This window comes from Macaca thibetana, chromosome 16 (assembly GCF_024542745.1).
Source record: "Macaca thibetana thibetana isolate TM-01 chromosome 16, ASM2454274v1, whole genome shotgun sequence".
Classification (NCBI taxonomy): Eukaryota; Metazoa; Chordata; class Mammalia; order Primates; family Cercopithecidae; genus Macaca; species Macaca thibetana.
Genome location: NC_065593.1, coordinates 6129878 through 6201966, shown reverse-complemented (window position 1 = coordinate 6201966; position 72089 = coordinate 6129878). Strand labels below are relative to the sequence as shown.

The 72089-nt window shown below is 42.4% G+C and overlaps 1 protein-coding gene and 1 pseudogene across 2 annotated transcripts; both read right to left on the bottom strand.

Annotated features, from left to right (window-relative positions):
- Nucleotides 1–30813: 30813 nt before the first annotated feature.
- PMP22 (peripheral myelin protein 22) lies at nt 30814–66402 on the bottom strand. Of its 2 annotated transcripts, none has more exons than XM_050763490.1 (5): nt 66199–66402; nt 61690–61801; nt 60095–60194; nt 40943–41083; nt 30814–32122 (listed from the first exon to the last, which is right to left on the bottom strand). In XM_050763490.1, exons 2-5 carry the CDS (start codon nt 61765–61767, stop codon nt 31959–31961), a joined length of 483 nt encoding a protein of 160 aa, XP_050619447.1. In that variant the 5' UTR covers nt 61768–61801; nt 66199–66402; the 3' UTR covers nt 30814–31958. The 2 variants fall into 2 exon arrangements, with proteins under 2 accessions (XP_050619447.1, XP_050619446.1); XM_050763489.1 differs by lacking the exon at nt 66199–66402 and adding an exon at nt 63476–63638.
- Nucleotides 39285–39382, bottom strand: LOC126940067 (uncharacterized; annotated as a pseudogene).
- Nucleotides 66403–72089: the final 5687 nt, after the last annotated feature.

The following is a 72089-nucleotide window of genomic DNA, read 5'->3' as shown; positions in this document are numbered from 1 at the left end:
TCTGGTCTATCATTGATGGACATTTGGGTTGGTTCCAAGTCTTTGCTATTGTGAATAGTGCCACAATAAACATACATGTGCATGTGTCTTTATAGTAGCATGATTTATAATCCTTTGGGTATATACCTACTAATGGGATTGCTGGTCAAATGGTATTTCTGGTTCTAGATCCTGGAGGAATTGCCACACTGTCTTTCACAATGGTTGAACTAATTTACACTCCCACCAACAATGTAAAAGCGTTCTTATTTCTCTACGTCCTCTCCAGCATCTGTTGTTTACTGGCTTTTTAATGTTTGCCATTCTAATTGGTGTGAGATGGTAACTCATTGTGGTTTTGATTTGGATTTCTCTGATGACTAGTGATGATGAGCATTTTTTTCATGTGTCTGTTGACAATTCAGTCCTTTTCTATGTAACATTTCCAAGTCAGACTTTCTTATATTCCTGGAATTTAGCTTGATATACCAAGAATAATAATGATAAAATATTTGCTTTGGTTACTATGGAGGGGGGGAATGAAACGTTCAATTGTATTAAAACAAACTTTTCAGAGGAAAAAAAAAGCTAGAAACATCTCAAGTTAACAACCTAACATTAAAAAACTAGAGAACCAAGAGCAAACAAACACCAAAGCTAGCACAAGGCAAGAAATAACCAAGCTCAGAGTGAAACTGAAGGAGACAGAGACACAAAAAAACTTTCAAAAAATCAATGAATCCAGGAGCTGGTTTTTTGAAAAAATTAATACACTAGACTCCTAGCTAGACTAATAAAGAAGAATAGAGAGAAGAATTAAATAGACACAATAAAAAAAATGATTGTGGGGATATCACCACTGACCCCACAGAAAAACAACCATCAGAGAATAAAATCTAGAACAAAATCTAGACCAAATCTAGAACTAAAAAAATCTAGAACAAATGAATAAAGTCCTGGTCACATACACCCTCCCAAGACTGAACCAGGAAGAAGTCAAATCCCTTAATACACCAATAAAAAGTTCTGAAACTGAGGCAGTAATAAATAGCCTACCAACCAAGAAAAGCTCAGGACAAGATGGACTTGCAGCTGAATTCTATCAGAGGTATGAAGAGGAGATAATATCCTTTCTCATGAAACTATTCGAAACAATTGAAAAGGAGGGACTCCTCCCTAATTCATTTTGTGAGGCCAGTATCATCCTGATACGAAAGCCTGGCAGATATACAACAAAAATAGAAAGCTTCAGGCCAATATCCCTGATGAACATCAATGCAAAAGTTCTCAATAAAATACTGGCAAGCCAAATAGAGAAGCACATCAAAAATCTTATTCACCATGATCAAGTCAGCTTCATACCCGTGGTGCAAGGCTGATTCAACATATGCAAATCAATAAACATAATTTATCATGTAAACAAAACCAATGACAAAGCCACATGATTATCTCAATAGATGCAGAAAAGGCCTTCGATAAAATTCAACATCCTTCATGTTTAAAACTCTCAATAAACTAAGTATTGATGGAACATACCTCCAAATAATAAGAGATGTTTATGACAAACCCACAGCCAATATAATACTAAATGCACAAAAGCTGGAAGCATTCCCCTTGAAAACCAACACAAGGATGCCCTCCCTCATCACTCCTATTCAACATAGTATTGGAATTTCTGGCCAGGGTAGTCAGGCAAGAGAAAGAAACAAAGCGTATTCAAACAGGAAGAGAGGAAGTCAAATTGTCTTTGTTTGCAGATAACATGATCCTATATCTAGAAAATCCCATTGCCCCAGCCCAAAAGCATCTTAAGCTGATAAGCAACTTGAGCAAAATCTCAGGATACAAAATCAGTGTGCAATAGTCACAAGCATTCCTATGCACCAACAACAGACAAGCAGAGACCCAAATCATGAATGAAATCCCATTCACAATTGTCACAGAGAGAATAAAATACCTAGGAATACAGCTAACAAGGGAAGAGAAGGACCTCTTCAAGGAGAACTACAAACTACTGCTCAAGGAAATTAGAGAGGACACAAACAAATGGAAAAACATTCCATATTTATGGATAGGAAGAATCAATACTATGAAAGTGGCCATAATGCCCAAAGTAATTTATAGATTAAATGCCATTCCCGTTAAACTACCATTGACATTATTCATGGAATTAGAAGGAACTATTTTAAAATTCATATGGAACCAAAAAAGAGCTCGCATACCCAAGACAACCCTAAGCAAAAAGAACAAAGCTGGAGGCATCACGCTACCAATGGAACAGAATAGAGAACACAGAAATAAGATCACACATCTACAACCATCTGATCTTCGACAAACTTGACAAAAACAAGCAATGGTGAAAGGATCCCCTACTTAATAAATGGTGCTGGGAGAACTGGCTAGCCCTATGCAGAAAATTGAGACTGGACCCCTTCCTTACACCTGATACAAACATTAACTCAAGACGGACTAAAGATGTAAATGTAAAACCCAAAACTGTAAAAACCCTAGCAAAAAATCTAGGCAATACCAATTAGGACACAGGCACGGGCAAAGATTTCATGATGAAATCACCAAAAGCAATTGCAACAAAAACAAAAATTCACAAATGGGATCTAATTAAACTAAAGAGCTTCTGCACAGCAAAAGAAACTATCATCAGAGTGAACAGGCAACCTACAGAGTGGGAGAAAATTTTTGCAATCTATCTATTTGACAAAGGTCTAATATCCAGAATCTACAATGAACTTAAACAAACTTACAAGAAAAAAAAAATAAAAAGTGGGCAAAAGACATGAACAGACACTTCTCAAAAGAAGATATTTATGTGGCCAACAAACATATGAAAAAAAACTCAACGTCACTGGTCATTAGAGAAATGCAAATCAAAACTACAGTGAGATACCATCTCACACCAGTCAGAATGGTGATTATTAAAAAGTCAAGAAACAACAGATGCTGGCAAGGTTGTAGAGAAATAGGAATGCTTTTACACTATTGGTAGGAATGTGGGAATGTAAACTAGTTTAACCGTTGTGGAAGATGATGTGGGGATTCCTCAAAGATCTAGAATTAGAAATATCATTTGACCCAACAATTCCATTGTTGGGTATATACCTGAAGGAATATAAGTCATTCCATTACAAAGATACATGCACGTGTATGTTCATTGAAGCACTATTCACAATAACAAAGACATGGAATCAACCCAAATGCCCATCAATGATAGACTGGATAAAGAAAATGTGTTACATATACACTATGGAATATCATGCAGCCATAAAAAGAAATGAGATCATGTCCTTTGCAGGGACATGGGTGGAGCTGGAAGCTGTTATCTTCTGCAAACTAATGCAGAAGCAGAAAAGCAAACACTGCATGTTGTTACTTATAAGTGAGAGCTGAACAATGAGAATACATGGACACAGGGAGAAGAACAACACACAGTGGGGCCTGTCGGGGGTGGAGTGGGAGGAAGGAGAGCATTAGCAAAAAATAGCTAATGCATGCTGGGCTTAATACCTAGGTGACGGGTTAATAGGTGCAGCAAACCACCATGGCACACATTTACCTATGTAAGAAACCTGCACATCCTCCACATGTACCCCAGAACTTAAAATTTAAATTTAAACTTAAAAAAAGCTACTACAGTTAGTTAGTGGGTTAACAAGGTTGCAGCATACAAAGTCACCATACAAAAGTAGTTGCATTTTAATATACTAACAACAATTACTTAGAAATAAAAATTAAAAACCAATAACAATTAACAATTACATCAAAAATATGAAATGCTTAGGAACAAATCTGATCCAGGATGCATAAGACATGTGCAATGAAAATTTAAAACATCACCAGGAGAAAAAAGGAAAACCTAAATAAATGAAGAGATATACCTTGTTCATGGGTCAAGAGACTCGATTTTATTAGAATGTCAATCATCCTCAATTGGTCTTGTTTTTTGTTTTGCTTTGTTTTGTTTTGTTTTGAGATGGAGTCTCGCTCTGTCGCCCAGGTTGGAGTGCAGTGGCGCAATCTCTGCTCACTGTGAGCTCTGCCTCCTGGGTTCACGCCATTCTCCTGCCTCAGCCTCCTGAGTAGCTGGGACTATAGGTGCCTGCCACCACGCCTGGCTAATTTTTTGTATTTTTAGTACAGATGGCGTTTCACTGTGTTAGCCAGGATGGTCTTGATCTCCTGACCTCATGATCTGCCCACCTTGGCCTCCCAAAGTGCTGGGATTACAGAGGTGAGCCACCGTGCCTGGCCTCAAATTGGTCTTTAAATTAAACTTAATACTAATGAAAACTCCAGCATTATTTGTAGCAATTGCCCAGCTGTTTCTAAAGGTCATATGAAAATGCAAAGGGCATAGAATAGCCCAACAAGCTTTGAAACAGAAGAACAAAGTTGGAGGGGGTATCACTACCTGATTTCAAGACTTATTATAAAACTGTGTAACAAAAGCTGTGTTTTTTGGCATCTAAATAGACAAATAGATTAAAAACAGAGAATCAAGAGACCAGAAATAGACCCAACCTCATATGGACAATGGGTTTTTGACAAAGACACAAAGGAAATTCAGTGGAGAATATACTGTCTTTTCAACAAATGATGCTGGTATGATGATTACCTACATGTAAAACAAACACACAAAACACATCAATCCATACCTCACACCATATACAAAACTTAACTTGAAATGTATTATAGAGCTAGATATAAAATAATTATAAAACTCTAGAAGAAAACATAGGAAAAAATCTCTGTGACTTGGGCTTGGCAAAGATTTCTTAGATGCAAACACCAAAATATGTAAATTTTTTATAAAACATTGATAAACTGGGCTTCAGCAAATAATTTAAAACTTCGCTCTTTAAAAACACTATTAGGAAAATGGAAAGACAAGCCACAAACTGGGAAAAAATATTTGTAAATCTTATATCTAACAAAGGGCCTGAATCCAGGCTATAGAAATAAATCTCAAAACTCAATAATAAGAAAAAAAATCAACCCAGTTAAATTATGAGTAAGATATTTGAACACATTTCACCAAAGATGCTGGTTGCAGATTAGAACATCAAAAAAATGTTCTGTATCATTAGTCATCCAGGGATGCACATTAAAACCACAGTGAGATACTATTGTATACCTATTAGAAGGGCTAAAATTGAAGACTGACCAAATGATGGCAAGTTTGTGGAGGAATAGGAACTCCTATACACTGCTGGTGAGGATATCAAATGATAGAAAAAAGGTCAAACTTATAGCTGCCAAAGGATCCAGCCATTTTATTTCTAGGTATTTACCTAAGAGAAAAGGAAATATATGCTCCTACAAAGACTTGTACAAAAATGTTCCTACCAGTTTTATTTGGAATAGCCCCAAACTGAAAACAATCTTAATGTCCTCTAACAGATGAATTAATAAACAAAGTGTGTTACTCATACAATGAACTCAAATACCCTGAGCAACTACTCAGAGTGAACTATTGATACACTCAATAAATTTATTTTCAAATACTTTCAAAAATGTACAAAGAAACAGATGCAATAAATTTCGAATATTCCATATTTGAGTTGCATATAAATTAGTTATAAGAAAATAAAGTTAAATATTCAGGTCTTCAGTCACACCAGCTACATTTTACAATAGCCACATGTTGCTAGGAGCTCCTGTGTGAGACAGTGCAGATCTAGACCGTTTGAGAACACTCAAAAGTTTCTCTGTGATCAGTATTTATGCAAAACACGAAGGTCAACTAATTCCTTTAAATGCTTGCAACCCACCTACAATAAATGGCTGAAGCTTCCATATATAGTAGAAAAAAGGGAGGCAGTCATCTCTTTTCTCCTCTCTGTGACTTAACACTTCATTTTTAGAGAGTGCAAGTGGCCCTTTGGGAACAGCTGGGTGTGTTCAACAGGTCCTATTTCTTTGTACCCATCCTTCCTTACCATTGGAAATCTCTAGAGCTCCTTGAGAAGAGTAATTTACTTTTGTAATCTCAAGTTTCCCCAGATCAGTCTGAAGTGTGTCTCTTGTGCTTCATGAGGAGTACCTTGCAATCCTAGAGTGGCCACCACACCTCCTGTTCCAGCAAAAATACCCATTCCTCAACAGCTTTTCCTCCTGAAAACCCTGCTCTATTCTCTCCTCTACAAACCTCTGGAGCTTCCTCCCACCCAAATGGCAGATTACATAGAGGAGTATGGGAGAAAAGAGCAAGATCGATGGAAAAAAACAGGAAGTTTAATAACAGCATACTTTTCTTTTGTGGAATCAGGAGTAAGAGTGACTCTCTGGAGAAGTCCAATAAAGAGAGGCTAGTTTAAGGTCCTCAATTTAGCCCACAACACATGGATCAAAATCTGAAACTTGATGTTGAGAGTTATACTAATTTCTTTAGTTTGCATTTGACAAATAGTTGTAACATTATTATTGTTGTACACACACTTACAGAATATCTTCCCTCTCCCTTTTCCAAAATTAAAAAAAAAAATTTCTGGTGCCTTGAAATGGAGAAAAATCAGAGTCATTGGAGCCTTAGTCATGGGGGCCATCTCTGTGGACTTTGTTTTCTAGAACTTTTTTTTTCAACAACTAAAATGAGATTCTGTGTCCACTCTGTCATCCTTCTCCATACTTTGTCCCTTCACACTCCACCCACAAGGGTTTTGGGAAGAGGAGAACAGCATGGGTACTCCTCAGTTCCAACTGATCCTGGATGATAGAAATATGTTGCAGGACATAAAATGGGCAAAAGAAAAGGGGAGGGATGAGGGAATAATTGAAAACTAGGACCTGTATTACCTATTTAACTCAAGCAAATTTCCAAACAACCAAACCCACACACTCCTCTGGGCCTCCCTATTCCTTTCCAGTCATGATTCCAGGATTATATTTACAGGAACCAGATGACTACCATGTTCTGGGCAGAGTCAATGCTTACTCTCTTCTCAGTTGAAAGTTTTGAACACTGCCCTTTCCCGCAGGAGTCTCTGATTCTTACTGCAGGGGACTGGAGTTAACATAATTAACCTTCTGCTTCCTAACAACCACTGAGATAATTTGATATGTGTCCCCTGTAATTTGAGGGACAAAAAAGCAGACTTCTAATTCACATCTGGACAGGCAAAATGCAGAATGCTGTGGCTGGCTGGTTGCTCTGATCACAGAGAGGTGACTGTATGTGGAATGTTAAAGTCACAAGGGTTTTCCATGAGCCAGACCTGCAGCTTTGGAAAGGGGCTTGGCCCAATCCGGTGTAGATGAGCAATTATTAGCTTGTGTGCTAGCAGAAATTTTGCTCAGAAGTCATATGAAACCGCTGGTATGCAAAATGTAAATGAGCTAGTTACATACATGCAGCACATATATGGAGCACTCTTCTCGTCTCTAGGGTACATGTATGAATCTGTTCCAATGTGGGGCACAGGTGAAATCCACCTGGTGATGTGGTGATGAGCCATTCTACATGGTGACGTGGGCTGTGTAGGAAGGATGACGGGAATGCCATGGTAGCCTCAGTGATAACAGAAAATTATCAGTCCTTTATATATTTAGGTGGGTAATGCTGTAAAGCACAGAGTTATAATTATTCAAATATATGTTTTATATTGTAGTGATGAAGGGAAAGCTTCCCCTTTGCTCTTGGAAGTTTCACTGAAAAATCAACTCATGAAAAAACAGATTAAGAAGAGAAAAAGCATACAAGTTTATTACTATCATACACATGGGAAGAATCACAGTGGTTGCCCAGTATCCCAGTGGGATATGGATGGTGATACACCCTACTTCTTAGGGGAAAGGGAGATGGGAACTGTAGATGATTTTTAGGAGATTGTAAATGATTTTTACGGGAATTCAATGGGTTTGAAGAACATACAATGGTCTGAGACAAAGTCTGTTAGGCCCACAGGGAAGAAAGTGGTTTGTGAAAAAAGTCTCTAGGTTTGTTAACAGACTTTAGTCTTCTTTCTTACGATGTACGTCCAGTTCACGAAAATTCAGGAAAAAGACAAGTGGATAATTGTTTTGTACTCTGGTAGGTGAGGACTTTAGGCAGATACTTCAGAGAACAGCTTTATCCTGTGCTTCAGCAGAGACAGAGGATTGCCAGCAGGGGAGGGAGGGAGGAAAAACAATATTCTCCTTGGTGGGTCGGCCTGGTCTTTATGCAGATACGGGAAAAGTCTCTTCCACCATCTACTGATGTCTAAGGGCCTGTAATTCAAAATAGTCATTATACCATGCTCCTTTGATATCCTAGCTCCTGATCCATTAATGGATCAGAAAACAAAGAAAATACATCCAGAAGATGTTGGCACTTCATTGAAGGGCAACAAAAGAAAATGCGTTTTTGGAAATAATGTAGTTAAACTCCAGGAGCATTATGAAATCAGTGTAGGTCTTGTCCAAGACATTCTTTACAGATGATCTTTTACTGTAACAAGAAATATTTCTTGGAAACTTTATTTTGTTGGATAAATAGTCTGTGGGCAAAATTCAAACATTGCTCGTTACCTAATCAAAGTCTATAATCATATGACCCCGTAATTACCCTGATACATTCCCAAGAATCTAAATTATCTTCTCCAACAGGGTTGTAAACTGCCTAAAGGAAGATCTGTTCCTGTCATTTTTGTTGTCTTTCTTAGGGTCTTTATTTTGCACAGTGAATTCATGTGTGAATAAATAAACATTAGTTTATAATTAATTTCGCTGTTTCCTCTGCCCAAACCTAGTCAATTGTGTTTTAGTGATGCCACATTGTATAACCCGTATGAAATGATATTATGATATTTCTATAGTGTCTGAAGTATTAACAGTTGCCTAACTATGTGTCCTACAGCTTTCAGCAAGCTGCAGGGGTGAAGGGGAGATGGTAGGAATGAGGAAGAGAATTAAAGGACTTCAAATGAAAGACTCTAAGTTCCCAAAGACAAACAAGGCCTAATAAACACAGCAGTAGCAATAATACCTAACACATATTAGGTGCTTACTATTTGCCAGCACTGTGTTACTCAGCACTCACCTCTGTGATGTAGATACTGTTATTATCTTGGAAAGGTCAAACAACATCCCATAGCCAGTGAAAAAGCTGGATTTGAATGCAAGATGCCTGAACCCCATGCTCTTAACCTCCACCTCACACAGGGCCGGCCACCTCTTGAGGCTTATATCGCTTTTTTTTTTTTTTTTTTTTTTTTTTTAAGAGAGTCTCGCTCTGTCACCCAGGCTGGAGTCCAGTGGCGTGATCTCGGCTTATTGCAAACTCTGCCTCCCGGGTTCAAGTGATTCTTCCGCCTCAGCCTCCTGAGTAGCTGGGACTACAGGCACCCGCCACCATGCCTGGCTAATTTTTGTATTTTTAGTAGAGACGGGGTTTCACCATATTGGCCAGGCTGATCTCGAACTCCCCACCTCGTGATCCATCCTCCTCGGCCTCCCGAAGTGCTGGGATTACAGGCGTGAACCACCACACCCGGGCTACATGGTTTTTTTTAATGGCAAATTAGAGCAAGCTAACTTCCCAGTCAATTCAAGAACGAAAACAACAACAAATAAACACCACTGTTTGGCATTGTGGAGACAACGATGGGATTGAATTTATGAACTCTAGGCATTCTTTTTCCCTAATCCAGAGACATCGCTACAAGGCCGCTTTCATTTCTTTCCCTAAGGAGGGACCACCTAGAACACTCCGACCCTGAAGGGACTAGATAAAGTCCAGGGAGGGACTTTAGTGCTGAGCCTTGTAAATTATCGATCTCACGCTTCAGTTTTCTCATCTGTGGCTTCATCTGAAGCAGCATGATGGTTAAGAAGGCTTTGGGTGAAAATGACTCAAAGTGACAAACCAGACACCTATTTAAAGCTTCCCAGTCTGTTAAAAGCATGTCTCTTCACTGCGAGACAAAGACTGTGGGATCAACAAGCCCTGGAAACAGATGGAAGAAATTCCAAACACCCTCAGATGGTTCATGGTCAACTAGCCAGCCCCCAAATCCAGCAGCTGACCCCTGGGAGCCTCCTGCCCTGGAGTCTACATGTAGAAATGGTCATTTAGTTCATTTCAGCCATTAAAAAAGTATCTTTTGCTTAGTGCACAAGTATATAGCCAGGAGTGAAAAAAAAATGAAAAAGAATTCTATTCAAAATTTTTAGTTTGTGGGTTTGAAGATAGGTAAGAGGAACAAGGGAGCCAATGGTTCTATTACCCAAGCAGGGGCTCCCCCTGCTGGAAATCTATTTTGAAACCCATACATTGTAAATGATGTCTTCTTGAATCACCTATATGGCAGTGGAACAAGAAAAGCACTAAACAGTGGAATTCTTCAATTACCTATATGGCAGTGAACAAGAGAAACATTTAAACATTTAAGGCTGATATCATCTATCTACATAGGTAATGAAAGTGTTTCCTATACTTCTAGAGTTCAAATAAATAAAAGAAGATTCATCTGCTTTAGGATGAATAGAATGAATACAGAATGGGGTTATAAATTTTAAGAAAATGCACCAGAAAATGATTTTCTTGTTGTTGCTGTTGCTATTCTTAATTTGGCAGAGCAATAGAATTATCCTGGAAAATATCTAATGGAACCCAAAAGAGCAAGAGGGTAAAAGGGATGATTTTGTACTCAACACCCTGATAGACAATTAGGCAAGCTTTTTCAGCTGCAGTCTATCTGAGATATAGACTCACCTTGTATTTCTCAGAAATTTAGGTCCTAACCATGTAAGCATCTCAAGATGATCGTCGTATCTCCCCAACTCTTAAACCTACTGGCCCGAACAAGAGGAATCAACATGTTGAAGATTTTATATCCTAAATCTGTGATGCAGTAATACAGCTTAGCCATTTAAAACTCTTATGTTACCTTGGCTTCATTTGAAATTTTTTTAAAGAGAGAGGGAGAGGGAGGGGGAGAGAGAGAGATAGAGAGAGAGAGAGAGAGAGCGCGCACCAGTATAAATTCCAAACAGTATCATTTGAAATTCTAAACATGTAGATTTAAATTTTGGAATGCCCAGACTAGACTGTGAGTGATACGGTCTAAAAGGCATTATCCACTATGTCAAATCAATAAATCAATCATGAATTCTCTTGCAATTCACAACAGCTCCTTGCAAAAGAGTGCAACGATGCGAACACTGCCAAGTGTATAGAAATGACTCTTCCTATAGAGTGGCCAGCAAGACAAACTGACATTTTTCTCTGTACTAATAGAGATTGAGTTCATAGCACATCTCCTCTCTCTTCAACTCACACACACACACACACACCCCCTAACAACACTTATGCTGTCTAACCAGCTGAGACTGCATTTCTCACTTTGAACATCAAAGTGAGAAATCAAGATTCAATTCAGCATCATTTGCTGAGTACCTTCTGTGGACTTCATGGGAGATTTGTAACAAGGAGCCATGTCTAAAAGATTATAAGGGGGAAGAGCATATGATATGTCCACAAATAAACTTTTGAGTGTGAGTTAAGAAGAGTATTCATTTTTACACTGAACTGGAGATCCATGATTCTATTAACACCTTGATTCTGACATAATCCAATTTACAGAAGGGATCTTCCTCACAGAGAATATAGCCTGCTCAAAGTTGGATCCACTAAACCTACTGTGGTATTGTAGATAATCAACAAAAATGTTCTGAGTTAAGTTGAAATGAGAATTATACTGAAATACTGTTTTATAGCCAGCTTTTATCATTTTACAATGTGATATGTAATGCAATGTATTATGATTATATTTCCATTTTGATAAATATTCTTCTACAACAACATTTCTAACAGCTGCTGGCATTTCATTTTAAGGATGCATCATCATTTATTTAAATAATATTTTATTGTTGTTTCCAAGTTTTCCTGTTATGAACAAATCTGAAATGAACGCCTTTGAAGACGCTAAAACTTTGCACATGACCTTGACTATTCCCTTAGAGTAAAATCCAACAGGAAAAATTGCTAGGTCAAAGGATATTTTCATATGTGCTAATTTTTTTTTTTTTTTTTTTTTTTTTTTAGATGCAGTCTCACTCTGTGGCCCAGGTTGGTGTGCAGTGGCACAATCTTGGCTCACTGCAACCTCTGCCTCCGAGTTCCAGAGATTCTCCTGCCTCAGCCTCCTGAGTAACTGGGATTACAGGCACCCACCACCACACCTGGCTAATTTTTGTATTATTAGTAGAGATGGGGTTTCACCATGTTGGCCAGGCTGGTCTTGAACTCCTGACCTCAAGTGACCTGCCCACCTCAGCCTCCCAAAGTGTAATCCCAAAGGATTACAGGTATGAGCCACTAATTTTGATACATATTCACAAATATTTCCCCAGAGAAAGTGTATCAATTTATGATCATATACTAATGTTTCTTTTCCTGTTTAGTAGACAATCTTATTTTAATTTGCAATTTTCGATTCATGTTTGGCACCTTTTATAATTCTTCATTTGCAAATCGCCTGGTTACATTCATCCATTTCTCTACCAGTATTTGCATTATTTTTTACTGATTGGCAACAAGTTTTTATATTCAGTATTGTAACACATTGATATATGTGTTAAAAAACATTTTTTACTCTTAAGAATAGAGATGGGGTATTGCTATGTTGCAGAGGCTGATCTCAAATGCCTGGCCTCAAACTACCCTCCCATCTCGGCCTCCCAAAGTGTTGGGATAACAGGCGTGAGCCACCACACCCAGCCAAAAACATTTTCTCATTCATTTATTCATGACATGAATATTTATTAAAGATATATATCAAATTCTATAAGCAACATGTGAAAAAATAAGGTAACCAAAAAGAACAAAATATTGTTGCTTTAAGCTCCTGAGATGCCACACTGAACACCAAGAAGTAATATGTCTTCCAGCATTTTGTGGAGAAAATGTGTGAACTAAGCATTTTATTTCCAATCAATTCAGGTATTCAGTTAACAGAAGGACATTTTCAATTATTCACAGATTTCAAAAATATTACATCCATATTTTCTTGACTAATTAGCTGAAGATGTCCTCCAACAAACTAAAAAATTAAGCCCACTTAAGGATTAAAGAATGAAGATGATATGGCATAAAATACTGGACCAGTTCTGAAAGCCACGAGAAGAGTGATAGTAAAAATATTTACCGAGACAGATACAAAACTACAAAAGTGATTGTTTTTGTTTGTTTATTTATTTATTTATTTATTTATTTATTTATTTATTTTGAGATGGAGTCTTGCTCTGTCGCCCAGGCTGGAGTGCAGTGGCGCAATCTCGGCTCACTGCAGCTCTACCTCCCAGGTTCACGCCATTCTCCTGCCTCAGCCTCCTGAATAGCTGGGACCACAGGCGCCCGCCACCATGCCCAGCTAATTTTTCGTATTTTTAGTAGAGACGGGGTTTCACCATGGTCTCGATCTCCTGACCCTGTGTTCCGCCCGCCTCGGCCTCCCAAAGTGCTGGGATTACAGGCGTGAGCCACTGTGCCCGGCCAAGTGATTGTTAAGGATACAACCTATTTCCAAGTATATGTATGTGATAGGATACAGGAGATACTATCCCTAAATGTGGCATCTTGTCATACTGAATATTTTAAGCTGAAGAAAATTGAGAAAACCACGGAAGCGGAGAAGTCTCTCTCACCTTCTCTCCTGAAGACCCTTAAGTGACAGATGTCCTGCCCTATATCTGCAGGGAAGGAATGGTACACAGAGAGACCAAGAAAGCATCTGAACAAACCGGCTTCACTAAGTTCCCCCAAGTTTATCACCACTAGGTCACATCCGCTTTTTGTCCAATCATACGCTATCTATCCATTCTTCACCAAACCTAAGCATAAAAATACAGTTTTTCTTGGGTCTTTGGGTCTTCAGTTCTGAAGGCTCCTGTGTCATGTAAAACTTTGGTAAAATAAATTTTTTATGCTTTTCTCTTGTTAGTCTGTCTTTGTTATAGGAGTGTCAGCCACAAACCTTGTGATGAATGAGGAAAATATATTACCTTTTCTTCCCAAATGCAATAATATGAATTTTAAGAACGTAGTTCACCTTTTTTTTTTCTTTTTCTTTTTCTTTTTTGAGACGGGATCTTGTTCTGTCATCCAGGCTAGAGTGCAGTGGCATGACTCTAGCTCACTACAACCTCAAACTCCTGGGTTCAGGGGATCCTTCCATTTCATCCTCACAAATTGCTGGGTTTACAGGCACACACCACCATCCCTGGCTAACTTTTTTTATTTTTGTAGAAATGGCAGCTTGCAATGTGGCCCAGGCTGGTCTTGAACTCCTAACTTCAAGTGATCTTCACACCTCAATTTCCCAAACCACTGGGATTACAGGCTTGAGCCACCATGCTCAGCCAAAAACCCAATTCATCTTGATAAAACCAGAGAAATCATGGATAAAGGGAAAAGAGGTGAGAAGACAGGAAAAGTTTATGACACTTTTCTATTTCATAGAAGTCTGAAAATTAAATAGATATGGGTTTAACGGCAATTAAAAAATGCAATAACATAAAAATACCTAGATATATGTCCTCGAAAACACTGAAAAAGAGATCATAGTAAAGGATACACAGTTCATGCCCAAAGAGGGGATGTTAAAAGTAAAAGCATACAGCGGGGTGCAGTGGCTCAAGCCTGTAACCGCAGCGCTTTGTGAGGCCGAGGCAAGCAGATTACGAGGTCAGGAGATAGAGACCATCCTGGCCAACACGGTGAAACCCCATCTCTACTAAAATACAAAAAGTTAGCTGGGCGCGGTGGTGCACGCCTCTGGTCCCAGTTACTGGGGAGGCTGAGGCAGGAGAATTGCTTAAACCCAGGAGAGGGAGGTTGCAGTGAGCTGAGATCTTGCCACTGCACTCCAGCGTGGCGACAAAGCAAGACCACATCTCAAAACAAAAATAAAAATAAAAAATAAAAAAGAAGTAAAGGCATGCACAAAAGGATATCGCAGAAATGTAAACAAAAAGAAATGGGATGGCAATGTAATGTTCACACAAAGTAAAATCCAGAGCGATAGAGGTTGATTAGGACAAATAGGGCCATGTTACATTCTCAATTCAGACCGGGATAATTCAGACAGGGCTATAACCATAAAAATTCCTTATGCATAACTATCATAGTATCAATACTAATGAAGCAAGAAATTATTAGAGATCAAAGGAAGATTTGGCAAAGAATAATAAACTGAATATTCAAAGACGGAAGGGAAAAGCAAGAAAAATAGAAGTGCTAATGAATTACAAAGAAATACATGAAATTGATAAATATAATACTTTTTAATAAATTAAGAGAGAAAACCACTACCAAGACTAATCAAGAAAAAGAGAAAACAGAAACGTGCAAAATCACAAACAAGAACATTGGTACAGGAGCTTTAGAAGAACTGTCAGAAAAGCACATATAACTTCATGAAAACAAAATAGAAAATCTGAATAAAATGTACCACTTCCTAAAAAAAATCTAAATTATCAAAATAAATTAGGAGTTCAAATGCTTAAGTAGGACACAAATCGTGGGACAAAAGTTTGAGAAAGCTATCAAATTGTCATCCTTTACTTGATAGGATAATTATCCGAGAGCCAAGATGTTTCCACTGCTGAGTTCTATGAAATTGTCAAGAAAACCAGTAAGACCTATGTTACTTGAGTCCCTTAATCACACACACAAATGTGTACTTGTGTCGTGTGACACCCTTAAAACCTGAGAAATGGTGAATAAAGGGAAAAGAGGTGAGAAGACAGGAAAAGTTTATGACACTTTTCTATGTCATAGAAGTCTGAAAATTAAATAAATACGGGTTCAACGGCATTTAAAAAATGCAATAACATAAAAAAAAAAGATATATGTCCTCCAAAACACTGCAAAAGAGATCATAGTAAAGGATAAGTAATTCATGCCCAAAGAGGGAATGTTAAAAGTAAAGGCATGCAGCGGGGTGCAGTGGCTCACGACTGTAACTGCAGCACTTTTAGGGCTATGTAACCCTAAAATTAAAACCCATGAAACATAGCACACATACAAATTTAAAAATCAGTCTCATTTATGAACACCAAAAAAGCCATAATAAAATGCTAGCAAAAAAAAAAAAAAAATCAATGTATTAAAAGAATGATGCACCAATAGGAAGGGGCCTGTATTTCATTAACAAACCATTCAATATTTAAAAAACCATTAATAGGATTCACCATAAATAATTGCTTAAAGGCAGAAAAATAAAACAGTCTTCCTGATAAAATCTGAAAAGATGTTAACATTTAATATAAATTATTGGTTAAATTCCCTATTGAGACTCAAGAAACGTTAGCACTAACGTTGCCATTAAATTCAGAAAAAAAGAAAGAAAATGATGTTCATTATCACATCTATTATTTGGCATGTTTTGGAAGTTCTAGGTGATCAGTAAGGCAATAAAGAAAATTAAGAACTTTTAGGAAAGGCAGAAGAGGCGTATTATATCTTTTTTTCTGTTTTTGCTCATGCAGTGATTATTTACTAACTTGTGAAAAGCTAAAATAATTAATTGGAAAAATATTAGGGAAAGGAAAAAACACAGTTCAGTAAGGGAACCAAGTATAAAACTGGTTTAGAAAATTCAACTGGTGGCCAGGCACGGTGACTCATGCCTGTAATCCCAGCACTTTGGGAGACTGAGGCTGGTGGATCACATGAGGTCAAGAGTTCGAGACCAGCCTGGCCAACATGGTGAAACCCCATCGCTACTAAAAATACAAAAATTAGCTGGGCGTGTTGGTGGGCACCTGCAATCCCAGCTAACTCAGGAGGCTGAGGCAGGAGAATTGCTTGAACCCAGGAGGCAGAGGTTGCAGTGAGTGGCTATCGGGCCACAGAGCTCCAGTCTGGGTGACAGAGTGAGACTCCATTTCAAAAAAAAAAGAAAGAAAACTCAGTTGGTTTCCAACATGCCCACAAGAACCAACAATAAGATATAGTGAAATAAAATCAATTCATGAAAGCCACAAGGTATGTAAATGCCTAGAAACAAAGTTAATACATATTAACATATTTATTAATGAAACTCACTAATATATATATATTCATCTTTATAATGAAAACAAAAACTTTAGTAAAGTATAAACAAAGAACTGAATAGAGTTATTCATACTATATACCTGCATGGGAAGATATTGATTTTCCCCCAATTAATTTATGTTTGACCTCTTTCAAAATAAAAACTGAATTTTTGTTTTTAAAATGGAAGGTCCTTCTTGTACAATATCTTACAGCAGATAAATTCTGGCTGAGAACTACTGGAAAATCTGGGTAAAATACCAAAAACAAAACAAAATCTACTTAAAAGCATTGAGAGATTCCAAAGGCACCAAGACTTGAGGGACTAGCAGGTTAGAGAGAAGGAAACCCACTGAAGTTAGCCCAACACTCTTTCCTGAACTTCCCCTTAAGAAATTTGCCAATGAATAAACAACAGACCAAGAGGTTGAAAAGTCCTGAAAGAAAATGCTAAGGGCAGAAAAACCAAGCAGAGTTTTCAACACCCAAAAGAGTTAGGGAGACAGAAATTGGAGCTGTGGTCTGCTAAGGCGTGAAGGGCGTGAAGGGTACATGACTCTGGAAAGAAAAGAAAGGCAAAGGAGCAAGCCGGATACCCTGGGCAGCTATTTCCCTCCAGGCATTTGCCACTCCCTGAAGTCCGAAAGCAGAGCAGAAAGCAGCTGCTAAGAGGGCAGTTTCTAATCAAAACTCAGTTTCTGTAAACTCCTGAGACTGAAATATTTCTCAGAAGTGCCCAAGGATGGAAAATAAATGTCATCAAAACAATCCCCTGGGGAAACTCAAGATTGTGTTAGTGAAGAAATACGTTCATCTCCAATATCCTGTTTTGCTTTATGTTGCTCAGAAGGAGTAAGAATCTCATCCCTTAAAAAAAAAAAGAAAAAAAAAGAAGTAACCAAAACCACAAGAATAAAAGGTGTATTACTTTTTAAACTGAAAGAACAGACTTAATCAGGTAATTAGCAACCGCTGGGGCAAACATTGGTCTCTTTTCCTTTTTTTTATTTTTTTTTAATTTTTATGAGACGGAGTCTCACTCTGTTACCCAGTGCAGTGGTGCGATCTCGGCTCACTGCAAGCTCCGCCTCCCAGGTTTACGCCATTCTCCTGCCTCAGCCTCCTGAGTAGCTGGGACTACAGGCGCCTGCCACCATGCCCGGCTAACTTTTTTGTATTTTTACTGGAGACGGGGTTTCACCGTGTTAGCCAGAATGGTCTTGATCTCCTGACCTCGTGATCTGCCTGCCTCGGCCTCCCAAAGTGCTGGGATTACAGGCTTGAGCCACTGCGCCCGGCCTTCTTTTTTAACATCTTTATTGAGATATAGTTCTCATACCATAAAATAGACCCATTTATAGTGTGCAATTCATTGGCTTTTAGTATATTCATATTTCTTTTTTTATTATACTTTAAGTTCTGGGATACATGTGCAGACCTTGCAGGTTTGTTACATAGATATACACGTGCCAAGGTGGTTTGCTGCACCCATCAACCTGTCATCTACATTAAGTATTTCTCCTAATGCTATCCCTCTCCTAGTCCCCCACCCCGCAATGAGCCCTGGTGTGTGATGTTCCCCTCCCTGTGTCCGTGTGTTCTCATCGTTCAAGTTCCACTTATTGGTGAGAACATGTGGTGTTTAGTTTTCTGTTCTTGTGTTAGTTTGCTGAGAATGATGGTTTCCAGCCTCATCTATGTCCCTGCAAAGGACATGAACTCGTCCTTTTTATGGTTGCATAGTATTCCATTGAGTATATGTGCCACATTTCCTTTATCCAGTCTATCACTGATAGGCATTTGGGTTGGTTCCAAGTCTTTGCTATTGTGAACAGTGCTGCAATAAACATACATGTGCATGTATATTTATAGTAGAATGATTTATAATCCTTTGGGTATATACCCAGTAATGGGATTGCTGGGCCAAATGGTATTTCTGGTTCTAGATCCTTGAGGAATCACCAGTCTTCCACAATGGCTGAACTAATTTACACTCCCACCAACAGTGTAAAGGCATTCCTATTTCTCCACATCCTCTCCAGCATCTGTTGTTTCCTGACTTTTTAATGATCACCATTCTAACTGGCGTGAGATGGTATCTCATTGTAGTTTTGATTTGGATTTCTCTAATGACCAGTGATGATGAGCTTTTTCACATGTTTGTTGGCCACATGAATGTCTTCTTTGGAGAAGTGTCTGTTCATACCTTTTGCCTGCTTTTTGATGGAGTTGTTTGTTTTTTTCTTGTAAATTTGTTTAAGTTCTTTGTAGGTTCTGGATATTAGCCCTTTGTCAGATGGATAGACTGCAAAAATTTTTTTCCCATTCTCTAGGTTGCCTGTTCACTCTGATGATAGTTTCTTTCACTGTGCAGAAGCTCTTTATTTTAATTAGACCCCATTTGTCAATTTTGGCTTTTGTTGCCATTGCTTTTGGTGTTTTAGTCATGAAGTCTTGGCCCATGACTATGCTCTGAATGGTAGTGCTTAGGTTTTCCTCTAGGGTTTTCAGGGTTTTAGGTCTTACATTTAAGTCTTTAATCCAGCTTGAGTTAATTTTTATATAAGGTGTAAGGAAGGGGTCCAGTTTCAGTTTTCTGCATATGACTAGCCAGTTTTCCCAACACCATTTATTAAATAGGGAATCCTTTCCCCATTGCTTGTTTTTGTCAGGTTTGTCAAAGGTCAGATGGTTGTAGATGTATGGTGTTATTTCTGAGGCCTCTGTTCTGTTCTATTGGCCTATGTATCTGTTTTGGTACCAATACTATGCTGTTTGTTACTGTAGCCTTGTAGTATAGTTTGAAGTCAGGTAGCGTGATGCCTCCAGCTTTGTTCTTTTTGCTTAGGATTATCTTGGCTATTCATGCTGTTTTTTGGTTCCGCATGAAATTTAAAATAGTTTTTTCTAATTCTGTGAAGAAAGTCAATGGTAGCTTGATGGGAATAACATTGAATCTATAAATTACCTTGGGCAGTATGACCATTTTCACGATATTGATTCTTCCTATCCATGAGCATGGAATGTTTTTCCATTTGTTTGTGTCCTCTCTTATTTCCTTGAGCAGCAGTTTGTAGTTCTCCTTGAAGAGGTCCTTCATATCCCTTGTACGTTTTATTCCTGGGTATTTAATTCTCTTTGTAGCAATTGTGAATGAGAGTTAACTCATGATTTGGCTCTCTGCTTGTCTATTATTGGTGTATAGGAATGCTTGTGATTTTTGCACATTGATTTTGTATCCTGAGACTTTGCTCAAATTGCTTATCAGCTTAAGGAGATTTGGGGCTGAGATGATGGGGTTTTCTAAATATACAATCATGTCCTCTGCAAACAGTAACAATTTGACTTCCTCTCTTCCTATCTGAATACACTTTGTTTCTTTCTTTTGCCTGATTGCCCTGGCCAGAACTTCCAACACTATATTGAATAGGAGTGGTGAGAGAGGGCATCCTTGTCTTGTGCCAGTTTTCAAAGGGAATGCTTCCAGTTTTTGCCCATTCAGTATGATATTGGCTGTGAGTTTGTCATAAATAGCTCTTATTATTTTGAGATACGATCCATCAATACCTAGTTTATTGAGAGTTTTCAGCATGAAGGGTTGTTGAATTTTGTCGAAGGCCTTTTCTGCATCTATTGAGATAATCATGTGGTTTTTGTCATTGGTTCTGTTTATGTGATGGATTACATTTATTGATTTGCGTATGTTGAACCAGCCTTGCATCCCAGGAATGAAGCCAACCTGATCATGTTGGATAAGCTTTTTGATTTGCTGCTGGATTCAGTTTGCCAGTATTTTATTGAAGATTTTCGCATCACTGTTCATCAGGGATATTGGCCTGAAATTTTCTTTCTTGTTGTGTCTCTGCCAGGTTTTGGTATCAGGATGATGCTGGCCTCAAAATAACTTACGGAGGATTCCCTCTTCTTCTACCATTTCGAATAGTTTCAGAAGGAATGGTACCAGCTCCTCTTTGTATCTCTGGCAGAATTTGGCTGTGAATCTGACTGGTCCTGGGCTTTTTTTTTTGGTTGGTAGGCTGTTAATTACCACCTCAATTTCAGAACTTGTTATTGGTCTGTTCAGGGATTCAGCTTCTTCCTGGTTTAGACTTGGAAGAGTGTATGTGTCCAGGAATTGATCCCTTTCTTCTAGATTTTCTAGTTTATTTGCATCAAGGTGTTTATAGTATTCTCTGATGGTAGTTTGTATTTCTGTGGAATCAGTGGTGATACTCCCTTTATCATTTTTTATTGCATATATTTGATTCTTCTCTCTTTTCTTCCTTATTGGTCTGGCTAGCATTCTATCTATTTCGTTGATCTTTTCAAAAAACCAGCTCCTGGGCTGGGCGCAGTGGCTCACACCTGTAATCCCAGCACTTTGGGAGGCCAAGGTGGTCAGATCACAAGGTCAGGAGATCAAGACCATCCTGGCCAACATGGTGAAACCTCATCTCTACTAAAAATACAAAAATTAGCTGGGCATGGTGATGGGTGCCTGTAGTCCCAGCTGCTCGGGAGGCTGAGGGAGGAGAATGGCATGAACCTGAGAGGCGGAGCTTGCAGTGAGCCAAAATCACGCCACTGCACTCCAGCCTGGGTAACAGAGCGAGACTCTGTTTCACAAAAAAATAAATAAATAAATAAATAAAATAACACTCCTGGATTCATTGATTTTTTGAATGGTTTTTCGTGTTTCTATCTCCTTCAGTTCTACTCTGATCTTAGTTATTTCTTGTCTTCTGCTAGCCTCTGAATTTGTTTGCTCTTGCTTCTCTAGTTCTTCTAACTGTGATGTTAGGGTGTCAATTTTAGATCTTTCCTGCTTTCTCTTGTGGGCAGTTAGTGCTACAAATTTCCCTCTAAATACTTCAGCTGTGTCCCAGAGATTCTGGAATGTTGTGTATTTGTTCTCATTGGTTTCAAATAACTTATTTATTTCTGCCCTCATTTTGTTATTTACCCAGTAGTCATTCAGGAGCAGGTTATTCAGTTTCCATGTAGTTATGTGGTTTTGAGTGATTTTCTTTTTCTTTTCCTTTTTTTTTTTGGGACAGAGTCTCACTCTGTCGCCCAGGCTGGAGTACAGTGGCACGATCTCAGCTCACTGCAAGCTCTGCCTCTCAGGTTCACTCCATTCTCCTGCCTCAGCCTTCCAAGTAGCTGGGACTACCAGTGCTTGCCACCATGCCTGGCTAATTTTTTTTGTACATTTTTTAGTAGAGATGGGGTTTCACTGTGTTAGCCAGGATGGTCTTGATCTCTTGAGTGAGTTTCTTAATCCTAAATTCTAATTTGATTCCACTGTCATCTGAGAGACTATTTGTTATGATTTCTGCTCTTTTGCATTTACTGAGGAGTGTTTTACTTCCAATTATGTGGTCAATTTTAGAATAAGTGCCATGTGGTGCTAAGAAGAACGTATATTCTGTTGATTTGGAGTGGAGAGTTCTGTAGATGTCTATTAAGTCTGCTTGGTCCAGAGCTGAGTTCAAGTCCTGAATATCCTTGTTAATTTTCTGTCTCGCTTATCTGTCTAATACTGACAGTGGGGTGTTGAAGTCTCCCATTATTATTGTGTGGGAGTCTGTCTCTTTGTAGGTCTCTGAAGAACTTGCTTTGTGAATCTGGGTGCTCCTGTGTTGGGCACATATATACTTAGGATAGTTAGCTCTTGTTGCGTTGATCTCTTTACCATTATGTAATGGCCTTGTTTTATCAGAGGCTAGGATTGCAACTCCTGCTTTTTTTTTTTTCTTTGCTTTCCATTTGCTTGGTAAATATTCCTCCATCTCTTTATTTCAAGCCTATGTCTGTCTTCGCACATGAGATGGGTCTCTTGAATACAGCACACCAATGGGTCTTGACTCTTTATCCAATTTGCCAGTCTGTGTCTTCTAATTGGGACATTTATCCCATTTACTTTTAAGGTTAATATCGTTATGTGTGAATTTGATCCTGTCATTATGATGCTAGCTGGTTATTTTGCCTGTTAGTTGATGCAGTTTTTTCATAGTGTTGATAGTCTTTACTATTTGGTATGTTTTCGCAGTTGCTGGTACTGATTGTTCTTTTCCATGTTTAGTGCTTCCTTCAGGAGCTCTTCTAGGGCAGGCCTGGTGGTGACCACATCTCTCAGCATTTGCTTGTCTATAAAGGATTTTATTCCTCCTTCACTTATGAAGCTTATTTTGGCTGGATATGAAATTCTGGGTTGAAAATTCTTCTCTTTAAGAATGTCGAATATTAGCCCCCACTGTCTTTTGGCTTGTAGGGTTTCTGCAGAGACACCCACTGTTAGTCTGATGGGCTTCCCTTTGTGGGTAACCCGACCTTTCTCTCTGACTGCCCTTAACACTTTTTCCTTCATTCCAACCTTGGTGAATCTGACAATTACGTGTCTTAGAGTTGCTCTTCTCGAGGAGTATCTTAGTGGTGTTCTCTGTATTTCCTGAATTTGAATGTGGGCCTGTCTTGCTAGGTTGGGGAAGTTCTCCTGGATCATATCCTGAAGAGGATTTTTCAACTTGGCTCCATTCTCCCTGTCACTTTTAGGTACACCAATCAAACATAGATTTGTTCTTTTCACATTGTCCCATATTTCTTGGGGGCTTTGTTCATTGCTTTTCATTCTTTTTTCTCTAATCTTGTCTTCATGCTTTATTTCATTAAGTTGATCTTTAATCTCTGATGTCCTTTCTTCTGCTTGATCAATTAGGCTATTGATACTTGTGTATCCTGCACGAAGTTCTCATGCTGTGTTTTTCAGCTCCTTCAGGTCATTTATATTCTTCTCTAAACTGGTTATTCTAGTTAACAATTCATCTAACTTTTTTTCAACATTCTTAGCTTCCTTGCATTGGGTTAGAACATGCTCCTTTAGCTCAGAGGAGTTTGTTATTATCCATCTTCTGAAGCCTACTTCTGTCAATTTGTCAAACTCATTCTCCATCCAGTTTTGTTCCCTTGCTGGCAAGGAGTCGTGATCCTTTGGAGGAGAAGAGGCGTTCTGGCTTCTGGAATTTTCAGCATTTTTGTCCTGGTTTCTCCCCATCTTCATGGATTTACCTACCTTTTGTCTTTGATGTTGGTGACCTTTGGATGTTGTTTTGGTGTGGACGTCCTTTTTGTTGATGCTGATACTATTCATTTCTGTTTGTTAGTTTTCCTTCTAACAGTCAGGCTCCTCTGCTGCAGGTCTGCTGGAGATCGCCGGAGGTCTACTCCAGACCCTGTTTGCCTGGGTCTCACCAGCGGAGGCTGCATAACAGCAAAGATTGATGCCTATTCCTTCCTCTGGAAGCTTCATCCCAGAGGGGCACCCACCAGATGCCAGCCAGAGCTCTCCTGTATGAGGTGTCCATTGACCCCGTTGGGAGGCGTCTCCCAGACAGGAGGCATGGGGATCAGGGACCCACTTGAGGAGGCAGTCTGTCCCTTAGCAGAGCTTGAGCACTGTGCTGAAAGATCCGCTGCTCTCTTCAGAGCTGAACGTTTAAGTCTGCTGAAGTTGTGCCCTCAGCCGCCCTTTCCCCCAGGTGCTCTGTCCCAGGGAGACGGGAGTTTTATCTATAAGCCCCTGACTGGGGCTGCTGCCTTTCTTTCAGAGATGCCCTACCCAGAGAGGAGGAATTTAGAGAGGCAGTCTGACTATAGTGGCTTTGCTGAGCTGCAGTGGCCTGTGCCAAGTTCAAACTTCCTGGCAGCTTTGTTCACACTGTAAGAGGAAGACTGCCTACTCAAGTCTCAGTAATGGCTGACGCCCCTCCCCTAACCAAGCTTGAGCATCCCAGGTCGACTTCAGACTGCTGTGCTAGCAGTGAGAATTTCAAGCCAGTGGATCTCAGCTTGCTGGGCTGCGTGGGGGTGGGATCCACTGAACTAGACCACTACTTGGCTTCCTGGCTTCAGCCCCCTTTTCAGGGGAGTGAATGGTTCTATCTCGCTGGCGTTCCAGGCATCACTGGGGTACGAAAAGAAACTCCTGCAGCTAGCTCTGTGTCTGCCCAAACAGCTGCACAGTTTTGTGCTTGAAACCCATGGTCCTGGTGGCATAGGCACTGGAGGGAGTCTCTTGGTCTGTGGGTTGTGAAGACCACGGGAAAAGCATAGTATCTGGGCCAGCATGCACTGTTCCTCATGGCACAGTTCCTTACAGCCTCCCATGGCTAGGGGAGGGACTTATCCAGCCCCTTGCACTTCCTGGTGAGGCGATGCCCCACCCTGCTTCTGCTTGCCCTCTATGGGCTGCACCCACTGTCTAACCAGTCCCAGTGAGATGAGCCAGGTACCTCAGTTGGTAATTCAGACATCACCCACACTCTGCATTGATCTTGCTGGGAGCTGCAGACCAGAGCTCTTCCTATTCGGCCATCTTGCCAGCCGCTGTATATTCACATTTCTTAAAGGATTTGCAACCATCACCACAGTGACTATGAAAACATTTTCATCTTCGTAAAAGGACATGTCGTACCATTTAGCTAGTACAATCCGACATTCCCTTTCCAACTCCCCAGGCCTAAACAACCACTAGTCTACTTTTTTTTCTCTATGGATATCTCTGTTCTGGGCATTTTGTATAAATGAAATTACATAATATGTGGTCTTTTGCAATTGGCTTCTCTCATTTAGCTTAAAGTTTTCGAGGTGTATCCATGTTGTAGCACATATCAGTACCTCATTGTTTTTTGTGGACAAATAATGTTTTAGTGTCATTCCTAGCATCAAATAATGTTCTAGCATATAGATATACCAAATTTTGTTTATCCATTCAACAGTTAATGGACATTTGGGTTGCATTATGAATAAATGCTGTTATAATGCTGCATATCCATGAATTTCTGTAATACTATATAGTATTAGATAATTCACCTTTCATTAATATAATAATGCTGATTATCTGTGTATGAATTTCTGTGTGGACATACGTGTTCATTTCTCTTTGGTACTTATCTAGGAGAGGAATTGCTGGGTCACATGGTAACTCTATGTTTAATCTTTTGAGGAACTGTCAGAATGTTTTCCAAAGCAGTAGCACCATTCACATTCCCAACAGCAGTGTATGAGAGTTCCAATTTCTCTATATCTGATGTGTTATTATCAGTCTTTTTTATTCTGGCTAACGTTAAGTGTAAAGCGATATCTTGTGGTTTTGATTTGCATTTCTCTGGTGACTGATGACACAGAGTATCTTTTCCTGTGCTTATTGGCCATTTGTGTATCTTCCTTGGACAAATGCCTTTTCAAGGCTTTTGCCCACTTTTTATTGGAATATTTGTCTTTTCACTGAGATGTAAGAGTTTATTACTTATTCTGGAGGCAAGGCTCTTATCAGCCATATGCTTTGCAGATGTTTTCTCCTGTGTAGTGTGTTTTCACTTTATTGATGGTGTTCTTTGAAGCACAACAATTTTGAATTTTGTTGAAATCCAACTTACCAACTTTTTTGTTGCCTATGCTTTTGGTGCTATATCTAAGAATCCTTTGTCAAAAACTTTCATGTCAAAGGTCATGAAAGTTTGCCCATGAGTTTTCTTCCAAGATTTTTCTAATTTTAGCTCTTACATTTAGGTCTTTGGCCCATTTTGAGTTAATTTTTGTATATGGTATTAGATAAAGGTCTAACATCATTCTTTTGCTTATGGATTTTCACTTGTCCCAGCACCATTTGTTGAAAAGCCTATTCTTTTCTCATTGAATGGTCTTGACACCCTTGTCAAAAATCAGCTGACTGTAGATATGTGAGTTTACATCTAGACTCTCAATCCTGTTCCACTGATTTATGCATATATTTTTGTGCCAATACCACACTGTCTTAATTACCATTGTTGTGTAGTAAGTTTTGAAATCAAGATGTTTGAATCCTGCTACATTGTTCCATTGTTCTTCTTTTCAAGATTGTTTTGGTTATTCTTGCTCTCTTGCAATTCCATTTGAATTTTAGAATTGGCTTGCCAATTTCTATAAAGAAATATGCTGAGATTCCATTGGGGATTGCATTGAATCTGAAAACAGTGTGGGAGCATTACCATCTTAACAATGTTAAGCTTTCCAGTCCATGAACCTGGGATGGCTTTCCTAGTATTTAGATCTTTTTAAATGTCTTTCAGTAATATTTTATAATTTTCACAGTATAAGTTTTGCAGTTCTTTAAATTTATTTCTATTTATTTTATCCTTTTTGATGCTATTATAAGTAGAATTGTTTTCTTAATTTAATTTTTAAATGTTTAATTGCAAGTATTTGAATTTTAGAATCAGCTCACCAAATATAATTGATTTTTGTATATTAATTCTTACTGAATTTACTAGTTCTAAATGGTTTTTAGTGGATTCCTCAGGATTTTCTATATACAAGGTGATATCATCTATGAATAGAGATAGTTTTAATGTTCTTTTCAAATCCGGATGCCTTGTATTTCTTTTTCTTGTCTAATTGTACTGGGTGGAACTCCCTGTATAATGTTAAATAGAGGTGTTGACAGCAGACATCCTTGTCTTGTTCCTGATCTTAGAGAGGAAGCATCTAATATTTCACCAGTACACATGATGTTAGGTATGGATTTTTCATAATTGTCCTTTATCAGGTTGAGGGAGTTCCCCTTCGTTGCTAGTCTGTTGAGTGTTTTTATCATGAAAGGATATTGGATTTTGTCAAATGGGTTTTTGAGCCTATTGAAATGATCATGTGATTTCTGCTTTTTATTCTGTTTATGTTTTACATGAATTCAATTTCAGATATTGAGTGAAATTTGCCTTCCTCGGATAAATCCCGCTTGTCTGTGGTGTATAATCCTTTTACATATAGCTGAAATAGTTTGCCATTATTTTGTGAAGAATTTTTGAATTCATATTCATAAGAAATATTGGTCTGTAGTTTTTATTTCTTCTGATATCTATGGTTTTGTTACCAAGGAAACACTGGCTTCATAAGAAGAGACCAGTGTTACCTACCTTACTTTTCTATTTTTAGAGGAGTTTGTTAAGAATTGGTATTAATTCTTCTTTAAATATTTGGTAGAACTCAGCAGTAGTGAAGCCATTTGGGCCTGGGTTTTTTTATTTGTGAATAATGTATTAGTAGTAATATTAATATATCAATCTCTTCACTCATTCTAGGCCTATTCATATTATCTATTTCATATTGAGTCAGTTTCAGTAATTGTGTCTAAGGAATTTGTCCATTTCATCAAAGGTGTCTAATTTGTTGCATACAATTATTCATAACATTTCTTTATAATTTTGTGTTGTTGTTTGTGGAGGATCAGTATAATGTCCCTTCTATCATTGCAGGTCCTCAAGGCAGACAGGTTCCCAAGGAAGCAAAGCTGTCCCATAGATAAGAGATCAATAGCAATCATGACCAAAGGAACTGATAGCAGATAAGCTGTTTCTACTCAGGTGTTTTATTCTAACCCTTCTCTGTTTGGGGGGACTCCATGAATTACATGTAGAATATAAGGCTAGACTGTCATCTGACTTGGTGTAATTTTCCTGGAGACTAAGCTGAAAATACCTATTAGATTCTTCAAAATATACATGCCCTTTGTTTTGGCAACATCCTTACCAGGAATTTAAGATTTGGACATACTTTTAAAAACTCACCAATATTCACGTACAAGGATGTCCACAGAAATATTTTGATTAATAATAAAAACTAGACACAACCAAAATGTCTGTCAATGGAGGGCTTTATTTAACATATTAAATAAAGGTTTGTACAACAATACAATTAAATACTAATTTTGAAAGAATAAAATAGTGTTCACTAAAAAGCATGAGGTATATGCTGGTATAGAATGGTATAGAATGATCTGAAATTTTTATCATTAAATGAAAAGTGCAAAACAGTGTGAGCAGTATGATCACTTTTGTGTACATTTTAAAAGTACATAGATGGATATACGTATGTGGGCAATTTTTTTTTCCTGGAAAAAATCATAAGAAACTCTGTCTTATGGTTACCTTTGGCAAAAGACTGTGGGTAGGTGGGAAAGAGGCTTCCAAATTGTATTTTTCCCTCTAGATACAAGATAGGATGTTATAATCCTAGAGATATATATATATATATATATATATATATATTTTTTTTTTTTTTTTTTTTAAATGCCAAGAGTGTTACCTGGGTAGGGAGATTAAGGGGCCATTTTTGGTTTTCTTCTTTGTTCTTATCCATATTAATTTTTAATGAAATGTTAGAAAAGTTTATGAAATAAAAGTGTATGTTTTCAAAGTATCAGCTTGTGAAATAAAATTCCTAGTTTTCTTAATCTCACATGCATCTCATGGCCACCTGTGCCACCTTAAAACTATCTGAGTCAAAAGCAGAGTAGTAGGTCGTTACTGAAAACCTCAGAAAAGAGAAGTCCTGCCATCACAGACGCCCGAAGACAGAAGAGCACAAGGTACCTGAAGGTGGCTTTATGCTAGGCCCCTGCTACTCAAAGTGTGGTCGGTGGACAAGCAGCATCCACCTCACCCGGGCACTAATTGGAAATGCAGAATCTCACGCCCCACCTGCGCCTGAAGTTTCAGAATCTGCATGCTATCTATTTCCCAGGTGATTCACTAGCATGTTGAAGTATGAGGCCTCCTGCACTAGGTCAGAGGTGTCGTCCCCACTTGCATGCTGTAATCACCAGAAGTGTTCTTTAAACCTCACAGTCTGGGATAGGTCCCATCATGGAAACAGAGAATCCAAATCTCTAATGGGAATTCCTGTATGGGAGATTCCAATGTGCAGACTGATACTGAGAATCCTGCATAACAGTCAACGTCTCTCCTTCATGCTCTTTCAAATACACCTCTGTTGTAACATGTGTGATAACCACTCTAATCCTTAAGAGTCCTTCTAGGTACTAGTCACTATGCTGAACAAGTTTATCCATATAACTTCCTTTAAATCCCCACAGCCCTATACCCTTGGTATTGGCATCCCTGTTTTACAGATGAGGAAATGGAATCTTAGTGTTTAAGTAACCTTTTCAGGCTCCTAAGGCTGGTAAGCAGCAAAGGACAGGCTCAAACCCATGCTCTCATTTCTATGCTCTTAACCCTATTATAATATAGTCACTTGTTTACTTGTACCTCTCACTAAAATGTGACCTTTCGATGTTAAGATATATGTCATTCCTTCTTTATCTTTGGCACCCAATTCAAAATAGCTGCACAAAACATATGAAGGACTATCAAGTGCATCATTTGCTTGTTATTTTGCAGACACACAATAAAACGTCAATGGGTAAAAATATAGACGCAAGAGACACAACTCAGAAACCCTGAGCTGGGTGACAATGGTGGCCTTTTCTCTCCTTCAGGATGGCACTAGGAGCTCAGTTGGTGCCAACCAATGTTTTATCTGCAAGAGTGGCCTCAAGTCACCATCATTCAGACCTTTCACCATATCATACCTCAAGGTTAGGGATCTGAGATGCTTATGCCAACATTCCCGGTATATCATGACAGCTCATGACATGCCTCCATGTTTTCCATGTGGGTCATCAGACAACAGCGCACCAGAAAGGGTTGAACTAAATGAATACTCAAGTTCTTTCCAGTCCATTTACAGCTTCCATTTCAGCTACAATTCCCAACTGTCTCCAATGAGCAGACGTTTGCACAGACATCATGAAGGCACCATGTGCTCATAGTAGCTTGTAAAACAGCTATGATTTTGGTGCCTTAGCACCATCCTATAACCCAAATCTCCAGCTCAACTTTGCTTTCCACTGACGCTCTTCATCCTGCTCCAAAAGGTACCTTGTACCCACACCCAAGTCCCCACAAAAACTCAACAGAGACCAGTGAGTTACTCTGATGTTTATTTTAATGCATCTTAGTCCACACAGTTGGTATAAAATCAGAAAATGCAAAGCAAAATCAAAAGGTCTGGAGTCTTAGCATCAGAAGGGCACCGTATATACATCTACAGTTGGTGGCCAATACAAGTCATCGCCAGACAGTCCTTGGAGGCACAGAACAGCCTAGACCCAGCCAAGCTCTGGGAACTCACGGTCCCAAGGAGTCTAGACACTTGTTCTGATGCTCTGACCGTAAGAAAAATGTGGGAGTGATGAAGGCTTTATGATTTACTCATTATAGTAATAATAGCAGCCTAGCTAGGTACAAAAGCAGTTATAAACCATTTATATTACACATAATTATTCAGGTCTCCATTCTATCTTATGTTGTAAAATTGTTAATTGGATTTCCAGTGAGTCGTTTAGATGATTAGTGATAATAAGGAATGGTAAATCCATAGCACCATTTCAAAGATTTGTTGTCACTGATGTCTCATTTAGATGTGTGACCGAGATACTCCACCTGTAAGGGCAAGTATGCCAAAGCCACAAGCCGTGTTTTTGCGAGGGCTCCAGTTTGGGCATTTTGTCCGTGTGCGCATAAAGCTTCACACAGAGGTTCAGGCAGCGGCTGTTTCTGTTGGATGCACTGGGTCACCCACCAGAAAAGGGCTTTTGGACATTTGGGGTTTCTACCCACACTTTGGTTTTCTAAATGAGGTGGACTGGGAGGGAGGTATCTTCTTTCAGATGAAAAGGAAGGGGCAAGATGGAGTTATTTTATTTCTGGGTAAAACAAAACAAACAAAAAACAAAACAAAAATACTGAGCTGGATTATACTGTTAGGATGTAAAGTTCCTTAGCTACTTCTTTAAGGTTCAACACGAGGCTGATGGTCAACATAAAAAGCAAACAATACTATGTACATATATGTAAAAAGTGTTATAAATAGGTTTTATAAACCGGAGATATTATATACATCTCAATCAACAGCAACCCCCACCTCCACTGCTTTCTGTTTGGTTTGGTTTGAGTTTGGGATTTTCCGCTAGCTCTTTTTTTTTTTTTTTTTTTTTTTTCTGTTTTCTAGTTTCCCTTCCTCCCTTCCCTGTGTACGCTCAGAGCCTCAGACAGACTGTCTGGGCACCTCATTCGCGTTTCCGCAAGATCACGTAGATGACACCACTGAGAAGGGCCAGGGGGAAGGCCACCCAGGCCAGGATGTAGGCAAAGCCGTAGGAGTAATCCGAGTTGAGGTGCCATTCCGGGTGCCTCACCGTGTAGATGGCTGCAGCACTCATCACACACAGACCTGGGGGAGGAGAGGGACAAGCTGGGTGAGGGAGAGTCCATGGTAGAGTGGCCCCGTCTCCACCACCCCAGATGCTGACAAACACTGGATAGGAAGAACATTTCTACCTCTGGAAAGAAATCTACTTCCAGGTCCAGAATTGAAAGGAGGTAGCTCAAAAATATGGAAACAAGGAAAATGACTTGCTCTCTACTTCCAATCTCGGCCATCCAGGCCTTAATCTCTGAGGGTTTTATTTACCCTTTCTGCCCTATTTCTCTTTCTATAACTATCACCAATTCCCACGCCACACTACATGGCCAGCAGGCATTCAGGCTGCAGGAAAAATCTACCTGTCTCTTTGCAAGGGTGGTTGGGTATGGAAGCCCCTGGAAATCTATGCGCCACTCTACAAATGAGTAGTGGCATTATCTGAAGCCAATGGAAGTGAAGTGACATTTTACCATTATTGGAGTCAGGCCATGGTAAAAGGATTAAGCTCCATGCAGACCACAGGGGCCTATGGTCCCCCTAGCAGCGTTGCCACGTACCAGGTGAAGCAACCAAAGACTATGGACACTGCCAAACAGACAAAGAAATGTGTGGAGGAGAAAAAAGAAAGTGAGGAAGAGATGAGGACACAGCAGACAGTACGAGCGAGAAGTCACGCTGTGGAGGGGGAAAATGATCAAAGGCAAGCTCTATTTCCCTGGGTGTCCCAAGGTTGCATCTGAAGCCCAAAGAAGGCTAAAGGGCATTGGATACGCAGGCGGGTCAAGCGACCCTCCCTGGCCCACCAGTGCAGCCCTTCGGTGTGGGAAAGAGAAGAAAGACCTCCACCTTGGGCCCTGTGGAGCAGCCATGCTCAAACTGATGGCCCCAGCCCACGTGACAGTCAGCGCTGCCCCACGAGGAGGGGTCCAGTGATGTCAGCACCCCAGCCTGGAGCTGCACAAAGCCTGGTCTGTTTCCTCCCTGAAAACAGGGTCTTTGAGAAGCTCTGAGTGACTCTATTATAAATCCAGTATGCCGTGTGGGATTCATGCAGTTCCAGAGCTCCCAATGCACCCGCCCCCCGGCCACCTACATCTAACCTCACTGCTATTTGGGCTGCTGTTTTACTGGACACTGCAACTTTGTTTGAGGACAGTACAGAAGTGGGAATACGCCACAGGAACCACCCTGTTAAGCCTGTCCCCCTGCAACTCAGAGGAGAAGACTCCTGCTTGATTGGCCCCCGTCAAGAGAGCCATACAATAGTCTTGGAACCAAGATGGGACAGCATCCAGGACCTGCCACCTACAGGAAGTTCAGAAAACGGCAAAGATGGCCATGTCAGGAGCAAAATCATCGCTGGTTAATTGTTGATTGAGGAAAACAGCAGTTTTGATCTGCTGGGGACACACTTTATTTGCCTTGAGGTCCAGGATCCTTAATTATCTTGTCCCAATGTTCCATGACTTGTCTCTCCAAAGTGCTAACTCTTGTCTTTAAGAAATACTGAAGTTGGCCAGGCACGGTGGCTCACGCCTGTAATCCCAGCACTTTGGAAGGCTGAGGTGGGTGGATTACGAGGTCAGGAGATTGAGACCATCCTGGCCAACATGGTGAAACCTCGTCTCTACTAAAACTACAAAAATTAGCCGGGCGTGGTGGCGGGCACCTGTAGTCCCAGCTACTCGAGAGGATGAGGCAGGAGAATGGCGTGAACCCGGGAGGCGGAGGTTGCAGTGAGCCGAGATCACACCACTGCACTCCAGCCTGGGCGACAGAGCGAGACTCCGTCTCAAAAAAAAAAAAAAGAAAGAAATACTGAAGTTGTCTCTTGGGCTCTGTCTGATTTATCTAATGAGGGCAAGGCTATAAAAAAGGAAGTATGATCTTGGCAGAGAGCAAGGTGTTAACAGAGTGCTAGCAGGGCAGGACAACACTTACTATCATGCAGGCAGGGCTCCCAAATGGGCTGTCTAACCAGATCTGGCATGAGAAATGCCTTGGGAGCTGAATGGACCAGCTACTCCCCGATTTCACTGGCTAAGAGGAAATACCAGATTCCATCCTTGAACAAGAGGGACAGAAAGAGGCAATATACAGAAGTGCAGTGACTACACAGTTTAATGTGTATGACTCTCATCTTAGTAGAATCTCAGCAGTGAATGACTCTAAGCTGAACTGTGATAAGCAGTAAACTCAGATACCTACAAAGTCAAAGAGAGGATACACACTTGATATGATTGTTGTCAGGAGACTGATGTTTCAGGGAATATATTATTATGAGATTGTCTGCATGTAAAGCAATAGATGCACACTGAAAGAGAGAAGAATGATTCTTTGGCTGGGTTCCTGCTGTCTGCAACCCAATGCAGTTAATGTCATCCAGTGGTCATCTCCAAAAGCCAAATAGTCCACCTACATTCCTGTGGCGTATTCCCACTTCTGTACTGTCCTCAAACAAAGTTGCAGTGTCCAGTAAAACAGCAGCCCAAATAGCAGTGAGGTTAGATGTAGTCCTAATAAGTGGATTGTCACTCACTTTCTCAGCAACCAGTAGGTGGAGATGCATCACCAGGTCCTCGTGGCAAGGGTAAGTGAGGCCCTGAGGCACAGGCAGATGTTCTGCTCTTTGGCAATGACCGGGACTCCCTGGGAGGGGCCTGAGTCTGGGAGCATAGGTCGGCTTTAAGCAGAAGGACACTGACCCTGTCCAGACAACACAAATGTGCGCTGGGCATTCAACTTACAAGAGTTTCTCCCTGTCTCACGATGGCTAGGTCTGCAACAACTTCCTGCAAGTTCTCCCTAAAGCCCCTTTGAAGAGAAAGTCTTAAGCTCCTTTAACAGTGACTGCAACTCCACGTGAGTGATTAGAGCCCAGAGCTTTTGGAAGGGAGCACCCAAGGAGCCAAGGTCAAAGGAAGCAGCCGAGGGAATTCCCAGTACATCTTTATCATCTCCACTCCCTTTGGTTCAGTGAACATTTAATGAGTGCCTACTGCATGCGGGCACTCTTCTAGCTGCTGTTCTAGATGCACCAAGGTAAGTGAGACGTGGCTCCTACCTTAAGGACTGTGTGTCTAGAAGACAGACATTTGCATATAATTTCGAGATCATCTGATGGAATTTCAAGAGAGGGAAGGAAATGCAGCAGATGCCCCAAGAGCATAGATGGGCACTGAGTCCATACTGGGGAACTGGAGAAGCCACACGGACTCTCATATAATAGGCTGATAGCTCACTAAGGGTCAGGAAAGAGAGGACCTTACATGACATGTTAAGGAAGTTGTGATGAGAAGCCTCTGAGGAAGCTTCAGCAGAGGAGAAACATGATCAGATGCATGTTTCAGAATGATCACTCTGGCCACAGTGCAGAAAATGGATTCACGGGCAGGGACAAGGCAGGCAGCTGGAAGGCGCATGAGGAGGCCTTTGCATAGCTGCACTGGGGTTAGTGAGTCAAGACAAAAGAAATGAGTGTAATGCCTACGGAGGATGCTGACCAAACACAGGACTCAGTAGAAGGCTGACTGTGGGGCGAGGGATAGAAGAGAGGCCAGCACGACCGCCTGGTGTGTTCACTCAGGCAAGTGGGAACACGGCGATGTCTCAGAAGCCAGGGGAATAAAGCTTCAAAGAGTGAGTAGCTAACAGTATTGAAAGGAGCAGAGTGATCCAACAAATTAAAGACTTCAAAGTGTACTTTGGTAACCTCAGCAAAAGCACTTTCATTTGAGAGCCTGGGGCAGAAGCCAGAGAGAAGTTGGTTAGAAAGGGATGTCAGTGAGACCACCGGGGTGGTCACTGGAAGGTGCAGCTATGATGTTGGGTTGATGAGTGGGTGCCTCTGTCTCCCTCCCACTTCATCCTCAGGGCAATAAGCTAGGGCAGGAAGGGGCTGTGAGGCCTGTTCCTCTGAAAGCAAGAAGCTTCTCTGTGTTTCTGTGATTGAAGCCCACTCCTTTTTCATTTTCGGTATCAAGTGACCATTGCTGCCTACAAAGCCACCCATAGCATTGACTCTGATCTGGGCATGGCCAATGAGACATCCATAATCATTTACCCCTAACAAAAATGTCTAAATGTGGTATTCTACATAAGCCATCTTTGAATCACTGTGAACAGGATGGCACTGAACTTTTATTAATTCCCCCCACCAAATTCTTTTTTTTTTTTTGAGAGGCAGGGTCTCACTCTGTCACCCAGGCTGGAGCAAGCACAGAGGCCTGATCACAGTTTACTGTAGTCTTGACCTCCCAGATTCAAGCAATCCTCCTCCCTCAGCCTCCTGAATAGCTGGGACCACAGGCGTGCTCCAAGGCACGCGGCTAATTTTTAAATCATTTTTTGTAGAGATGGCATCTCGCTTTGTTGCCCAGGCTGGTCTCGAACTCCCGGCTTCAAGCAATCCTCTCGCCTCAGTCTTCCACAGTGTTGGGATTACAGGCATTAGCCACCACATCTGTCCCAAATCCTTTTATTCTAAATGCTCTATAGCTATATTGATCTTTCTATTAACAAAACAAATGAACAACAATAACAAAAAGAGAAAGTGAAACTCACTCACGAGTGCCCTCTACTCTTTCTGTTCTTAATCCCACTAACTACACATTTGACTTGAGTTTGATTCTGCCAAGAAAACACAATTATCTAATCATCCAACCAATAGTTTTATTCAGGCTCCTCTATGTGCCCCACATGGAGCTTGATGCTGGGTATAAGCAGTGAAATAAATCAAAACGTGCAAATCTTCCTTTTAGGTCTGTGTCTAGGTTAATTTCTAGATGTTTTCCAGTCTAGTGTGACCCAACCCAACAGAGCTAAGGCACGGATAACTACTGTCTAGGAAAAGATGGCTATAGGTTCTGAAAATAAGAATGACTCCAAAGTCCAGACACAGGATCAGGATGTTCCTTCTCTAAGAAGTTGGTTTAGCTATTTCTGGGGAAATATCCTAGAAAACCTCATAGTGGGATTAGGGACAGTTTAATGGCTATGTCAGTGGTTCCCAACCCTAAATGCACGTCAGAGTCACCTAGGCAGTGTATCTATCCCAGAACTATTAAATGGGTCTCCAGGGATGAGGCCTGAATACTGTCTTTTTTTTTTTTTTTTTTTTTTTTGGAGACAGTCTCACTCTGTCACCCAGGCTGGAGTGCAGTGGCACAATCTTGGCTCACTGCAACCTCCACCTCCTGGGTTCAAGTGATTCTCCTCTGCTTCAGTTTCCCAAGTAGCTGGGAATACAGGTGCGCACCACTACACCGGGTTTTTTTTTTATTTTTAGTAGAGACAGGGTTTCACCATGTTGGCCAGGCTGGTCTTGAATGCCTGACCTCAAGCGACCTGCCCACCTCAGCCTCCCAAAGTGCTGGGATTACAGGCGTGAGCCACTACGCCCAGCCCACTGTCACTTTTTTAATAAAAAAAAGGACCTCAGGTGATTCTGATGCACTGCTGAGGTTGAAAGCACTGAACTAAAGGAAGGAGGCTTTTGATATGCATTTAAGAAGCAGCCAACCTAATGCAATCAAGAAGAGATAGTTCCTAACTGTGAGCCTGGTGGCTAAGTAAGGAAGAGATGATTTGGCAAACCATGGAGACCCCACACGACACCCAGAGCTGTAATCTAGACCAAGGAGACAGAGACAACTCCCAAACCTACAGTCAGCTCCAAGACCCCTAACGTCTTTCATGTGCTTTCCTGAAAGCTCATGTGTGCCATCCATAAAGACCACAGCTGGGTCCACCAAGAGGAAGCTGTGCAGAGATAATGCAGCCCATAATAGCCACTTCCGGAGACTACACAGAGATTCTAGTGGTTTTCACTTAAAATGCTCCAGTGCATTGGACAGGCATTTGCCGGGCATGCACGCTCGTAGATTTTACATCCCATGAGTGTGGAGCTACTTTCTTCTTCCTTCTGTCCTCCCTCTCTTTCTTTCTTTCTTTCTTTCCCTTCTTTCTTTTCTTTCCTTCTGTTTGTCAGTTTTAGCTTTTCTAACTATTTCATTGACGTTAAGTTGTCCCTTCCCAGGTTTTCCCAAAACCTGAGTTTCTCATCTCCAACAACCCTACTCTAATTAGCTCTTTAATTACTAACTTCTTACTAGTCTGTGAGTCAGAAAACCACATGATAAAATTGACTTAGAACTGTCACACGATAAGAGAACCAGGAAATCTCCAAGTAGAGTTCCGAACTCTTTCAGTTCTCAGCATTAGTGGAAAGACCCTGCAACCATTTCCAGTGCAACATCCTAGAGATCTGAGGTTCCCTGGAGACCAACTCTCAGAGGACATTGACTGGGATTAACAACGGAGGACAGGACACTCTCCAGACTTACAAAATACAACTGCTATTACAGCTCAGCATTTCAAATTCAAGATAACTTCCTATTCAAATGTGGACCAACAGATAACTGAAAATTCAGTCTCATGAGAGGTAAGCAGCTAAATGTAAAGGGGATAAAGAGGACAAAGTCATGTGCTTTTACATTCGGAATTCTGCACTTCCAGCACAGTTCTAAACATCTTGTATTGACTTGGGAGGAGAATGAAGATAGTGAAGCAAGAGTGGATTAGTAAACGTACTTAAATTGCAATACCTAGAAGAGTGTTTGGCTGAACTGAAATACTTTTAACACACAGTGCAGTTACATGAGTGACCTAAGTGTTCTTATCTCTGGACTTTGAGTTTTGGCCTAAAATGATGTAATGATGTTGCTAGAAAAACATTGCTAAAGGACTTAAAGCCAAGACAGCTCAGCAGGATGAATGAAGATGAAGGTACTAGCTAACCCAAGGAGCCCGTTCAACAGCAGCTTGCTTCTTCTTGGCTCCATATTTTCAGTGTGACTGGGTCTTATGCTACAGGCTTGTATTCATCACAGATGTTTGGAACTTCAGAATAATACATGATGCAAATTTGCATTTACCTTGCACTGTAAATCAGTTCCAATAAAAGATAATATAAAAGCCAGAGCTTCTGCCTTGGATTTTGTGTTCTTTAAATTTTTTGGTGGATTCTGTCTTTAAAATATAAGGAGAAGTACCTCACTATATTCAGCGTAACACTCACTCATCCCTGTCATGAACTGGGTGACCTTGGGCATTCATTTACCCTCTGGTGGGCTCAAATTATTCATCAGTAGAATAATGAGCCTGTACAAATAAAACGTGATTTTTTTCACATCAGACGGGTAATGTGCCAACATCATAACAAGGTTTGAGGGAGGCACATCTCACACATGAGCATGAAAACCCAGTCATAGCTTATGAAACTAACATTTCAATATAAATACATTATGAAACTTCTGGTTCTAAATCCATATTATCTTGAGGGCATATCCACTGATGCAATGGATATGATCATTATTTGATTTGATATCAAATTAAAACAAGTAAGCAAAAAAAAAAAAAACCCCAGAATATGTTACAGTTGTCTTTATTACAACTGAAAATTGAGTGAGTAAGGATAACTCTTCACTTTAACGTACCTAGAAATGATATCTCCTTGCATAATTAGTCATTTAACAGAGCCAGCAACCATCCAGGAGCTTGGCTTGGTGTCAGAAGACATGGGTAAGTAGCAAAGCACTGTCTGGTTTTGAAATCTCAAAACCGTGAGTATTGAAATGTTGTATTTAAGTATTTAATGAGAAGTGGTTAATCATTCACTTCCTTTTTTCAGGAAAGGGGAACTCTCTGGCTTCTAGACAAGGTCACCAACTCTAACCTCAGGCTGTGTCTTCCCATACAACCCTATTTAAGGCATTATATCCATCAAAAACACATGGGCTGCTTTCAACCTTCCAATGACTGCTCCTGAGCACAGGGTGGTAAAATGGTACCACAGGCATTCTGACAACCAGCTCAGAGAAGAGATGTTACATCCTTTGCCCTCTCAGAGGGTCAGAATTGAGAACATCTCACAGTACCTAGACATACTCTGGTACATATGAAGTTTGTCATCCATGAATTTGGACCACGGAATCCACCACTACATCTGGCTCTTACTTCTGTCCAATGCCCTGCTGGCTCCGTCAACAGTAAGTCAACAGACAGACATATAAGAGCTAATGGAGCAAGATGCTAGGCAGAATCCAGAAAAAAGTTGGAAGATGTCATCCTGTGTAATAGAAGTTTCTAGGTTCTGCACACCGTGCATATTTAAAACGTATTTAATGAGGGAAATTGAAGACAGTTTGGGGAGGAGATTAAGGAGACCTCTCATGTGTTTTCATGTGTTGTCATGGCCCCATGTTTGGAAATGACAATATGTAACACAAGAACACCAAAATGAAGATATCAGAGGATGACAACAGTCAATCAAAGCCCAGTGGAATCTAGGAACTGGAAGCAAGGAAGGTGAGAATGTCAGTGTGACTTCATCACTACCTACTGGTAGAAGACACATACCTGATAACAACTTTGCCAGTTCTTAGCCATTTTCCGGAGGCATAATGTAATCTACAGGAAACAGCTCTCGAGCCTGACCTTTGCACTATGGATAGCCTCAGTATTCACCTCTGATTATGTGTCCAGATTGCCGTTTCATTCTTGGTGATACGCCTGGCTTGGGTGGGGACCTTCCTTTCAGATCCTCTAAGTTCTCTTTCATATGCATCTCATTCCAGGGAAAAGAAGAGAGTTCTAAGTCCCAAGTTCTAAGACACATATACATAAACACCCACACATACAAGCACCCACACTCACTTTATGGAAAGCATCCAATGGGGAGACTCATGAACATCAGCCATTCTGAGGCCACATCCTTCTACTAAACTAATCATTCCACAGACTTGGATAGGCCCCGCTTCCACACGGACTTTACCATCCACAACTTACCAGCAAGGATTTGGAAGATTCCAGTGATGTAAAACCTGCCCCCCTTGGTGAGGGTGAAGAGTTGGCAGAAGAACAGGAACAGAGACAGAACGCTGAAGATGATCGACAGGATCATCGTGGCCTGGACAGACTGCAGCCATTCTGGGGAAAAGAGACACTTGGTTAGGAGAGCTGGCCACGGCTGGAGGAGGGCTCTGCCTCGAGGTGCAGGGCCTGAGGGGCGGTGACTGCTGACAGCACAGTCCTCACAGGCAGCAGAAGCAGAAGCCCTTTTTCCTTAGCAGAACTCAATTTACTTTCACAATCTAAAAAGTCTTTCTTTATTTCAGTTTCTATTGGAGGAAAAAATATATACATATATACATACATATATATGTACCAATATATACATATACACACACACATATGTACTGATATGTACACGTTACATATTTATATACCTATATGTACAAATATGCACATATATGTATGTGTTTCTATATATATGTGTGTACATACACGTATACAAATACATGACACACACATATATATAAAACACATATGAACATTTAGGGAAGGGCTGTAAAAAAATGTCTATAGTTCCACCACTAGGAGTTAAAGTCATTTTAAAATATATTGAATTTCCTTCCAGTGTTGGTGCAAATGTGTTATTTGTGTACATGTGTCTGTGTTAAAGAGGGCCTGAGCCCTGCCTACTGCCTTCCCTCTTCTTGCCCTCAGGTGTCTTTGAAGAGCTTATCGGAACTTCTGCATTCCAAGAAAAATAGTTTAAAACCACTGTTCAAATTATCTGCATTCCCCAAGGAGAGGTAAAGATCATGGGAATGGCTGTTAGAGCGCAAACTAATTTTTTAGAAGAATGGAAGAAAATACTGATAAAGAAAGGTATGCTCTCCATAGGTATGGAAATCCATTTGCCTGGGAAACCTGTATTTTTTTTTTTTTTTTTTTTTGGAAACTCTGATCATGGCCATTAGCCTCAGCGCAGAGCGGTGTGTGATCACAAACCACCAGACGGGATGAAGGCTTACAATTCCTTATCTCTGTTGAACCCCAAATCTCCAAGCTTCCAACTGAAATTCAGGCAAGAAGACAGTGCCTCCTATGATTTCTTCAGTTCACCATCTGCTGCAAATTCATGCCATTTCAGGGAGGAAAGAAGCAGCAACCTGAGTTCCACACTGTAGAGGGAAGCCCAGGGTAAAAAGCTGCATTTGGCCTCTGTCTTGTCTTCCAAGTGCCACAGAATGCTGGGGGCAGGCACCGCTCTCATGGAGGAAGAGCAACTGGGGAAGCTGCAGCATTTAATCCTTTCAGCTCAGTAACTGCCATATGTAATGTCTTCAAAAGCATACCTCAATGCTTCAACCAGTACTCACGGTTCTGAAATCTGGATGGTTTATAATTAAAAACTGAGTAAGATAAACTTGTTTTGAGTTGTAAGCAGCTCAAGGCAGAATTTTAAGGGTGCCAATTAGGTTAACTGTTACTAGAGTTTGACATAAGATGTTTCCAAGGCACAGACTGGAAATATTTTAGAGTTGGAAGAAACCTGAGAGATCAACTAGTCCAGCTCCTTTGCATTGAAAGAGAATTCCAGAGGTCTTTTCATGAGCCCAAATGACACAGCCAAAAGTCTGAGAGGCCTTTGATTCTAGTCTAGTACTCTTCACATTCAAGCACAACATATGCTTCTTTTATTTTTTCAATTTCTTTGTCAATTAAAGTAAGAAAATAATGGCTAATGGGGTTGTAAGCCATCCTGATGTCACTCTTACATAACCTTAATTAAATGTTGGTCTTTATCCAGCATAGCGGCTCTTCTGGAGGAGCACTTTGCAATAAAGATAATGTTCCCATAATATTATTTGCTTAAAATAAAAAAATTATCTAGCACTTTGGTAGATGCAGCTGGAATTACAAAGAAATCTGAGACTCAAATCTGAAACTAAAACAAATAAAGGGACTCACTTTGGCTGGGAAATGTCCTTCCATGCGCATGCTCATGAGGAGTATGGCTGGTAGAGACAATATCTTAGCTTTCCTTCTCCAGTCCTGAGATACTGTCTTGACCCTTATCCCCGCACCCCTGTCACTTTCAGCAGGAACTACTACGAGACCTCACATATACAGAAAACTTAAAATCCTTCTATGTTAAATCTATATAAACAGAAGGTGTCTAATATTTAATAATATAACCTAAACACTTCTTGAAACGTCTTTCAACAGTAACTTGAATTTTAGTCCCAACCCCATTACAACTGAGCTGTTTGCCATAAGTTGTTTCTCAAATCAAATCAGAGTTAGAGGATCAAGGACATTTTTATTCAATGAGCATTTGGCGAATACCTACTGTTTGGAGCCAAGCCCTCTGGTTGACTCTGATGATCTAGAGATGAAGAAGATGGTTTTCAACCATAAGCACAATAAATAAAACACATGCGTTAAGATAGTAAGTATATCATCAACCCCATTACATGTGAATGGGTTCAAGGCACTCATAAGATATGAAATTTCATCTTTAAGACATTTTGGGAGGCTGAGGCGGGTGGAACACTTGAGGCTAGGAGTTCAAGACCAGCCTGACCAACATGCCAAAACCCCATCTCTACAAAAAATACAAAAAAACTGGCCAGGTGTGGTGGTGGGCACCTGTAGTCCCAGCTGCTCGGGAGGTTGAGACAGGGAATCGCCTGAACTCAGGAGGTGGAGGTTGTAGTTAGCCAAGATCACACCACTGCACTCCAGCCTGGGCACAGAGAGAGACTCTGTCTAAAAAAGAAAAAAAGGACCTTGTAGCTGTATTCTAATATAATAGAGACACCTAACACAAGCAACGGTCAAAAACAAAAAAGATTTTGAAAAGAAGCTTCAGGCAAATATTAACAAAAAAGAAAGAAGATAAATTAATAATAAAAAATAGAATTTATGTTGAAAGGATGAAAGTGACCAGAGAGTTGTTCGGTTGTTTCATAGAGGAAAGATTTGGTTTATTTGATATTTACTTCTGGTTTACATGATCTATGACTGAAGAAAATAAATGTTTATGCATATAATAACATGGCCTGGAAAAGTAAAAACCAAAAAATAATCCAAATATGAGAAGAAATTGTTAAAACCACAATGACAGTAGAAGACTTTAGCTTCCTTCCTCAAACTAGATGTCAAGTAGACCAAAAATAAGAAAGAATATAGATTATATAAGAGGGTTAACAAATTTGGTCTAATAAATGTATCGAAAACTTGTGTCTATATAGCAAAAGACACACATTTTCTATACAGCAAAACCATAAGTTATTTTCAAACACACATGGGACAGCTTTTCAAACTGATTTTAAGGCAACAAAGAATATCGCAATAAATACCAAAGCAGAAATGTTATAGGCTCAACACATAACTAAAGGCAAACCGAAATTAGACATTAAAAACAAACTAGCCAAAATAAATTTGGAAATTTAAAAACAGGGCTCCAGATAATTCCTCGGATTAAAAAAATCAAGATGAAAAGTAAAAATTTCTTCAGCAAGGAATTATATTGAGAGCCACATGGCACACCTGTGGGTTGTAGCCAAAGCAGTTCTCAGAGGACACTGTATACACTTCTAAGCATTTGCTAGAAAAATCCTTAAAAAGAGTGAACTAAACTTTCAACTCAAGAAGCTAGAAAATAAAACAACGAAATAAGTCCAAAATTAATTGACTTAATATGGATAAAAGCACAGACTAATGAGACAGAAAAAAATATTAAAATACTTTTAATAAAAATGTCTGGTTCAATGAACAATGACAGATAAGAAAAATTTTGAAGTAAACACAACAGCAACTAAAAACCAAAACGAACAAAAAGAAAGTCAGAAAAACAAATAAAACCAGTGAGTCAAGATATCACCTATCAGATTTAAAACATATATGTATATTTTGCTTATTATAGTATATGGTATAAATATACAGTTAATAATTATATACCTTATAATATATAATTATAGAACATATCATAGAACTATGATCTATAATTATATAATATATAATTATATAATAAATAAATATATAAAAATATATAATATATAATTATAGAGCATACCATAGAACTATGATCTATAATTATATAATATATAATTATAGAACATATCATAGAACTATGATCTATAATTATATAATATAGATCATATATGTTCAAGTGCTTACAATTATATAATACATAATTATAATTAATAAAATGTATTTTATTTATAGACACACATATGATGTTGTGTATTGTATACCAAATTTACATGTATGCTTCTAAAGTCTTAATTCTGTCCCATTCTTTTATTTTTCTTTCATGATTAATACCATATTTTTGAATTGCTAAAACTTTATAATACAAATAAAAGCTTCGTATGTCTAAAAATATATATAAATATCATATAAAATATATAGTTTATAAATAAAATATATAATTATCTATCATAGTTCTATGATATGTTCTATAATTATATATTCTAAAGTATATAATTATCGTATATTTAATTAATTTATTTTTATTTTTATTTTTATTTTTTTGAGACGTTGTCTCGCTCTGTCTCCTAGGCTGGGGTGCAGTGGCGCGTTCTCGGCTCACTGCAGCCTCCACCTGCTGGATTCAAGCAATTCTCCTACCTCAGCCTCCAGAGTAGCGGGGACTACAGGCACCCGCCACCACTGTCCGGCTAATTTTTTTTTTTAATGGAATCTCGATTTTGTCACCCAGGCTGGAGTGCAATGGCGCTATCTCAGCTCACTGCAACCTCCGCCTCCTGGGTTCAAGCGATTCTCCTACCTCAGCCTCCTGAGTAGCTGGGAGCACAGGCGCACACCACCATGCCCGGCTAATTTTTGTATTTTTAGTAGAGATGGGGTTTCACCATGTTGGCCACGCTGGTCTCGAACTCCTGACCTCAGGTGATCCACCCGCCTTGGCCTCCCAAAGTGCTGGGATTACAGGCGTGAGCCACCGCGCCCAGCTTGTATATTTAATTTATACCATATACTATAATAAGCAAAATACAACAGACAATACATAGTGTTGGCTATTCATTTGGTAAAACATAAAATTAAATCTCTAGTTCACATCATTAACAAAATTAAACTACAGAGAGAACAAAGAGAAAACAGCTAAGTATAAAATTTAAGAGCCATATGATTAGCAAAGGAGAAATATGAACAGCCAATAAACATTGTAAAAGGTGCTCAACCTCACTAGCAATCAGGGAAATGCAAGTGAAACCTATGAGGAAGGTGATACCAATTTTCTTCCAGCAAATAGGCAAAATTCAAAATAAATGGATAATATCAGCAGAACAAATAAGTGATAGCTACCTGCATACACCATTCATAGGAATAATAATATTATTATTATTATTGTAATCCTTTTGTGATCAGCCGTTTTGTGGCAGAATATATTAGGTTGATAAAAAAGTAATTGTAGTTTTTGCCATTAAAAGTAATTTAAAAATTGTAACACCTCCAGCATAATGACACAACAATATATATATTCAAGTGCTTATCTACTATATCCTGGAAAAACATTGAACATATACTCAGAGAAAAATAAATAAGGACATTCATTGTAGCATTTCTATGAGGGAAAATAAATTACGGTATATCCTTACAATGAAATATTTTGCAGTAGTTAAAAAAATCATGAGTTAGAAAATGAAGAGTCTTTGAAAGATCTTCAAGACAATGAAAAGAGTAAGGTGCACACACAACATGTCATCGTTATGAAAACAAACACCAAAAAACTATATAATTGCATGTAGACATCCACAGGCATGCAAATATTCGTAAAGAAAGAGCCAAAGTTGTGTCATATTGATGTCAGTGGGTTCCCCCAGGAACTACTGTTGCAATGAATAAGAGTTTGGTCAAGAAGGCCTTTCAGTAGAGAATATTTTCATGTATTATAATACTTGTACTACTTAAATAATGAAAACCAATTTAAAAGATTACATAGGTAAAAAAGATGCAGCAGTCTATTGACTTATTAAGAGTTAGGATTCCAAAACTCAAAGGGCTACTGGAATTCTGGGCAAGACTGGGCTTCCACACGCCCAGGAAAAGAACAGGGGCTTTTCCTATCCTCCAATAGCATTGATCAAAAGCTACACAGTGACAGCGAGAGAAAAAAAAAAAAAAAAAAAAAACAGAGCCCAGCCCAGAAGAAAGCAACTTCCATCCAGCTCCAAAAGGCTGGAGCAAGATTCAAGAGCTCTCGTTGTTATTCAAAGGGAAGCCCACAGGACCCTGAGGACATTTCTAAGCTCAGATGATGCTGCTCCCCAGTCAGAACCATTCATCAGAACTGGAATAGACAGATAACTAGTGCAGTAAGAGACAGCAGATACCACACACTCCGAAAATGACAGGGCTTTGATCCTGTCCAAGGATAGGGTCCCGTGTGAGCAAGTGCAAAGCCTGACTCTCTCCAGCATTTGCGTGCTCCGATTAGGACAGTCCAGGCAGGGCTGGGCTCTGTTGCCAATTTCTTCTGACCACCTGTCTAACTTGCCGCATACATTTTTTTGGCCTTGAATTCTGCTTCACTAACTTGAGGCACTAATATATTTTACTGGGTTGTCATAATCATCAAACAAAAGAGTTGTCATTGAAGCTCTGTTAAAGGATAGTGCAAATAACTCCACCTAAAAGGCTGATGTGAGAAACAGGGTAAACAAGCACTTACAGGCTGTTATTGAGCGGCCAGGTTCTGGAGCATTTCTATCTGGGTCACACCAAGCAGTATGAAAATGGGAGCTACAATGTTCACACAAGCCAGGTTATTAGCACATCGGCCAGAACTCCAAAAAGTGTTTTGATACAACTTTGGCATCAATTCATATCTACTCTCCAGCATAAAGGTGCTACAGAATCAGAGAGCAAATATCTGCAGAGACAGCAAACTATCTATAAAGAATCAGAGAGCAAATACTTTAGGCTTTGCAAGTCATACGGTCTTCTTAGCAACTACTCAACTCTGCCTTCGTAGCACAAAATCAGCCATAGCCACAGACAAGATGTAAATGAGTGGGTGTGGCCCATTCCTCCAATAGCCATATATCCAATAAAATCTTATTTACAGAAGCAGGTTGGATTCGACATGCAAGCTATTACTTGCCACACTCTGCTACAGCAAAACAAGTCAGATGTACAGAAAACAATTATTCGAGTTCAGAGAAATATAATGCAAGGAAAAATGCTGTCAATTACAAACCTGTTTTATTTAGATCAAACCTCGTGTGACACCAACATCCCAAGTGGCTAAACTACAGATTAACACAAGCCCCAGTGTGGCGATACTCTTCCCCACCCCCCACCCATACTTGCAATTTGTATGCAATAAATAGTAGAGGTTATGTTGAGTACCTGCTGTCCTCCAGGCCACACTCAGTTCGTGGAGTTCCCATTGGCAGTTTTAAGCTAATATCCAGCCTTGGTGCTGAGCACTGAATTAAAAACTAAAGCTCTGGCCAGGCGCGGTGGCTCACACCTGTAATCCCAGCACTTTGGGAGACCGAGGCGGGCGGATCACGAGGTCAGGAGATTGAGACCATCCTGGCCAATGTGGTGAAACCCCGTCTCTACTAAAAATACAAAAATCAGCTGGGTGTGGTGGCACGTGCCTGTAGTCCCAGCTATTTGGGAGGCTAGGGCAGGAGAATCACTTGAACCTTGGAGGCGGAGATTGCAGTGAGCCGAGATCATGACACTGCACTCCAACCTGGAAACAGAGCAAGGCTCTGTCTCAAAAAAAAAGTTCTTTGCAGGCCTCCTGTTCTGAGAGTGTCCGGTACAAGAGCTGCTGACAGCTTTCTGACATGGGCTGTGGCAGCACCCAGACCCAGCTCCCCTCCAGATAGTGGGAAGCTCGAGTTGCACAACAATCAAGGCTCATTTCAAGGTCAGATTCCTGCTGTAGGAGCAGCTGAGCAATGAAGGAAATACATCAGCCCCCTCAGCTGTATTCTTAGCCCAGGGCCTACAACCCAGTGAGTTAAGGACTCAGAAAGTATGAAGCACTTTTCAATGTAACAGGTCATGTGCATCTTTCATTACCAGCATGGCACCAACCCTGCCCCATATCAAGTCCCACTCTGGGCAATTCATAAAACCGTTCTGAGTCAAGAGAATAGGTTTTTTGAAAGTGAAAGGAAGGACAGTTGCAAAAGAGTCAGAAGAGACCTTAGAGAGGCCAAGAGAGAAAAAGCCATGCAAGGGTGAATCACAGAGGCAGAGTTATTAATACTTCCCATTTGCATAGCGCTAGACTGTTTTCAAAACACATGACCCCAAGACCAGGACTCCCACACCCAAACCTCCCAGCCCACAACCATCACACAGATCGCCATTTTCCTTATTTCTCAGTATGAATGTCATTCCAGAAATAGCTGAGTCTCTGAAAGGCCCCCATCCTAAACAATGTGGCCTTTGCCCATATGCTTCGCCCACCCGCTCAAGCATGCCCAGAGCCCAGCGTGGGTCTTGCCCCCTGGGCTTCAACTTCTCCCCCAGCTGATGGCTTTGAAATGGGGCTGGCCGGTCAGGCTAACTTTGCCCATGATTCATGCAGAAAGCAAAACAGATGGAGACAACTGCGTGCCAGCGTGGAGCTCACAAAGGCGATGAAGGCTACATGGGCGGCTCTTTCAACAGGTATTTCTAGGGGCGTTTTAGTTAGAGCAAAGCCTGTGTCTGGCCACTAGTGGGCACAAACTGCTCAGTAAGTGGAAGGAATCTTCGTGTCAAGGCATTCCGGCTAAAGCTGATACAGTTGTTCAATGACCTGCATTCCTAATTAAGAGGCTTTGTGGCAGGCACAGAGCTAGTTTGTCCGACTCTAGTTTTGCACTTTGGCATCCATATTCTCGTTCTGCTAGTGAGTTCTTAGACTTCTAAAGGGAATAACATGCAGCCACTGAGGTACCTGAGGTTGCTGGATAATAGTAAGCTGTTTGAGGCTTTTTTATACCCTTGTTGGAAAATTCTAGAAACAGGGAAACAGAGTAGGCTTTGTTTCTCTAAGAATTGCTCTTGGAAGACTTACTCCACCAGATACAAAAGAAAAAGGAGGCGCGTGGGTTGCATGATCAAGGATATCAATCTCCCTCCTTGGTAATTCACAATGTACCATGAATGATCAAAGCCTGCTGAACTTTCAAAACTTAGTGTCTTTCAAACTGATTTATCAGGAAACTTTTTTTTTTCTGTTTTTTAAAAGAACAGCTCACTTAAAAACACTGAGTTTGGCCACAGAAAATGACGAGAAAGGCAGTTGCAATTGCAGTCATGAACTGCATCAGTGGAGAATGAACAGGGAATAATTGGTTTAGTTTTAAGATCTTTAGGTTTAGCAGGAATTCTCCCTATAGAAGTAATAGAGTTCTCCTCCTTCTTTCCCCCAAAGTATGAAAAAAGACCATGCATGATGGAAATTAAGAGCTAGAACAACAGAACTGCTCCCCTCCCCCAGCGACAGTAAACCAGTGCCCATCTGCAAGCACAAAACCCATCCCTGCTCCCTCTGCCTACTGAAATTCTACCCCATTGCCAAGGCCCAGCTCAGAGGCCACCTCCTTTTAGGATCCCTCGATGCAACAATTACATCCTGAACGTGAACAGAGGCTCCGGGACCCATGCAATGTGCAGGTCGTACCTCAACTTCAGGTCCTACCTCAATGCCCACTCTGCTTTTAGGAAACCAGGGTACCTGCCCCAGATTACCTAATTCGTTAGAGGCAGACCCGGTGCAGAAAAACAAGGAATCCCTGATGCCCACACTACTAGTTTTTCCACTACAACACACTGGGGTGCAGAGAAGTCAATGATATGTTTGAAATCTAATGAATTAAATGATTCTACCACCATTCTTCAGACTTAGAATCCACACAAACTAGAGAGGGAGGAAGGAGAATGGTGTGGCAAAGAGAGAGGGGCTCCCCTTATTCTCCGCTCATCAGCCTGCCAAGCCAAACCACTGACCAAACTACAGACGGGCAAGTAGAGGCCTTGCTTCTGCAGCTGGGACTCCAGTGGAATCCCCAGCACCAGAGAAGCCACTGAAAGAAGGAAGGAGGTATCACCACCGGAGAAGAGAAAGAAAAACTGCAATCGTCAACTGTTTGAAGAGTCATCATGTAGAGGAGAGACCGGGGTCACCCTGCGGTCATTGTCCAGGAGGCATTATGGGGATTTAAACTCTTTAAGGACGAGCCAAGCAACTTGATAAAACCCAAGTCCAGCACATCAGGCATGAATGAAGGCAACCAGAAGTGACTGGACAAAAGAGGGGCAGTGTTGGGTTTAACGAAGTAATTTCTTAAGTGACAATATCTCCTGGCATTCCTCCCTCATCACTGGCTGCTCATCCCCACTTTCCTTCCTGTACCCTCATTAACCCCTGGCATGCTCAAGACTTAGCTCTGTTCTCCTTTTCTGTCTTCTGCTCTCAACTCCTCCCCAAATAACTATATTCGGCACCATGACATTGAATACCCTTCGGTATAGAGGAATGACTCCGGACTTTGAATTTCCAGCCCAGACCTCTTCCCTGAGCTAAAGACTTCTAAATTGAAGTGCTTTGCTGATCTCTCTGACGATCAAAATGTAAATCCTGATTTCTACCCCTTGCCCCAAATCTTCTGTTCCTCCTCCAGTCTCCCCATCTCAGTCCAAGATCCAGTTACACACCAGTTGCTCAAGCCCAAAACCTAGAGTCATCTAGAATCATTCTTCCCTAACTTCCTACATCTAACCCATCAGCAAACCCTTTCATGAGACCTGTTTTTTTCTCTACTTCCCCTCCCTAGCTAAGCCACCAGCTACCTCCTAGAGTTCTTGTAAGGATTAAATGCATTGCTCTTCAAAGAATGCCTGGCACTTACGTGAGCTGTTTGTATTCTCAACATCATCGTCATTGTCATCTCAGTGTCATCATCATGTCCAGTCTGGACTATGACCACAAACTCCTCACTGGTCCCCAGTTTCTACTCTTGTCTCCCCAGAATTCATTCTCAACAGCCAGAATGAGCTTACAAAACACAAATCAAATCATGACACTCTTCTGCTTAAAACCCTTCAATGATGTCCCAACTGTCCTTCTCAGTACCACAGCCTGTGAGGCCCCAGCGATCCTGCTCTCATCCCTCTCTCCCGCATTCCCCACCCTCTTTTCTTCAGCTAACTCAGGGCCTTGGCTCTTCCCTTTACCTCCTGGAATTTTCTTCCCATGGTTCTTCCTATAACTGGTCCCTCCCTGTCTTTTAAATCTCAGACCACATCACTATGGAAGGAAGAGGCCTTCCCTGAGCAGCTCATTCCTCCAGTGATGACTTTCCATTGGATCACCCTATTTGTTTCCTGCAGAGCACGTTCCACTACCCATAGTGATGCATTTATTGTGTATTGCCTGTTTCCTCCAGCTCCTTGTGAGCTGCACAATGGCAGGGACCTGCTTTTTCTTGTTCATCTCTGTGCACCCCATTTCTAGAATAGTGACCAGTATGTAGGACAGGCTCCGTAGAGTTGAATAACAAATGAATGGATCTCACTATTAGCTCGTCAAAAATAAAAGAGGCTCTCTTGAAGGTAGTGAGTGTCCTATCAGCGGTAGGATGAACATGTGGAGAGCATATTGCAGACAGGTCTGCAGCTCGATGGGACAGGGAGGAGGGATGGGCCAGATGACTCCAGGTCCCTGCCAGTGTTGGGGGCCACACATGTGTGGATGACTGCACAGTCAGAAGGCTTCATCCCAGACAGCCTTCTCTCGGGCACCAAAGATCAACATCCACAACCTCAGGCTGCACCATGGCCAATCCCTGCTCCTGAAATGCAAGGCATGTTTTCTTGGTGCTGGTGACATCTTGGGGATACAACCGAAGTTTTTTTTAAAGCAAAGACTAGAGTTTCCAGGTCATGTGGTTCAGACACAGGTTCAAACAAACATTTAATACTAATTCCTGGGTATTGGCATTAGAGAAACTCTAAGGGTTGAAATCTTGGCCTGTTGACAGCACATTCCATCCTCTGTACCTCCTTTGCACCACTAGGGCCTCAGCATCTCATAAGAGCATGTACAATCCAGAGCCATTACTTGGGTAGAGATTACGGGTTGACTCAGGGAGCCACAAAGGTTTTAAAATGTAAAACATGGGCCCGTAAATGCAGAAGGTCTCCTGTGTTTTCTAAAATCTGGCCAACAGCTGGGCCACAGACAAGGAAATTGTCTGGTGTCCTTGCCAAAATGACAGTGTCACCAAATTGATAAATAAGTCTGAGATCATTCTGAAGACAGAGATGATAGGAGTCCACCAAGGACTCATGTTGGGGGCTGCTGAGACTGGCAAGATTTAGTTTCTCTAATTTTCAACCTAAGGCGCTGATCTAATGCCGCACACAACCTATTAATAGTCACGAGTTTGCTGTTTCTGCTGTTGCTGCTGTTTAACAGAAAAGAAGAGTAGTAAGTGGTCATCTTTTCAGTGCCTGGTGCTGGTCCAGCCCACATACTGTGGCAGAGGAGACCCACCTGTTGTCACTGGGAAATGAGGGGCTGCAAGTACTGCCCTTAGACAATGGAGGTGGCCAAGGATGTTTGGGGACAGATTGGAGGACAGCTCAATAATTCCCTTATGCTTTGGTGTTGAGCACTAGCCTCCTCTTTAAAAACAAAAGTGATTCAAAAAGGGACACACTTTTTGTGCCTAACACCTCAGCATGAAAGAGTTTCTCAACTACCTTTTCTTCTGAGACAAGAGAGGACGTCGTGAGCAGGGACAGGGCCTCAGAGACAGATTTTACCAAAGACAAACTCTGCCTGGGTCCTGCCTCATCACTGAAGCTGACGAAGACCAGCCAGGGGCCAGGGCAAGCCAGAACTGTGCCCTTCCAGCTCCTGGGCTCCCACGTCGCCTGTGGCTTAATTCCAGTATTCTGACCCATCCTGCTGCATATCAGGTCCACACGAATTAAATAAAGAGCAGGGGAACGCTTGTGAGAACTTGGACTTGATATTTGGATCTTGGAGACTTAAAAACGAAAAGCACTGGCTCATTCAACAGCAGGGCAAATATTTTGCCTGAATCCTCTGGGTCAGTAGATTTTCAACTCGCCCATAGGGTCTTGGGGAGGAGGCTTGGCACACCCCTCCCCCTCACCAGAGCCTTCCAGACTGTATGAGTCTGCAAACTAAAGCTCCAGGAACTGGCCTCATTCAAAGCTAACCCATGGACCCTGCCTGCCATGCCCTGGGGCTCCACTCTCTTAATTAAGGCAAAGCCAACCTACTTGTTACTCAAAACCAGTTTTCTAGCATAAAATGTTCACAGTTATTTTCTGATTGTGAAAATAAAAGATCTCAATAAGGAAAACAGGTAAGGCAGCAAAAGAAAAGAAAACAGTCAAAGTGATAAGAATCCTGTCACCCAAAATAATCACTGAAAATATAACCGATGCATTTCTAGCTTGTACAATTTCTGATATATTCTGCCTTATGGAGGCTTCGGGACTATCACTCCAACTTGGAATCCAGCAGACCACTGAGAAACCCATGGAGACAGCAGGTCTAAGGAAACCACAAAGATTAGAAATGAATGCATATGCACCCAGCTCCTCCCTAGTGTGGGTGGGGGGCACACACACTTTGAGATGGTCTGTGATTCTACTTACCCCTCACTCTCTGTTCCCACTATTCTGCCCTGCCCTCTGTCCCTCAACTAACAACCTCCTTCCCCGCCCAGAGATCTTGCACTTGATGGTCCTTCTGTACAGAACCTTCCCCAGATGTTCATATGGCTGGCTCCTGGCCACCCTCAAGTGGTCACTCCTCAAGGAGACCTCCCTTCACCTACTGCAATCCCACTTTATCCCATTAACCTGTCTTACATAGTTCTTACCATTACCCCTCCCCCCAAATTCTCCATGTTTATTGACTGGTTTGTCCAGTAAAACATAAGCTATTGTTCACTCTTGTAACCTTAGTACCTACGGTAGTCTCTGGTACACGATAGTTGTTCAAGAAATAGTCTCGCATGAAAGATCAGAAGAGAAATGAAGAGGCTCCCCAAGTGGGAAGGTCATGTTTCAGGAAGTGAGAAAATGCTGAAATTCCAAGATGAGGGGAAGAGAGATGGGAGGTGAGACTTAACAGGAGCAGGAGTGGATCGTTCAGGTAGATTTCGATGGGCCTCGTTAAACATTTTCCTCTGAAGATTAAGACCAATGAAGGGCCTCTGAAAGGTTTCCAAATGAAGAGTGATATAATTAGGTTTGTGGTTTTTTAAATATCAGCCTGGATTCCGTATGAAAAATGAGTCACAGAGGAGCAAGAAAGGGTGCAGGCAAACTAGTTAGGAGGCTGCCCTGGCGCCTCTGACAAATGAGGAAGCAGTGTGACCACAGGTGGGCAACAGGCGTTGGAACCACGGGGTGGCCTGAGGGACCCGTGACAATGCTGAGAAGAGAAAGAAGGAAACACGTCAAGGCAGACCCTAGATATTTGGCTTGCCAGCTGGTGAAGCAGCATTCACTAAAATACTAGAAAGTGACAAAGGGGTGGATTTGGCAGAGGAGATAAGGACTCTTTCTCTGGCCTAGTGGCTTGGGGGTCTCTCTTCGATATCCCAAGGGAAGTGGCCAGGAGATAGCTGGATAAACAGGTCTGGGATTCAGAAGAGAGGTCTGGACTGGAGGAAAATAGAGATTCAAGAGACGTCATTAAATAATAATAAGACGGCTGGGCGTGGTGGCTCACGCCTGTAATCCCAGCACTTTGGGAGGCTGAGGCTGGCGGATCACCTGAGGTCGGGAGTTCATGACCAGCCTGATCAACATGGAGAAAGCTCGTCTCTACTAAAAATACAAAAAATTAGCCAAGTGTGGTGGTGCATGCCTGTAATCCCAGCTACTCGGGAGGATGAGACAGGAGAATTGCTTGAACCCGGGAGGCGGAGGTTGCAGTGAGCCAAGATTGTGCCACTGAACTCCAGCCTGGACAACAAAAGCGAAACTCTGTCTCAGTAATAATAGTAAAACTTCATTTGTACCTGGAGTGGTGGTAGAAATAGAGAGAAGCCTCGACAGATCCTAAAGTTTCTGAGAAGAGTCCATATGAGAATGGTGGGGTGCTGACAGAACCCAGGATGAAGCAGAGATGGACTCTTTGAAGAATGCTGAAATAACCGGGACTTACGGAACTGTAGAGGGCGCAACTGAGCTATTGCAAAAGAGTATGATTGGGTATGGGAGGGGATGTATTCCACACCAGGCTTACAGAGAAGTACTTGCTGTCAAGTTTCTGTGATTTGAGAAGCCATGTTTCCCCCAAGGCCGAATGACTATATTTCTCGCCTTCTCTTAGAAATAGGTGTAGGTGTGACCGTGTTACATTTCATTAAAAGAAAAGGGGATTCATTCTTCCCCACCTCCTTTCTCCACCCTACTGCTTGAATCATGGATGTGACGGCTGGAGCTATAGCAGCCTTTTGTTTCCTCAAGATGACAACCAAACCCAAGAGATGGTTATGAAATGAGCTAGCAAGTATCTGCATCTCTGACAATTTCATGGAACCTCCATACCTCTCTCAGGCTACCTACTTCCAGACTTCTTTGAAAAGAGAGAAAAATAAATGATCATATTTAAGCCCCTATCATTTGAAGATGTTCTCTTATACACAGTCAACCCTAATCCTAACCAGAACACTAGCCAACTGGTCTACCCCATCCCCTGCCTTGCTCTACCCTTACCTTAGGTCATGTCATTGCTCTAACAGGGAATATTCTCTTCCCCCTTGCCTGTACTGACTTAAATCCTGCCCATCCTTTGGAGGATGGATCAAATTCTACCTCCCACCAGAGATTTCCCTTCTACTTCCTCCCTGAATTCGGGCACTGTCTGCCTGCCTCCCTTTGGGCATCTGGCCTGCTCTGCCTTCCAGGAGAGTGATTCACCCTTCCATAGTTATCTCCTGACTCCTTGACCAGGCTCGGGACCATCAAGGCAAGGCCCATGCTTTCCAGATCCTCGTATTCCCTGGGCTGGAAAGGAACTGGATACAAGATCATAATGAATATCCCCACACTAAGCCTCTCTCACCTCTGCCTACACGAGGCAGATAAGGAGGGGATGCCAGAAAGTATATAAACACATTTAGAAAAACGAGAAGGCAGGCAGAGTCAAAGTCAGTTAAAAATCTAAAACTATTTCTAATATCAAGATGTCGTTTGGGGGCAAGATCTGGTATATCTCTTTCAAACTATACAACCTAGATGTTAGACTGCCTCATGGCACGATGCCAGGAGGCCTCATTCATATAGAAAACAACATAAATGGCAACCGCCAGAGAGAGGTGCAGTGTCGTGGTCGTGCACCAGAAAAAGGAGTCCTTTCAGAAAAAAATACCAAGCCACATGGCACAGTGGCTCACGCCTGTAATCCCAGCACTTTGAGAGGCGAGGTGGGCGGATCACCTGAGGTCAGGAGTTCGAGACCAGCCTGCCCAACATGGTGAAACCCCTCTCTACTAAAAATACAAAAATTAGCCAGGCATGTTGGTGGGCGCCTATAATCCCAGCTACTCAGGAGGCTGAGGCAGGAAAATCGCTTGAACCCAGGAGGCGGAGGTTGTAGTGAGCCGAGATCATACCACTACATATTTTTTCACACTTGCAACATATTCTTCACAAATCGATGTCAATAATGAGTTACTTTTGATTACTTAACAAGTATTTTTTTTCAAACATACTTTCTAAGAGAAATACAGACACGGTAAATGGTTTGCAACGAGCATAGTTCATTTGTAAAGGCAGTATAATGTTTTAAAAATTACACACCTTTTTCAGCTTATTGTTTGCTGCCACAATTGTTAAACTCAATCGAAGAGGCCCCCGAGGATTCGACACTTAAGGCTGAAGTTGTAGCAAGTGCTGCCACATTGGGGAAGAGAGCGGCAGAGATAACCACCACTGGGGAAGTGTAAACGGAAATTTCAAATTTAGATTAAGCCTGAGTGGAGTGGAAACAAACCCAGCGTGTTCAGGGACAGCGTCCAGATGTTTTCAAAATGCCCTGATTGTGGGAGCTGAGAAGGGAGATGTGGAGAACAGACACTCTGGGGTGCTCTCAGAAAGCAATGAGACAGATTTGAAACCCACCCTAAGGAGGCATTGTAAATGAACCCAAGAACAGGAGCTTGGCACAGAAGGAACAAGTTGAGAGATAAGAAGTTTCCTGATTAAAATAACCCTAGTGCCTCTGAGATCTGCTTCTAGCACCAACTGACAGCTATTTCCAACCGCAGAAGACACCAAATGCAAGTCAGTAACAGGCTACAGGTCAATATCGCTTTCTTTCCTGCAGATGGTTTAAACACAACTTAGCAACTCCTCTGCCACCTCGTTTCTGCTGAAGCTCAGCCGGGTTTTAACACACCTGCCAAAACTGCCCCCTTCCGGGCCCAAGAGTCCAGGATTCCGTGCCAAGTCGTGTGGCCAGATGCCACTTGGGGATGGCGCCTGTGAGCACCAAAGCCTGCCCTTTTCGGGCTGAGTCACTACTTGTAACCACCAGGTGTCAGTAGCGAGGACGGAGACTCCTCTCCACAGTGCTCAGGGAAATTTAGCCAGACCCTGAAGGGGGAGAAACCAGATGCTGTGGCTTTGGGGACAAGCAGTGCTATGGTCACATTCTCAGGCACTCGTGAGTATTTCATTTACTCAGTTGCCAACTCACCATGCAAACCCACCATGTAATTTCTGGGATGGCTTTAATTCAACGTCTTTCACATACTCAGAGACAAGATTAAGCACTGTTCTCACTTCAATAGGACTGGGATCTTTTCTCCGTTCCCTCCCCAATCCAGAAGGTAAAAACATAAAGCAGGGTTTTCCACTCCTTGCTTATCTTCTCTGTGTAAATTACCAAATGAGTATTTTAGCAGTTTCTATTTGTACTGTGGTTCAAGGAATTTGGTTAATAATGCTTCAGCTTGGGACATGCTCGGGTATTACTAGGTACAGAGCCGTAAGAGGGAAAGTCTAGCAAAGAAATTGGATTATGCAAAGCCAGGACCAAAGGCCACTTCACTGCCTGTTTTATTGAACTGGATCTAAATTGGTTTCTCTCATCTGGTGTAGCATCTTGAACATATATACTGGATCTATGAGTAGCTGCAGCAACATTTAAAGTTGTATTTCTGTGGCCTTTTAAACCCAGGATGTTAGGAAAGCTCTGCTATATCTATAGGTCCTTCCAGCCTGAGGACACATCTTTTGGAACAAAAGATCATGTGGATCCAGGTCCACGGGCTTTTAACACCAATCGCTGTGGCCTACCCAGTCACCAAAACAGCTCATCCTGTTTACCTCCGCCTGTCTGCATCCAAACACGCAGGGCTCCTGGCTGGGCATTCCTTTCCCTCTGGGTGCTTAGGGTATCTAGTTGGTGCTTCTGCTGCCAACTATCCCTTAATTTGACCCTCATGAAGCCTGGCTTCCACATCTCTCAAGCAAAGATGCTGAGGACAGAGGAGAAATACAATCTTCTGGATTAAGGACTCCAAAGCTTAGCTTAGGGTTTTGCAAACAGCTTCAAGTCCCCATCTTGCAACAAGGAAATATTCAAAGGTTTTGATGCTAGGTGGCATCAGTGAGGTCCGAGACCTGGAAAGGCAGTCAGTCTTGTGTCCATATGACTGATGGTGCAGTGAGGCAGTCCCACTGTCACTGCAGTAGAAAGGGGCAGGACATTTCTGAATAGGCACAGCCACCAAACCAAAGATACACGTTTGATCCAACGTCCCAAGGGGGTCTGCCTAAGGCTTAGCTATCATACCACCTTTACAGCTTCCGTGTCGACATTTTTTTTTTAAATCACAAAAAGCATTATCCTAAGTGATCAGGAGGGCGCTAAGGGCATGTCTCTAGATAGAGTGAACCATAATCATGCCCAGGATCTCAGCTTCCCCAGTGAGATCACCACCCCTCCCATTTGCCTTGGACTCATGGCTTCCCGTCACATCCCAACCCACTCCAGCAACAGCATTCTGGCTTGTGTCTTCCAATAAGCGTTTCCAGCTCTGGACTGAGAAATGTGTTACAGGCATCCGAGGACAAGCTCGTGGAGCACAAAACCAGCCTCACCGTTTGGTGATGATGAGAAACAGTGGTGGACATTTCCTGAGGAAGAGGTGCTACAGTTCTGCCAGAGATCAGTTGCATGTCCATTCCCCACGATCCATTGCTAGAGAGAATCAGATAGATATCCTGAGTCAGGGAGGGAGTGAGGAGTGAAGGAAAAGGGGAAGGAGAAAGGCCCAGGGATGGCAAAAAGCACCCTGATGCACCTAGCTACCCCGCCCACCCCTGCATGGTAACAGCCAACGTTTTATGACTTAAAAGCACGTTGTAAATGGAAAAGTTCTCCATGCACACGGAAACGATTATGTGCAGAGATGTTTACTATAGTAGAAGGAGCCATGAACTCAACCTGAGACACCTGCATTCAAGCCTTCTCTCCTCCCAGCATCTCTGGGGATCATTCCCCAAGCCCCTCTCTCTGAGTCTAGTTCCTTGTATATAGCTCCTATCAATCTGATGTTATCATCACCAGGCACCATGGAGATACTGTGAAGATGCTTGTAAATGTTAAACCAAGTCACAAATCCCCAACATAATTATCTCTCACAGAGACTACAAAATCATGCTGACAGGCTGGGCACAGTGGCTCACGCCTGTAATCCCAGCACTTTGGGAGGCGGAGGCGGGCGGATCATGAGGTCAGGAGTTCGAGACCAGCCTGGCCAACATAGTGAAACCCCGTCTCTACTAAAAATAAAAAAATAAAAATAAAAATGAGCCAGGTGTGGTGGCAGGCACCTGTAATCCCAGCTACTCGGGAGGCTGAGGCAGGAGAATCGCTTGAACCCGGAAGGCAGAGGTTGCACTGAGCTGAGATCACGCCATTGCACTCCAGCCTGGGCGACAGTGCGAGACTCCGTCTCAAAAAAAAAAAAAAAAAAAAAAAAAAAAAAAAGAAAAGAAAAATAAAAAAAAAAAGAAAAAGAAAATCAGGCTTACAATGTGCCTTAAATTAAGAAGTGAAAGCCACCATAGGAAAACTGCCTGAATGTCTGCTCATCTTCATCGCCAAGAAAATAACTTTAAGATCTCATGGGCTGGACAGTTTTGTAACATAAGTTACTCTGATGGCCTGTTTCTATCAGTGGAAGCTTTACTAACAAGGCGTTGTGTTCATGCCGTAAAGGCGACATGGGACCAGTGAACTCTTTTCCAGAAAAGCCCATTTTAACTTTCCAATTTCAAGTCCTAAAAGGGTGTTTTATAAATTAATTCACCCATCTGACTACGGTTTGGATTTTAAAAAAAATCCATAAATACCCCTCTTCTTCAATGAGGCTGCATCAAGAAAAAAAAAAAAAAGTTAAACAATCTTATCAAATGAAGGTCGGGGCCCCTAGATCTGCTGTGAAGTTATTTGGCTTAAATAGAGACCTGCGCACCTAACCCAGCCCAGCGCTCGCTTCGTTCCTATCACTGAATCTGCTCTCGTTTTCTCAAAGCAACTGGAAGGGGGCAGATTGCCAGAAACTTCCCTGGGACGTCTGAGACTTCCAACTGTCTGCAAATAACACAGTCCTGAACCAGAAGGAGCAAGGGCTGGGAACCCAGATAGGGAAGAGCGGGCCGCGCAGGGAGCCTCCCAGCCAGGCACTCACGCTGACGATCGTGGAGACGAACAGCAGCACCAGCACCGCGACGTGGAGGACGATGATACCCAGCAACAGGAGGAGCATTCTGGCGGCAAGTTCTGCTCAGCGGAGTTTCTGCCTGTGGGGAGAGCGCTGGGCGTGAGGCCGAACGCACTGGGCCGAACGAGGGAGGCGCGCGCAGAGGGAGGGTCCCGCGCACTAGCGTGAGGCCCGGCCTGGCCCAGCGCCCGCAGCCCGCCCGCCCGCGCGGGTCAGGAGCCTTCGCGCCGCCTACCGCCGAGAGGGGGCAGCAGCCTCCTGCAGGACCAGCGCCCAGCGTCCAGCGCCCAGCCGGACCCGCCTGCAACGGAACATCTTTGCTTTTAGAAACAAAACAAGCGGTTCGCACGTCTAAAAACACCCAGGGAATAGAGGGGTTTCCAGAAAGTATGACCAGAGGCCACTGCACGCTTCCACCCACCCCGAGCGCCTCCCGGAGACCGCCCTGTAAGGGGAGAGGTCCCGTTCTCCGAGACCCCAGTTCAGATTGTGAATTCGCCTACGGGGTGGAGGTAGGGGTGAGGGGAGTAGGCGCCCAGATTTCCGTGATAGACCTGGAGATACCCGTGACATGCGCTGGGAGAGACAGCAGCGAGGAGGCTGGTTTCCCAGACCCCAGTGCTCTCCGCATTCCGTTCGTCTCCAAGTTTCCACCCAATTCTGCCAGCGTAGAGGAACCGTCCTGGCCCCAGCTCAGCCTCGCGCAGACTCTGGCGGCTCCGGAGAGGCGGTGCAGAGCCAGAGGAGTGTGGAAAGGAAAAATGGCTCGGGAGGGTTGCCCGGACCCTGCGCTTCCCGTCCACCGCGCGCTTCCCCAGGCGCGCCCAACTGAGACTCCTGGGGGCAGGGGGCATTCTGCTCCTGCGCTAGACCCGCATGCTCGCCTAGGGGTCCAGTCTGCACCCCAGGCACTCAAAGCCAGGACACGGACCCCATCAAGACTGAGCCCCGGTCTGGGCGCGGTGGGACAGGAGCCCAGGAGCCTGGACCGAAGGGAGTAGATGTCCAGCGGATGGGAAAGAGACAGAGTAAAAGGCCGAGTCCGATAATTTCAGCCGGTCAGAGCTGGCAGGCCATCTATCCCAAGTAATGCGGTCCTCGCCCCTCATTTTAGACTTTGGGGGCACTGAAGGCTGGGATGACTTGTTAGAGGACATGCATGGCTGTGGAAGATCTGACTGAGACTCTGGGGACCATTTCAGGCAGAGTCTTGGGCCAGGGAAACAACGTTTCAATAACCCAGTTTGGAAAGTACCCAATCCCAGGCCCCTCCGTTTCTCTCCACAAGCATCACATTCAAAGACACTGGAATGCGCTGGAAGAAATAAACAAGGATTTCTGATGACTCCCAGAGGGTTTGAATTAAACCTCAGATGGCATGAGGCTGGGAACTGGGGAGCCACAAGAGTCCAGCACTCTCGGGATGTCCGCCACAGGGGCTGTTTTGCCACTGTGTCCCGGAGTCAACGCCTCTTCAGCAAGGCGAAAACTGAGACGCCCTTATCCTCTATCCAGACACCAGCACCATCACCCTTGCCCTGTAAGGTCTTACAGACCATAAAGGCTCCCCTCGTTGTATTACTCCAAGCCCCATTGGAAGGGAACAGGACACACAAGGGACCCTGTGCCCCTAAACAGAAGCTCCAGGGAGCTGGCCAAAGCCCCGCGCCTGCTCTGCGCCTTCTGACACCCTCACTGGAAGATGCCCACATTTCTCCTCCATCTCCTTCACTGTCCCCACCAAATCACTTACAGCCCAAAGGAACAGCTGTCCCGATCCTCAGGGTGGCCTCAAGTACAAACTCGGGTGCGTTGGCTCCGCTGCCGGCGCGGTCAAAGCTGCGCTGCGGGGCTGCGCGCGCGCGAAGCAAGGGGGCAGTGGGAGGCTCCCGGCGTTCCCCTTTAACGGGAACAACGCCCTGTTTGCGTCGCTGCAGTAGGGTGTGTCCCTGGGTCAGCGTGTGCGGGAGGGCGGGACTCAGGGAGGAGAGAGGGCAGGAGAGAGGGAGGGCAGGAGACAGTTAACTTGGCCTTAAATGCGCCTCAGGGAAAAGTTGGTCTCTGCAAAATCGCGGCGACTTTTACTCGAAACCAGAGGCGGCCGAGCTTTCTCACCTCCCACCTCCCTCCTCCCCCGGCCCCGTGGAGATCATGGAAACCTAGTGTTGACCGAGAAACTGGCTCCTCAGCCCACCCTGGGAAGACTCAGCCAAATGTAGCTCAGCGGATGCCCAAGGATGGGCTTCGGGGCGCGCCGACGCCGACCGCGCCCGCGCGGGGCTGAGGTTGGATTCCACTCCCATTAACAGAGGGCAGCGGGCGCTTGAGCGCTGAAGGAAGTGCCTCTCTTCTCGGGTCCTGGAGCCCCTGCCCTGTCCTGGCGTCTTAGCCGGGCACACCTGCACCTCGTCGGTCCCCGCTATTACTGTCTGCACCTACCAAGCATGCCGGCTTCCTAGGATTGGCAGGGATTGATCTAGCGGGCTCTGCTTGAGTGCGAATTAGGGAAAGAAAAGTCCGGCGACTACCGGATAGCGTGGTCTGGGATTGGGCTCCTCCTAGCCTGGGCAAAACCAGACTACCACCGAATAAGCTCAGGCAAAGTGTTCCTGCAGCAGTCGGGCTTGGCTGTCAGCCTTGGCTGGCGTCCTGGCCATGGGGTTTAGGGGGCGGGTGCGAGGTGGCCATTTGAGGTGGGGTTGGAGCAGCCAAGGAAATCAGCTGATTCAGAGCCTCCTAACGTGACCCGCCCAGCGTTACAGGGAGAGAGGCTAGCCCTTCAGTCTCCGCTTGGCAGAGGCGCGCCCAACTGAGACTCCCGTGCGCAGGCCAGCCTTGATGCACAGGACGGGGAGCAGGAATGTGGATGTTAAAGGTCTTTGCCTGAAAATGCAGCAGTTCACACGCGCGCGCGCGCGCGAGCACACACACACACACACACACACACTTCCCTACCTCTAGTGTACTGTGTCATAGAAGCTCATCCCTCTCAATGATTCAAATAATTCTATATTAATTTACAATTTGAAAGGAGCTGCTACTTTAGCTAATTGTATATTCTTACTGTAAGTAAAAATAAATTTGAAAAAGTCTTCAAACGGTGATCTTTTTAAAACTCTCATGTTATCAGATTAAAATGAAGTGTACTTGTAAATTGTATTTACAGTTCCCATTACACGCCAGGCACTTTGCCTGGACTTTTGTATGCATGGTCTGTGAGAGGCAGTGGTTAGGCATTCTGTCTCTGGGCTCCAACAAACCTAATCACCTTGCTTACTTTTGTTGTGAGTTTGGACAATTTCTGAAGTTCAGTGAGCTTCAGTTTTTTCAGATGCAAAAGGAACTAGTAATGCCTGCTTTAAAGGTTTATGGTGATGATTGAAGGAGACAATATGTACAAAGCAGTTAACATCGTGTCTGCAACATAATAAGGGCCCAGTGCCCAAATTGCCACCACTATTGTTATATCACATTTAACTCTCACATCAACTCTTCAGGGAAGACCTGACCACCTCTGCATGAAAGTAGCTTGTAACTCTGATAGGTAGGTCGATCGATCGATCGATAGACAGGTAGATCGATAGATTGATAGATATTTATAAATGAAAGTGCATAGGCAAGTAGAAAAAAAATGTCTAAAGACCTGGAAGTGTTTTCTTTCCTCCATGGGTCATTTTATAGGTTAGATTTGCTCTAGAAATTATTACTTTGTTTTATGCTGTTTGGACATTTATTTATTTAACCAACATTTTTGTGATTACTACATACTCAGGACAGTTCTAAGTAAGCACTTTACAAATATTAGCAAATCTAACTCAGGATTTTCTTTCCCTTCCTTTGTGATTTTCAAATAAACTTTTTAATAAAGTCTAATACACATACAAAAAAAGTGTACATATTGGGTGTTACAGGTCGCTTCTTCCTTTCTTTTGAACCCAATAGTTTAATCAATAACCACCCAGGTCACAGCGACACCATACGCTGCCAGACAGGTAAACCCAACCCATCTGTCCCTCACTGCCTCTGGTCTCCTGCCTGGCTCTCAATGGTGGGAGAGGAAATGCTACTCAGTGCCTGCTGACCAGGCTTGCCACACCCAGAGACCGGCTGGTCAAGGCTCTGCCACAGGTGGCAGCTTCTCCCTAACCTGCTTACCAAGGCCGCCTGCCGGGTGTGTGTGAACAGCTATTTTCCATGGGGGAAGAAGCATCTAGATTCCTTTCTTCCTTTCAATCTGGATGCATTAGGGTTTCTAGATGCTCTCAGATGGCCCCCCACCTCCCCAGCCAGAGTGTATATCCACCTCTTAACCAAGGATACAAAAAACCCCCTGAATGTCCAGTCAATTCCAACACAAATGCACCATCTCTCCTGCAATCCTTTTCATTTGCAGCTTGCAGGGGGTGGGGAATTAGGCAATTCTTGTAAAGCATAGGCATGCATCACCCAGAGGCACAGGTTGCCAATAAAACTCACCCAGCCAAACAGCGTAACCCCTTCTTCCAAGCGGATTTCTTTGCAGTCAAATGCAAGGGATGCTAAGGCAAGGCCCTCCCCACAGGACAGCCAGAGACCCGCAGTCGACAGACTAAGCCTGCAGCTTCCAACCAGGCTCCCTGAGATGTTCCCTGGTGGTGCTCCCTGTAACTGAAGCCAGACCAGGCGTCTTTCCAGTTTATTCAGGGGCTGGTCCAATGCTGGGATATGTCATGGTGGCCTGAGAGGTTCTCAGCCTCTATTATTTAAAGAGACAGTGTCCAACTTTGTGTGCTTTCCAGAATACAGTAATCCCAAGAGGCCCTGCAGGGCATGGAGAAACTGGAATCAGAAGGGAGAAGAGCTTTGAGTATGCCTGAAGTCTGTGATGCCAAGGCTGTTCTCTCTGGAAGTGCCAACCTGTGTAATACCCAAGAGGCCCCACTGGCTCCCCTCCCCTCCCAGTGAATTTTGCAGAGATTAAATATACTGTGTGAAGGATCTGTGTCTACAGTGTTACGTATGTGCAGGTAAGTTTTATTTTAAATAAACATCATTTTAAGGGGCCCAAACATTGCACAGCTAATCTCTCACAGCATCACAGCAGTGAGCCAAATGTCTCAGGAGTCACCAAATCAAGCCTGCTTTGCTCCAATCCCTGGTTGGAAAGACTCTCTGTTGCCTGCTCTGTCTGCCTAGACCCCATCGCAAACGATCACATGTGTTGTATATTAGAATAAAACTTAGGGAAATGGGTTCTTCCGACTCTGTCTTTAATGTGCCCTCATCAAGCTGACCTTCATGAGATAATTCAGTGTAAGTAAACGAACCTCTACTGAAAGCTTTCTAACCTGTCAGGCAGGATAGGCTGGAAGCGCAATTGGAAATTCTTGGAGAGGGAGGTAAAGGAAGTTATGGCATTTTTAGGTTCTTTGAAGCGTACCCACTCCAGCTCCCAGAGAGTCCTCCATCCCTTGAACCGCTTCTAGCTGCAAGCTCCAACACAAGGGGACTGGTTTCATTGCATGAGTTTCCTGCAATTCTGGTACTCGTGGCATAAGACTTCCTCTTGTGTCAGGGATCCCCAGTCTGGAGAGACCTGCAGAGTTTGGAGAAGTCCCTCCCTGTCACACACGTTATGTGTGGTTGGACTCTCCGGTCACAAGGGCCTCTCAATGGCCCTCTCTCCTGTTCTGCCCACAGCCAGCATCTGCTCACAGTCAACATCACAGCCAGCGCCGATGAAACAGTTTCACCTTTCTCTCTTGGCTGAAATCATTTTTATTTTTCCCAGCAGTGGTTCTTTAGAATCACTCAAGAGCTTTGTGAATGACCTAGCCTGGGCCATGCTCAGAGAAGCTGACTCAGGTGGTGTGGGATGGGGCTCAGGTATGGGTAATTTCCAGTGTCTCTCCCCCCACTGGATGTTTGGTTATCCAGCCAGGTTGCCATGTGGGGTTAGATTGCCCCTGATTTCCTTCCAGCTCCCTTCTGTTGTGGAACCCAAATGGAGATGAGGTGCAGTGTGGGCTGCTGCAAGATTATGCAAGTTATAGGTTCTGTCAGTTATGTCAGTTCTGCCAGGCAAAACAGGTGTGTGTGTGTGTGTGTGTGTGTGTGAGAGAGAGAGAGAGAGAGAGAGACAGACAGACAGACAGAGAGACAGAGAGAGAGAGGCAGAGAGAGAGAGAAAGAGGAGCCTCCCTCAATCCTCCTCTGACATGGTCTGTACAGGGACCGGGAACAGTGAGCATGGGTTTTTGCAGCCTCTCCAGACAGCCTTTTCCTGGGTACTGCCATGTTCAGGTCCAAAGGCTACATGACAGAGGCTGCTCTCCCTCAGGCCAGGATCAAGCCTGAAGACATCTAAGATTATTTCTGATCTAAGAGCTAAAGATTCCGAGGAAAAGGGGCAGGGCCTAGTGAGTGTGGGGCATGGTTTCTGGCTAAATAGGACCAATCTGATCAGCCCTACCTCTCTGCTTCCATGAGCTCCACATTCTGAGACCTGCTCCCTTGGCCTCCTGTCTCTTTTGTCCAGGTCCTCTGGCAGCCAAACCCTAGAGTCCCTGTTGGCTGTCAGCACCAGAGCTGGTTACTGTTGTGTTCCACCGGCCCTGTCTACCAAATGCCAATACACTTGTCTTTACCCATCTGGGCCAGACTCTCTTCCCTTCCCAGAGCCAAGTGAGGAAAATTCCTTCCTGGTCCCCTGTCTCCCATTTCCAATAACCCTGTTCTCAGCCAAATGGGACAATGTCTCTGCAAAGCTGTAGGCAATATCCCACTGAGCCTCTTGCAAAATAAACACATAGAATAGTCGCCAAATAACATTTATTATTATTTACTGTCCTCCCTTCCAGTTATGAAGAGGAAAAATGAGAATCGAGATTATCTGAGGAAACACAGTTGAGTCAATGAGACTGGCTATTTCTAGCACCTGAGTTGTTCTGCTACACCACGCTTCATCGGCTCAGTGGCATCAATCGTCCGCAAGTCCTTGATAATGATGATAATAGGTTATATTTACGTCGTGTTTAGCATATGCCAGGCGCCATCTTCAACATTTTATATGTGTCAAATCACTTAATCCTCACAACTGTATGAAATAGGCACCCCATCATCCTCTTTTAGAAGAGGGAGAAACTGAGGCACAGTGAGATGTTCAGTCACTTTCTCCAGACACACTGCAAAGAAATGATAGGCTGGATTCCAACCAGGCATTCTGGCTACAGATCCCATACTCACAGCCTGGGCTATCTCACATTCTACCGTGCCCCTAATTGTGCCCAGCACGTTCCTAGCATATTTTCTCACCATGCTTCCATAGACGCTATCATTTAATGTCCTATTTGTATGAAAGATATTCTCACTTATACACATTTATGCATTCATGGTTTTTTTTCCATTAAAAAGGCAAGGACATATCCTAAGACATCCATTTTTTCAGCACCAGTCACATTAGTACAGCTTTCAAGAATCCTGTCTCATCCTGTCAATAAGACTGTGTGCTCCTCTGGGGACATCTGCATTCCATACATCTGTACAGCACCAGCACTGGCAGAATCCTGCTTGTAGGTGACAATTTAATTTCATAAGAGTGAAATGTCCATGACAGTGGAATCCTAGCAGACTCTTGAAGAGGGAGGAAGCCCTTCTGCACTTTATAGCTAATAAAATGCTGTTGACATATAGCAGTATCTTATTTAAGAGGAACCATCATAGTCATTTTCTATGTGAAGAAACTGAGACTTGGAAAATTTACAATGTTTCCTCCAGGGACTAGCTAGTGAATGCCAGTGCTCGGGCTTAAAAATGTCAATTCCTCTGACTCCCAAATCTGTAATTTTTTCACTATGCAGGCTCCCCAGAGAGAAAACCAGAGGCAAGTCTGAATTTGGTGTTTGTCCCGGTGATGAAGTTGTTGTTGGAGCATCTATCCCACCAGGTGCTCAATCAATATCTGAAGAGTGTTTACACTAAGAATGAAGTCTTTCCTGTGTCCTCATAGCCAGCAGCCTGTGTGGGAGTTCTTGGCCAGCCCTGGACACAGCTGGCCTGGAAGGGTCCTCAAAAGTCAATCCTGCCTCATCTAGACTCAGCTAGATTGTTTTGATGTTGAGTGAGAGCAGCTTGTTGAAAGAACAAGCAAGGCAGGGAAAGAAGGCAGAGGGGAATGAAGGAGGGAAAGAAGGAAGGGAGGGAGGGATGGAGGAAGGAAGGAAGGAAAGGAAGGAAGGAAGGAAGGAAGGAAGAAAGGAAGGAGAGATGGAGGGAGCTATAGATAGGAAGAGGGGAAGGAAGAGAAGGAGAAGGGAGAATAAAAGGAACTGAAGGAGCCAGTTTGACTTCCATGACGGAATTTTCTACAAGTAAGCAAGTTTGAAATTATGTCAGGTCTCAATCCCTAGAAGATATTCTTTATGAACAAGACAGACACAGTCAGAAAGCAACATAAAGACACACAAAAAACTCACATTGGCACAGGACTGTTCCCTAAACGACATCTTTAAAAATACAGAAAGGTATCTTGGAGTAAATTGTATCTTTAGCTCCTTCACCTGTGGGAGAGAAAAGTCACAGAATTATTATGTTGTGGCAGTGGGACAAGACCAAGTACAAAGGACTCTCTGTTCACAAATGCATTGTTGCTTAGGAAAGCCAGATTCCACAGATGCAAGTAGTGGGGAGAAAGCAGTCTTTTCTCTGACATCTCACGAGCTAGCAGCTAGAGGATTAGGGAGCAATGTAAGCGAGAGTCAGAAATGGACGTGTACTTGGGATTGCAAACTCTAAAACTCTTCTAAGACTGCTTACTCCTGAGTGAAAATGCTTCTGCTCCTGTAGGGCATAGGTTCAAATCAGATGGGGAAGCTGAGCAATCTTGCCACATGGGAATGGACGGAATGGGGAGGAATGCAGGGATTTTCTAGGTCACTGCAGACCAGGCATAGCAATGTCTAGAAGAGAAGCCTTGGCTTGATGTGAGAGATTGTCCTTATTGAGAGAGGTGCACAGGAAGACCACTGTAACCCAAGGAAATGCCTGCTTCAGGCAGTTGAAACCACACCAAGAAATGGGGCATTAATCTCCAGCAAGGACAAGGTGACCGCAAACAGTCCTGGATGGGACCCTGGGAGGTCAAGCCCCATGATGCATCATAGTCCCCACAATGCACCATTCTGTGTGCACTTCTGAGCCTAGGGAGCACCAGTTGTACTTAAAATGAACTGGAGAGCAGATGTTTTCTTCATCTCCGAGTTCCTGAACCACTTATCAAGTGTGAAACCTCAGCTAAACCAGGGAAGTTCACAGACAAAGGTCAAATCCTTTTGAGACGTTCAAGGGAAAGCTGGGCAAAGCTTCAAGAATGTTTACTCTTCTAGATATGAAGAGTAAATATCTAATCCAGAAGACTTCACTGGTAAGCCTGGGCCTCATGTAATTGTTTTACTTTAAATTTTGGGCTGAGAAATTAAAATTATAGAAATGTCTCTTTAAAAAGTCATGGATGTGCAAAAATGTGGCTACAATGGTATTTATAGCCAAATAAAGGTGGCATGTTTTATAACAAAGAAAAGTGTGAACATCCTAAATCTCAAATACTAGAGAAATGATTGAGTAACTTTTGGTACAGTCATGAGATGAAATATTATGTAAGTATTAAAAATAACATCCAAGAAGAAGGTTTAATGAAATGAAGAGCCATTCATGATGGATACAAAATAACACACCTATAATTTGTTAATCACTGGCTATGTGCCAGGCACTGTGCTAACCGTCTCATTAAATACCTACAACAATCCCATGAGGGGAGAACTGCCATGACCCCCAAGACACCCACACAGCGAGAAAATGGTGGAGCCGATATATAAACTTTGACCACTTGAAGCCAAGACCGTAGGTTCTTGACCACTAAATTCCATCAAATGTACAGCCTTTGAGTACCACTGTGACAAAAATGAAAGTAAAACTGAAAGAATGCAAAGACAGAAGAATGCAATACGACTGAATTTGTTCAACACTGTGTTTCCAAGTTCTAACATTAAATGGGAGAAATAACCGCATGGAACTGAACACATAACAGGATTCATTGTGGAGAGCGATCGCACATCTCAGCCTCGTGCCTCCATCATAAGGAGTCTGACTCTGTGACTTCAGTGTAGGAAACACACACTGGGTCAACCCCAGGCAGGCACTGGGAGGGCCACGAGCCAGGTCTTGCTTCATCTTTTGCACTGACCCCAAGTGGGGTCACTCCAGGCACAGAGGTGGTATAGCAGTATTGGAATGAGCTGTGCATCTTACAATGTTGATGGTAAAACGTAGGCATTTATATAGACCATGAGTTTAATAACTATACCTTATACCTATTTAAATGCATTGGGAGA

Bases quoted from the DNA above. Each gene is read 5' to 3' on its own strand.
- PMP22 (XM_050763490.1), bottom strand. From the start codon at position 61,767: ATGCTCCTCCTGTTGCTGGGTATCATCGTCCTCCACGTCGCGGTGCTG. The intron at 41,084-60,094 runs GTGAGGCTGGTT...TCTTTTCCCCAG, and splicing joins TTTCTCATCATCACCAAACG to AATGGCTGCAGTCTGTCCAG. The intron at 32,123-40,942 runs GTAAGTTGTGGA...CTCCTCCCCCAG, and splicing joins AATCTTCCAAATCCTTGCTG to GTCTGTGTGTGATGAGTGCT.